Below are 56876 nucleotides of genomic sequence, written 5' to 3' on the forward strand. Positions count from 1 at the left end.
CAGTATCTGAAATGGCTTCAAAGTCTTAAGATAAAACAAATTTCCCAAATAGCAACTTTTTGTTATAACTTGATGAGAAGTCAATGCAATTATGAAGAATTAATTTTAGTGCCCCACTGTGATGGGTAATTTTCCCTCCACCACCTGCAGTCATAAGTCCAATTTTTGTTTTGTGTTGGACCATTGATTCATATTTGGAAACAGCTTTTCTTGCCAGATACAATTACCATGCAGCCCCCACAGCTTCCTCAGCACAAAGTGTAGTGTAGAAGAATGGGTCCAGGTTTTTTGTTTTGCTATTTTAAATTAAAAATTATTCATAGCAGAAGCATGATGATGTTACCTCCCTCACTCCAGAGGAGTGCATGTAAGCTCCTGCTAGGCCATACCCAGTTCCCCACTCAGTTCTGCCCAGCCTGAAAAACAGCTGCTTACAAGAGCTCTAGATAGGACTACGCTTCCCCATCCCAAGATTCTAAAACCACCACCCCACCTCCCAGAAAAAAACAATTAAAAAAACCCAAACCACCCCACAGTTTTTATTTCTATTATCCTCACCTCCACCTCATTTTCCCATGTGTTTCTAAGCATATTGTAAGAAGGCTTTCTGCAAAGTGGGCTCAGAAAGTAACTTCCATAATCATCAATCCAGTGGTTTTGCTGCCATCCTTGGGCAATCTATCCCTGACCTGTTAATACATTCAGTATTACTCTAGCATTCGGTAGCTACAGTCTGAGGTATTTAAGAGATCAAACATGTTCGACATTGAAATTGTCACAATTCCATATTAACAAGTAACTAGAGGCTGTATAGAGGAAGCTGAGAAATTTCAGAAGAATGGGAATTTTGAAGGGCAAGCTGCCAAGAGTTAATGAATTGAAATGTGAGGTAACAAACAGAGAATTTGCAGACACAAGGTAACACGCTACAACGCAGTTGAGAAGCTGTTCCAGTTATGAAGGTCAGATTTGTACTGAGATGATTTCTTAAGTTAGGTGATGAGATAAACTGATGTCACACAATGAATGAATGGAGTTGTTTAAATCTCATGCTTTGCTTGCCAGACTCTACAATGATACCTTTATGAAGTGGGAAGAGAACACTCAGCATTGACACTACACTTCCCACCTTCAAAGGCTGCAGCAATTTTACTTAATTAAATCTTGGAGCCCTGGGAATGCAGTTAACCTTGACTTTACCCAGAAGACCGCTCAACCCTGATGTTCCCCCAGACGGCCCATATAGCTTAAACAGATATCTTGTGGTTGTGTATCATATTAAAGCTCCAGTTCAGAATGATTTATAGTAAATACCTAGTTGCAGATAGAGTACAATTTGAGCTTATATGTGTATATTCTATATATATTTACACTACTTACCATATATATGTAGCTGATATAAGCAGGTTTTAGATGAGTAATTCGTGGTCACAAGCTCTGCTAATGCTCAGTGAAAAGGCCCACTGAAATGGCAATAAACAGCATTTTAAACTCCTATAAACTGTTTAGAATCTATAGAAATAAAATCTTTATACAGGGTATAGCCCATTTCAGTCCTATCATGACTGATTACTCCTTTTATCAGACTTAGCTCTAGCAACAACAGTAGCAATCAGACACGTTTAAGCTGGCACCAACTTTAATGGTACCTGGAATGTTTGCAAAAAATAGCTCTATTTAAATCATGCCACCAAACTCACTGCAAGTTATTCTATCATTAGCACAATGGGGATTTTTCTACTTGTTTGCATTTTTTTTTAACTGGAAGAACCTTTTGCTTTCATTGTTATGGTATAGGTACAGGGGAAAGACTGGAATAAATACTTCCAGGATGAGACAGCGCAGGACCTGAAACAGAACGTGAACCTGCCTCTTCCAGATGGAGACTTCACTTCTTTACTAACCGCCAGAGTATTGCCCTTTCCTGTTCATAGTCAGTGACCAGCCCCAAGTACCCAGTGACAACAAGTCAAGCTTCAGAATTGTGAGAGTAATGCTTCTCCTCCCACTGCCAGAAGGCAGTTTCTTGAATCCATATTTCAGCATGTTTTATGTTTACTCCCAAGACGTCCTCCAGGACTGTGATGGTTAGAAATCTTTTTAAAATGAGGGCCCTGGCTCCTCTTAAGTTGCTTGACTATAGATAGGGAGGCATTAAGACAGATAAAGTTGTTTGGAGATACGAGTTTTATCATCAGTGAGCAGCACTGGTCCTCCATATTCCTTCCAGTATTTCTGCAGCTAGGGAGTACCATCTCATGACTCTTTTGAGATTCCAGGACCTGTCATCCTCCAGTCTTGCCTTAGTCCCCTCTCCCCTTCCATTAACGAAACTTAACATGCCTTAAGGAAACAGGATGGAGCTAACCTACTGGAAAGGAAAGCTGCTGCCTTCCTTGCTCTTCTCACTGCCTTTTTCTAAAAGATCAGTTTTGCTTTGCTGCATTTGTCTGATTCAAAACCCTGGTGCTTCTAGCCCCACAAATAGCATCTTGGCTACCAGAAATCCTAAAAGGAGCTACAGGGCCCTGAGCAGAATTATTCAACTGCCTGAGCAATACCACAAAACAGACCAGGACATGTGATACTCCTGATTGTCTGGAACCTGCTGGCAATCCTGCATTAGCGCTTAGAGATTTATTCAGCATATAAGAAGACAGAAAATCCTCCCTAATCTGCACAGTGATCAAGGGATGCACTGTAAGCAACCGGCTTTCTTGCGGTATTTGATGGACTATTTCCATCTGGCTGCACTATTTCCCAGCATACTGCTCTGAGCTTTGAAGCACTTAATACTTATTCGCAAATGCACTGCAGTATTTAGAGCCATTTCTTGCATGAGTTAGTCATTGCCGGACGGCCATCCATTAAAACGTCCTCTGGGATATAAACAGCAGATGTCTGCGCTGGAACTGAAGGTGTGACTACAGCACATGTAAATGGACCCAAGCTACTGCTAGTTAACTAGCTTGTGTGCCAATAGCAGTGAAGCTACGAACTTCAGCTTAGGTTGTAGAAAAAACACTGAGGAGCTTTAGAATTAATCTGGTAGCCAGCGTGCATGCAGATATGTCACCAATATCAGTGAGAGAAAAGCCAGGATGGGCAGATCTCTACACACTACGTTCTGAGGAATATGCAGCCTTTGTGTACATTAAAGCAGCATTTTGCCTCATATTAGGGGAAGAAACTGGATCACGTGAAAAATACGAGGCTTTCTCACATGAAGGTCTATATGTCAAAGGATTCAGAACTTTGGTTTAGCTAAATGTAGATGGCCAAAAATGTAGCATTTATGTGAACCACACAGACCACATAAGCCTCAAAAAAAAAAAACCAGAACAGGAAATCTTCTGAGGGAAAGTAACCTTTTTTTAGCATACCCCCAGATACATGCTGCCTGGGATTGGGTCAGCAATGTCCCAAGAATAGGAGCTCACTGTATTCTCGTACATCTGGTTCTTGTCTGAGCAAGTTTGGAGAGGTGTGAAAATGAAATCTGGCTGTGCTGAAAGTTAACCGGGCTCCTCTGATCATCAAGGAAGTTCAGCTCAGGTTTCGACGAGCAGCTTGCTGTTTGGCATGAAAGAGACTATTCTAGTTCACAGCAGGATGTAAACACTCTGCACGAGCATTACTCTTCTTTGGGAGACCTCTGACCACCTGCTCGAGCATTAATCCTTGCTCCTAGGTTATTAGAAGTGCCCTGGGATTTGGTGAGGAGGAGTGGCAGTAAATACATGTTTTGTTCTCTGTTTTAGAGAGCCTTGAAATGTTTGCTGTATACACCAGGAGAGAGGGGAAAAGTGAGCGGGTTTTCACACACGTTGCTGAGGCTCTGCCCGAGAGCCTCACCCCATTTTACCTCAGGGTTTCCCAGCATGCTCCACCCTGAGCTACACCATGCAGCTCTCGTGCCCCAACCCTGGGCACACCAGAGCAGTGTGCTGGCAGATCCCCAGGGGTCTCTGAAAAAAACATGCCCCCACAGATGCTGCCTGCACCCCGAGAGCCTTACCTCAGCCCAGCCAGCGCTGTGCCCCTCAGGGGTCCTTCCAGAACAATCTCCCCCTCTGCCTTCCTGAAGGGTCCCCGCACAGCCTTCCAGAAGGGTCTGTGGAGTGAACTGCATTCCCCGCTGATGCCCAAGGAATAACCTAGTCCTCTCCTTCCAACATCACCTCCACCGGGCTGCACTGGCCTGAGGCCTGCCTCTTCACAGCTAGGCAGGAGGCTGGACTGCTCAGCTGCAACTGCTGCAACAGCCGCCATCTCGGGGCTGCATCCGCCACCTTCATGGGGCTGCATCCTCCCTTGAGGGCTGGGCGGCAAAGGCAAATCGGCGCCCTCAGACCCTTTTGCAGTCCACACTAGCCAAGAGGACACAGTCCCCTTCTCACCGGGGCCGCCACACCACAGTGGGGCTTGCCAGCTTCCGTCTTAGAGCAGCCCCGTGGCAGGTAGGGCCGCCACTTAGCCAAGGGTGCTGAGGCAGTGCCGCCATAGCCCCCCCCGTCTCCCTCCCCCAGGGCCATTCCCGCGGGGTGGGGGTGCCGGGGTGGGCGGGCAGCTGGTAGAGCAAATTCCATGTAGCAGCCGGCTTCGCAGCCCTGGCCTTCGGAGACTTTGCAGGGTGTGAGGGGAGAGTGGGCGGCCGTGGCCGCTGAGGAGCTGCCGGTGGGTGGGAGCAGCGTTCCACCGGAGCCTGATGTGAGGGGCAGGCGGTTGCAGGTGCCGTGCAGGTAAATCCCAAGGAGTGGAAAGGACCCAAGTTATTTGGTTCAAGGCTGATCCTGGGAGGCCCTAGGAACTGGTGATTGCCTTAGAGGAACATCCCTGTGGCACAGCTGTCCGCAGCAGGGTAGCAAATTGTCAGGTGTTGGTGGTGTTCTCCACAGCTTCGCAAAGTCCCTCGCGTTGCTGTGCTCAAACCACACAAGTTCAAGGTGTGTTCTTCCTGCTTACTAGTTAATTGGTGCCGTGATAAAAGTTGAAATCGGAGGCACAGGCTGCTCAGCTGGAAATAATTGAGGCTGGCCAGCTGTTTGTAAGAAAGACTGTGTGCCGGGGATTTAAACTGTGTGTAACAGGTGAGTGCATTATGGGCTGAACTTACGCAAGGACCCCCAGGAACCTGCACGTTGGAGAGCAGAGCAGGTGCCTGCAGCAGTCTGGTGAGCACGTCAGCACTCTGCTTCTGCTCAGCCCCCTAGCCTGGTCTGCTGTGCCCTGCTGCCCTTAATACCGGTAGTCATCCAGAAAGTACGTAAGGGCATCGTGGGTTGTTATCTGGCACATCACAATATGCGCGTTTCCTGCTGCTCTGCTTACTTCTGTAATCACAGCAATATGCCTTTCTTTGTTCCATAGGTAGGTATTAAGAAAGGTGCTCCTTCTTAATGTATTGTCAACTGAATTGTGGCCCTCTCATTTTTGTTATCACGCCTGTAATTACCTTCCTCATTTTTCAAGATGATGAGGGTTCTCCGCTCCTTCTAAAGGCCTACTGATAGGAATGTGTGGTTTAGTGCTCTCTTGCATTTGAGTGATTACTATTGCATTTCAGTTGTACCAGCTTTCAGTGTATTGGTGTTCCATCTAGGAAAGATCGGCCTTCTTCCTTCCCTTTCTACAATTTTCTTCTTAAGAGCATTAATGCATGAATACAATTATATAAACATTAAGCAAATTGTTGCCTTAAAAAGTCCTTGTAATGGAGTGGCAGATGCTTATGACTGAATCCATTTAAATACTCAATATAAGACTAAGGGTACTATTCAGGGACCTGCTTAGCATCCTGAGTACTCACTGACTTTCAAGTGGAGATGCTGTGGTGATCAGCACCACACAGAGTCAGTTTGTAGTTCCCAGGTTAGAAAATATACTGTAATGCTATAGCAGTTCAGGTGGCACTTGCACTGTGTGTCTGGATGTGAATGAATCTGAAACTATGGTAGAATATGGATTAACAATAGTTTTATAGTAGTGTAACAATTTTCTTTTAAATAGTCCCTTTGAGGTAACAATTGAAGGAACTTTTCTGCTAGCTCTTACTGCATTGTATAGTATTTATATAGCTGAGACCTGTATATATATACTTAAAATGTGGCTACAGAAAACTAAATTGAGAAGTGTGGGGTTTTTAACTTAAAAAATGGTGCATCTTGATCTTGCTGAAGTTTTGAAGTATTTGTAAATATCCTTTTACTTAAATGGTTTCCCATAGTTAGAAAGACAAGGCAAATATAATGTGCATATGTACTTAGTTAGCGTTAAGCTTCAAACTCTAGTATGTGCTCTCTTCTGCCTGATTTAAGTCTTTATTTATTTTCTTTATTTCTTCAGACAGTTAAGACTTATGAAGATGGGCCATTCTAAGATGTGCCTGGAAATTAGTACTTTCTTCAAGGAGTTGATCAGCTAATTTATAAAGCACGTTGTAAAAGGTAGGGATAAACTTTTGTTAAAAAGTTAGATCAGGACTAATTCCTCAGAGAGGCCAGAACTTCCCTTCTTAAACATGGCACTCCTCAAAGCAGTAAGTGGCTATGTTTAGAAACTAATCCACTTTCCAAATGACATACACTTGATAATCTACTAACTTCCTCAGGATAAGATTATAGTAGGTAGTATTTTGATCTCAGTGTTCTGATTCTCCCATTGTTGATTGACTGATAAGCCAGGTTTTCCTACACAGAGAAGAATTAGAGAAACAGTGAATTTTGCCTCTATAAGCCTCTAATATAGGCTGGGAATTTAAAAAAAAAAAATTCTTCATAAGCAGCAGGGGGTTTTTTGCTGAATAATGAATTTGCAGTGCTGGAAAATAGTGATTCATTAATGTCATGTAAAACAATAAAGTAATGTTGATTAGAGAGCAAACATAACATAGAATCCAAGTGACTTTAATATGTAATGTAGAATATGGTAACTAAAATATAATGCATAAAGCATATGTACATCAGATATGACGTATGAAAAATAGTTAACAAAATATGTTAAACAGCATATAAATGCATGTATCTTAGTTACATAATAAATCACATTTGTACTGAAAATTTTATTAATCTGCTACTTGGATTTTTAAATGGTACCTGCTTCAGATTTCTTTCTTATTCTTGAACTTAACAAGTTTGCACAAACACTCTTTTTAGGTGCATATACATACTCATTATGCATGTATATATATATATATGTACCATGCACATACATTGTCCATCCCAGCGTGCTACTGGTCGTTATCCTTTTCATTAAGTCGAAGCCAGAATACGTAACATTGTTCTCTCTTAAATATCCCTCAGTTTCCTGCAACTTTATTGTGCATCCTGTGCATTTGCTGCAAAGCATAAGCATTTACAGTATCTTGCCACCAAAGTCTCCAACTTACTTAGAACAGTGAAATATTGTAAAAGTGAAGCAAAATGTTATTCTAGGACTTGTTGCTAAGTTCACATCACTTACATTTGACTGGAATGCCTGAATGCCATTTTAATACTTTGCTTTTGGAAGGAACACTTACCTGACAGTTCATGTGGGTCTGATATTTCTTCCTATATTCTTTCCAGACATTTTAACTAGTATGAGATTATTTACACTCCAGTTCTGTAAAGTAGTGAGTGCTCTCTCCATTCAAAGCAGTAAGTGGGGTTTTATTAAGGGTACTCAGGTACCTGGTCTATGTGCTGGGAGTTCCCAAAACACCTCTGAAACTCCAGTGAACTCTGCATTGAAAGAAGGAATGTCAAGGACTGATGTCTTTAGCAGAATATAGCTTTTTAAAAATAATTTTTCTAGAACATTTTTCTACATTTTAGTGAACCATGAGATGGGAAAAAAATCTTTTCTCCTCTTTGGAGGTTGTCTTTAGCACAAAGGTATTGTTCTTCATTTAATAATTATTCTGATCTTATGTGTGGACACACCTGGTCACTGCTTCCATTCTTGTAAAAACAGGACAGGAAATAGATGTGCCGTTTCATAGAAGCTGATCTGAAATTTTGTAGCCACAAAAGTCTGTGCAGTTTTTCATAATTTATCTTAATTTTCTGTATTATCCATTTAAAAGTTAAAAAGCCATCTAACACCAAAGGGGAATGACAGCATGTTAGGCTGAAAGCAAGCTGAACGAACTTGTTCTCACAGCTACACACTGCATAAGAAATTGAATATTCACATGTATGGATTCATTTCACCAGCATGTCTTCAATTCCTAAGGAGACGTTGCTCATGTAATACAATGTTTAATTTAAAGATTTTCCTCCAAACTAGTTTACAGCCAATCTTGGTAAACACCTTATTTAATATGATGTTGAGGAGGTGGATTTTCTGTTAGTTCTTTAAATGGAGGATGATTAAGCCCTGAAGATTTTTGAGCTTCCCCCAACATTGCACAAGCAGTCATGCAACTCCACAGGGAGAACTAGAATAGACTACCCACAGGCATTTTTTCTGTGGTGTGTAATGCAGATCCACAGTTGTTCTTCTGGCAGCATTGATTGAACCCAGGACCTTTGAATCTCAGAGTGCAATACACTTATTGCTAGAACTAGATGTGTCCATAATCTCAACAGCTGCAGGTGGCTCATAAATCTGTATGCCTCCCTGCTGCCTCCAACAGAAGAGTGTGCATGTGAAACTGTGGGCTATGTGTGTCAATGTTCGGGCTGCATAAGAGGCATAAAAGCCTATCTTCCCTGTCTGCGCTCATTCCCTGTGGTTTGTGTCACAAGGGAACCACTGTCTGGGCACTGACAGTACCACAGAGCCCAGCTTTAAAGTCAGTAAGGAGAGCAGAAGAAGAAGCTGGGAAGAAGTTGTTTGCTTCTCTTGTGTGAAGGGCAGAGACCACAAGAGAAGAGATCTGGATACTTTTAATGTAAGCAGCAGCAGGGACTGGGTAGCTCTGAAAGGTGGGTAGGACTTACAGGGAGAAGAGCAGAAGTAGGAAAAAGAAGACACCAGTTGGGGAGATAAATAATGTTAGACAAATCATTTGTCGCTCTGTGCCTGTAAGGCAGGAGAAATAATAGTCTCCTTTGAAATACTGTCTCCTTTGCTATGTGGCAGCAAAGCGACTTTTCTCCTTCTGTTGCCTCTTTTCCTCCATGACGTTGGTTACTCAACTTGAAATCCAGGGAAGAGTTGTGCCGTATGCTACAGGGTTGAGAAATTCTGCCTCTGCTCCCTCAAGGCTCTGTGCACTCTGTTACTAGAGAGTGTTGGTGAGTGAAGGTAGTGAAGGAGGCTAGTGTAGTAATTACAAAAGGAAAGGGGTTACTTGTGTGAGGAACTAGCTTTTGTACAGACTCTGTCTGATGCTGGAATGTTAAGCCCTATGTTTATTACTATTTGATTAGCCCAAATCTAATGTGTCATTTAGTATTTCAGGAAAGAATGCCTCTATGATGAACTGCTTGGCATTTCAGTCTTTTATAGGCTAAATGGCAAATTCTTAGCAGTCTTCAGAGATACAGTTTTGTGCCATGGAAGAGAGTCTTGGGCACCTATAGTCCATACTTTCAGGAGATACTTGTGGTAAATTGACTGAAAGTCGACTTGTATTGGCGGTCTTGGGGTGTGGGAGAGAGAACCTCTCTCTTCTTGGTAATCATACAGCAATACTGAGAAACTGCATACCATATCTAGGGAAGTGATTTCATCTTATAGCATCATAGTCTTGATGCATTATGCTTTTTTAAAATCCAGATTCTGCAAAATGCAGACATCATTTAAATACTGTAGTTATATATTCTTGGCATTATAAATTGTTTAAGGTAGAAATCATCTTAACTTTAGACATCAAAATTCAGGCATCTCATATAAGGTATTTGTCTAGGAGCCTTATATTGTCAATAGAGAGAGTGGAATATTTCCAGAGAGTCTTTCATCAACCTCTGTAGTTATTTGTCATCTTTAGTTTACTATAGACACAGTACAGACAGTTACCTTGATGAATAAAGCTAAATGAGATTAATTCCTCACCACTTCAGTGAATGTTAGGAATAAGGTTACCTTCTTCTGTACCAAGGTGTGAGCTCACTGTTGAGTCAGGAAAGAATTATTTTTCTCTTGCTTCAGTCCCCAGCCTCATAGGTCCTTCTTCCACTTTTCCCCAAGACAGCAAATCTCAGTGCAAAGATACTGTCTCTAAATACTGTCTGAGGCAGGATATTAGATGAGGATGTTGTTAAGATCTCGTCAAACATACTATGGCCAGATGGGACCATTTGATCATCTGGTTCCATCTACAAAGCATAGTTGTTTTTTTCAATTTATTCCTAGACATATAAGACAGCCAAGACCGGATTTGAACTGGGGTATGAAAATAATGACTGTTCTGTTAAACTGACTCCAAGAATGCCATGAAAAAATGAAAACTGGGTTAACAATGTATCCTACCTAGTACTTTGAGACTGGTTTTTAAATTTGGAAAAAGAAGACTTTGTATAAGATTAAGTACAGCCCTTATCATGGATGTAAGCAGCATGTTTTCTCTCCTTTAAAACAGAATCAAAGAAGTTATATTTTTGATGGCGATTTTCAAGTATACCCCTTTATCCTATTCTCCATTTCTGCTACATGATAAATACATGTCTTTGGACAATATAGGGCATACTATATTATGCTTCCTGATATTTTTATTTGTATGTTTACAAAATACCTTTCCACAGGTAGTAAATCTTGCCATACTGATGTAATCTGCAGCCTAGAACCTTGTTGCTTTAAGATGGTTAAACAGTTGCCATAAAATATATAAAGCATTTCTGTAAAATTCAAGAAAAAATAGTACAACAGAAAACAATTTTACCTGTTCATAACAACTGCCCAGGTGAATGCTTATTCTGCACGTACCTGTTTTAAAAATATAGTGGTATTTTCAGTTGTTGTGTGGCACAATGTGACAGATATATGCCATCTTTTTTTCTTAAGCCTTCTTGTCACAGCATGAGTTTTCTCAAAATCCTACTGAAGTTTGTTTTTTGAAAGGAGTATTGGTTACTACCCATCTGCAAACATGGCTTCAGGGGTGTGTGGTTGTCAGGAGCTCCTAACTATATTAGTCAGTTAGACAGACTAGCATGATTTTCTGCTGCAACACCTCTGATGGGATCTCTAGAGAGAAGTCCTTGTTGATTCCAATATCGATATAATGTCATGGAACTATGTCATGCTATATTACACGGGGGGGTCAGCATCCATATCTACAAATGTGTTCTTCAGCGTTGCACCTGAAATATAAGCAAAAACGTCTTAAGTGTTCACATACTTATTTCAGGTTTTTATTTAACAATATATTGTTGAAAGTGTGAACGAAGGAAAATAACTAAAACCACAAATAGAAACTGGCTACCACCAGAGTGCAACTGGGGCCAGGTTAGCAATGACATAAGAATTTTCTGTTTTGTTGATTCAAAGTAAGTAGTGTTTCAGTCACAGAATACTGCAGTGCTTGGCATCAAAATCCATCTCTTCCTGGTATGCCAGTAAATCTGTTACTTAATGGGCATCAAGGTATATACTGTCATAAAACACACTGAGAATACTCTTACAGAGCAGAGGGTACAAATGCTGTGAACAGTGTCATTGCCTTGAGTTGTGGCACAAGAAATGAAAGGAGCTCCCCGCCACCCTTAGCCAGATGCCAGCTCTCGCTCTCGTTTTGTCCCATTTTCAAAGTTCAAGTAACAAGCCCCAATGTAGTTGCACTGCGCCCTTCAAAGCTACATGTGGTGGCTCTTTGTGGAATAGGAAATGCACCTTCCATGCTGGTGAGGACAAAGAAGTCTAGAGTAACTTGTCAATACGCCATCTGCATCTACCTGCAAGTGTCTTTTTAGCAGGAGTTTTGTCACTGGCTTCTAAATTTTCATGAGATAAGTAAAGCACTCCCCAGAGCCCTCACCACTCCTAAAAATGTGGTTACATTTTTTTCATGATTCTTCCCAGTGATGCAGCTCAGAGGCTTCCCAGCCTTTTTTCAGAGGAACCTCACCTTGAGGAACTAAAGGTAGAGATCTGCGATCAGTTCTGTTTGGCCTTAGTATTCTCCCATCAAGTGCAGCTTTCCCATCACTCCCCCTACCCAGCCCAGACCTCTCAGCCTTCCCTTTCTTTGATAGTTTCCTGTTCCCTTCCTGTGACATTTCTGTCTCTGCTGCTGGCTCAGACAGCAGTGACACTAAAACTGAGCAAATAGATTTCAATGGATCAATCTATTTCTCTCTCTCGTGTCATTCATGTGTCCTCTTCCAGGCCTGGCAGAGTCCTTTTCCAGAACTCATCTAAGTGACTTGCTTTGTGGGTTGGAAGGCACTAATTTGAAGAAGTCCAGGATTAGATGTTGAATGAGGCAATAGAGGAAAGAATATGCCTAGTCTTCCCCCAGACAGCTCTTGAGAACGACCTGCTGTAGGTCCTCGTAAAAAATAATATCAGATCAGCTGGGATGAACATCTCTGGTATATTGAGACTTACAAGCTCTTGTAGATGTAATTCAGAGCATGGTTATCGCTGCACTCTTGATCCCTTGTGCCAGCTGCTAACTTCTGCCCATTGTGAGGAGGAGGCAACAGAAATGTGACTGGCCAGGCAGAGGAGGGCAGCCAGCTTGAGGAACAGGGCAGGGCATTTGCGTGAAGGGACGCATTCACCAAATTTACCTCTGTATCACCAGGAGCTCACTCTTAACATGTTCTCAGTGCAAGCTCTTAAGTAAAAAACAGTAACTGCCCTCATACTTTCTTTATTTACATGTCAGTTTATATAAATGACAGACACCTCTGTAACTCCTTCAATACTTGAGCGGTTATTCAGAAACTCATGCTAGGGTCTCCTGTACACAACCAGTCTGTCAGCTTCCCTAGGCAGTAGCATAAATGGCTCCCCAGTTTGTGCCCACGTTCAAAGTGGCTGGGAATAGCTGCGTTCCTGCCTGCTCCCTGACCCAGGCACACTTTCCAAGCAGGGAGGAGGCCTAATCCTTCGAGAATTCCAAACACAAATACTGCAGCGGTATTTGTCAGGCCAGCACAGGAATTTGTGATATTCGTAGGCTTACTACAGTTTATTTTCCTTGATCTAGAGGCTGTTTTTCCACGGCTTAAAAGTGCTGAGGAACCAATGTGCCTCCTCTAGCACTGCGCAGTAGAGCCTGGCAGCTGCCGAAGCGTGCCCAGCTCCCGATGCGGCGATGCAGGATTCCCCTCCATGCGGGAGGCGAAAGCGGCAGGACTGCCAGTGGAGCTCTGACACCTGGTGGCTGATCTTCGGCTTCCAGACCCTGGGTACGTTACCTCTGTGTGGCTCTGCTCTAGCAGCCTCAGGCAGCGGGGTCCTCGCTCCAATATTTTACATAATAGTATGTTTCCGTGGCTGGGCTTTGTATGCCAGGATTGATGAGGCCAGGTCGACTGCAGTTAGGAATTTATCAGGTTGACTCCCAAGTTGTGTCGTTCCTAAGATTTTTTGCTAACAAGTACAGTTTCTTTGCCATGCCCCAAGTCATTCAGGATGCTTGCCAAAAATGAGAGACTTTTGGCACCTGAAAACCCCCACATAACCTGAATGTTGGCAGTCCCTGAAAAAAGCCAAGAGATATAGCACATGCCTGGAAAAATGACATGAAAAGCTGCTAAGTGCAAAGTCCTTCTTGAGCTGTTTGGATTGCGGTGACTTCCTTCTGTTGAATGTACTCTGCTAAGTTCCCTGTGCATGTCCTGTCTTCAGAGAGGTGTTTCTGTCAGCTTGTAAAGTTATGTAGTTAGCAGATCTCTACAGTCCCATCTGCTGTGAAAAAGCACACCAAAGCCCTGTCACCCTGGTAAAATAAATGTCATATCCATTTTACAGTTAGATAAGTAAAAGACTCAGGGTGGTGAATTGCTTATTCAAAATACTACATTTCAGCATCAGAACTGGTAACAGGATAGGGAAGTTCTTAACGTGTGTCCCCTGCTCCAGGCCCTGGGACATGCTTCTTGACAGCCCAGAGGACAAGGACAGGAGACAATGCAATGGCTCTGGTAGCAAATGTGAGAAAGGTCCACATGTCCAGTTGTGAGAAATGAGATCTTACCTAACAATCTGAATTGCTATGAACTCAAAACTCTGCCTGTAATCACTGATAAATCTGAAAACATCTGTGAGCATCTTGGCCTTCACAAGAATTTTGATAGTATAGCATTCCGGTATTCATGTGTCCTGTTTATAGCTGTGTCACCTGGCATAGGCTGCCGTGTACATTATTATGGTCTCAGAAAGTTTAAGCCAGAAGGACTTTAATGATTATATTACTTGTGTCGTTAACTCATTTCAAGAAGCAGTGTGTTGTCAGCTAGCGAGCACAAGGTGGCACAGCAGAGCAGGAGTACCAGTCGGTTGAACAAGAAAGGGTTGGAGCAGGGTGGAAGGTCTGGTAGCTGGCTTTTCGGGTCCTGACAGTGTGCTTGGCAGTGCAGGAGGGCTCTGCAGCCTGTAATTTCCGAGGTCGCCATCCTTACTGCTAGGTCCAGTTCTCTGGTATAATGTCTGACTTTTTAATGTTTCCTAGGCAGCTTTGTCATTTCATCTGCAGATGCCTTTGAATTTATGTGCGAATATCAGCTCTGCCTTTACTGACATTATTTAATTAATCAGTTCCTTCTAGCAGCTCCCCTTTTATGATGCAGTTTTTGTGACATCTCAGCAATGCAAATTGAGACTGTGGTATAGTCTCAGTGATGTCCTGACTCTCAGTTCCTTCCTCCTACAAGCACATTTGAAGATTTTTTCTTGTTTCTGGTGTGACTTTTTCTTGTACCAGTTGAATTTCTAAGCCTTGTTGTACATGATTTGAATTTTTTGGTTATTTTTCTTTTTGCATCATACAGTTTTCTAGAGGTTACCCAAGGAACACATTCTAATCTTTTGTTCACTGCAGCAGAACACTAGCCCTTTAAGGCCAGAAGGGATGTTTTGCAAGATCAGTTGCTCACGTGCCTAAGGAAATCTGTTTAAAAATATTTGATGTAGCCTTTACTAGAGAGAAGAGTGTCTTGGGAGCTATTAATATCAGGGGCAAGTTAGAATGTAGGGCCACTGGTCACTTAAGGGCCTGGGGTGAAGAATCTTGTACTATAGCTTTATAAGGTTTCTCCTCTCATCTGGGACAAAGATATGTCTGTGTTATCAGCCTCAGCACTGAGAGTGAATAGATGAGAGAAGTTAACAGTGTATCTGAAGAAAGATTGGGCTAATATGGACTCCCCAAGCTAGGAGAAAAGCCTGCTGGTTGCAGTTGAAGGGGAACAGGAGGAGGAGATTCTGAATCGAGGAAATCAGGACTGGAAGCCTAATAACAGCATCAGTTAAGAGATCAATAGAGACCCCAGTGCTTCCCTGCCCCTCTCTGCCCGCCCCCCCCCCCCAAAAAAAAAAAAGAAAGCTGATTAACTTAATTTAAGTAGACCCTGGGAAAGGGAAATTGAGGCAGGCTCTTTGCTGGAGCAGTTTCTACCATGAGGGAATGCCCTGAAGCATTCTTTGTCTAGCCTGGCCATTGAATTGCTGTAACCTTGATGCCAATGTTAGTTAATAGCTCTGCTTTAGCATTATCACGCAAAGCTAATTGCTCCAGCTGGTTGTGTAGATTAGAAGTTAGCTGGGAATTTTCTGACGGAATGATTTTCAGATGGGGAATGCACTACTTTTCAAAAGTTTAAATATTCTTTGTGAAAATTCAGTTTTACTGGAACAAAAAAATTCTTCCAGGAAAACAGGAAAAATGCCTCACTGCCTAGAAGATTTGCCAGTTAGTAGAACAAAATTGATCATAAGCAGCACACACAAAACAGACAGATAATCAATCTCAGTGGTCTGCCATGGAGATATTCAGAAACTCCCTTTCCATAAAGAATATGGTTTTAAAATACCATAATCATGAATTAGCCCAATTTTTTAAAAACAAAATATTTTGAAGGACTGGCTTTCATTTCCCAGTCACCTCAGTTTCTCAGGCCATGTATCATTTCTGAATAGCATCTTGAGCACACTATTGCACACTAACAAAACAAAGTACTATGATTTCTATTCAGAAGCACATTTTGTAGGAAACTCCCGATATTACTGGCAATACTAGGTTGGATTTCAGTCCTGCTGAAGACTGACCACCCACACCAAAGTGCAGCCATGCTGGTGCCCTGCAAGTTAAGAGGAACTCTGCACAAAGGCCAAAGGATCTTGATGCTGTAAATTGGTACTTTATGTAATAATATGTCCCTGAATGCTGTGCATTTTTGCTTGCCTGTAGAACTCAAATTCTCAGCCTGAATCAGAGTGAGCTTTACACAGGGAAGAAATCCAGCGCGCGCTCCCTGTCCTTCTCCAGCCTTTATATGCCACTCTAGAAGTCTTAAGAAGACAAAGCAGTGTTTTCTAGGCAGAGCAGAGGTTCCTCCATAACTCAAAGGCCAGAACTGTACTACAGATTTTGCTATGATGCAGTTATGCACAGATCAGGACACTGGGGTGTGACCTGACAGACAGTAATGTTGCCAGAAGCCACCTTTTTTAAAAAAAAAAAGCAACTTGTCACTCCCAGGTAATCAAGAAGTTATACTGTAAAAACTTTTTTTGCTGTTATAAGCTGCATCTGCCTTAGAATGCTGTGCCAGCATAACATACTGCACAATATTATAATACATAATACCTGTGCTGACAAAGCACTCTAAGTGTGGACCTAGCCTAACCTGCTAGTCCCTTCTTTCCCCAAGCTACACAACAGAAAAGGCACAGAAAGAAAACAAAAACAGAGCCTCTTGGACTGTTTCTTGCTGGAGAAACGTAGTAATGTGGTCCCTGGTTGTTCTGCAGTTCTGAACAAACTGTTCAGATGAGTTTGTATCTGTCCCCATAATTCAGTGATAAACTGCAAATGTTAGGTTGCCACTCTTCCCTGCCTTTCCTAACTGCATCACATGTAGTTTACCAGAGACCAGCATTTTTCTCTACCTTCATGACTACATTCTTTCTTTGAATCTTTTCATGTCTGCAGACCCATCCTAAAAAATTTCAGACCAGAAGATGAATTAGTGGAAGTATTTTGTGAGCATGTGAACAAATGGGAGTATCGCAATGTAATAAAATAACTGATATGTTGTATAGAAATTTATCTTCCTTTTTTTTCATCACAAACGACTTGAATAACATCCTCCTTGAATAACATGTTATCTCTGAGAGGAATAGTGTTTGAGCTCTGTTGTGCTTTCATAAATACCCAACTGTCCCTGCAAGTTAAAATATCAACACATGCTTAGTCCACTTGATTATGGGGGTAGGGTCGGGCTGTCAAAATTTGTCTGTGATCTCTGATTGCAAACAAAGTTTGCAGTTTTGCTGTCTGTAGCTTGTCCTCATTCTCATTGTCTGCTTCACAGCTCATGTTCAACCTCTGAGTCAAGGTCACAGACAGTCTGAAAAATCAATTTTCCATGCCTCCATTACACCTTCCCCAACCTTATTTCTTTTCTTATCTCTCTTTATGGAAGAGCTGCCTGCACAGCTGCCAGCATCTGTCTGATGCATGGGACAAGTTCACGTGTGCAAAATCTTTGCCAAATAGGAAGCCTATAATAAAATAGTCTGTAAATAATCTCTTCCCCTAGCTATCATGAGCCTTTCAGATTATTTATATTGGATAGTCATTTGAATCTTGTCAGTGCTGCATTGTGCTGCTCTTGATTGAAATGGTAATGAATGCAATACAGTCTCTCACATTCTGCATTTTTAAAAAAAGACATCATTTACAGGCAGTTAGTCTTACAACTGCATCTGGCTCATTGATTGCCAAGTACAAACTGGCTGTGTCTGCAGGGCACAGTCAGTCTGGATTGCAGTGAATCCTGTGTCATCTTTGTGTTGCACATCTGTGGTGTATTTGCTGACTTGCTAAAGTTAGGGTCAGCAAACAAGACCCTAGCAATCATTAGTAAGTACCAAACTGGTCTAAGTATGTTTGCAATTAATTTTCCTGAGCCACCTCCTTTTCTTTTGCTGGGTACAGCCTACTATCCTGCAAGTCACCACAGTGCTCTTTCACTCAGAATTCTCTCTCTGTTCTCTCATCCAGACTGTGTCTGCATCTGGTCTACTCTGTGCATAAAATCCTTTTATCCATATGACTAAGGCTGTAATTCACGTTCTGTTCGTATTACTTCCAAGGTATCAGAATTTCCCTTTCCTCTGGCCTTGATAAGTACGTTTATATCCACTCAGAATGTTGTCACAAATATGGTATTCTTCTGTCTGGTTATGCTAACCAAATACCTGTCACTTTGGGTATTTTCCCTCATTTCTCGTACCCTATAACATCCATCATTTGGTGGTTGACGTCCCTTCCAGGGCTTCTGAAGGCCAATCTCTATCATTGCAGTTGTATCCTAATCTACCTAAATACTGATTCTTGTTTATGATTAGTCAACAATACCAGTCTGCATTGTCTCCTTGTTAGGTTTCCAAAGAAGAAATGTAATGTTTTGTCCTACAGGGCTTCTTGTGTTTGAAAGTCCATCCCTAAAAGATGATAACACTAGATGACACTTCCATTTCTGATGGGGTGACTGGTACTGTCTCATTTTCCTTGTACTCTTCCATCTGTCTGTATCCATCTGTGGGCGTTTGCGTTGCATTGTCATTTTTAGACATCATTTCTAGCTCTTTGGAGTACAGACCCCAAAACTGATCTATGTTTATACAGCACTTAACATGAGGGGAGAAGGAGGGTAAAGGGGAAGGAAGTTGGACATCTGGGTCTGGAATATGTGGGCATGGCAGCAACAGAAATGATTACATGATCTTTATTCTTTGATTTTGCAAAACTGAAATTGAAATTTACTCTTGCCTGAATATTCTCTATGGTCAACTAACCTTGATGATGTAGCTTACAAAGTCCTGGCATCATTTTGAGCCGTGATGAAATAAGGCAAATCCTTCACTTTTTCTGTCATAAGAAGTGTTGGGTCATGTAGAGTTTTCAAAGAGGTAAAAATAAAATGGAAACACTTCCAGTTCAGAACTTCAGCTAACTTGCTGACCCTTCAGCAGAGGAATGAGACTGATTGGGGCAGCCTGTCATACTGGGGGAGGAATGTTTTATTCCAGGAACATGTGGGAAGGGTCCCATCTTGGTGCCAGAACCCATCCATCCAACAGAATGGGAGGGCATGCAAAGATCATAGCAGCTCCTTGATGCCAGGCTCACATGCACTGCTTCCTGGGAGAGGTCTAAAAGTTCATAGGACTCTCTAGTGTCAACTCAGAGGAGTTTTCTGTGCCACCCTTGAGAGGAGATGGTGCCTGTCTGAGCTCAGAGGTTGTGGAGCCCCCATGAAGAGACTTTTTGACATACTAATCTTTTCCAAAGAAGATAACTGTACTATTAGAGAAAATTACACTCTCAAAGGGGGTTATTAGCAGATGAAAAAGCCTTGCTAACAAAGTTCTTGTTTTTCTTGCAAGTGCCTGATTCACACATTGCAGGAAAGGTGGACTGAGGAAGCCGTCTATACCTCTGGGGCTTTAAAAACTGTTGTGGTGTTTAAAGAGCAATTCTCTAAAAATGCCTCTCTGGAAGTAAAGCTAAAGAGACCAGGTAGACTCATTAGATGCCGAGATCTGGTCCAGGCAGGCCAGGTTTGAAGTTTAGTGGCAGGTATCCAAATTACAGTATCATCCAAACCAGTAAAAATTTGGCTGTGAGGGAAACACTGCTGTCATCAGATCCTTGACCTTTTGTCTACAGTGCTCTGGAAAGAGCACCTGCCCCAGCATCTGGGTTTGGATCCTGATAGACTAGCTAACAGTAACTGCAGGAGAGGCTGAATTAGGACACATACTGTATTGCAACATCAAAGGGGGCTGAAGTTTGTTTGGCACTTCACTAGGACTGCCAAGAGCTCCATGTTCTTTACCAGTCAGGGCTGTCAGGGCAGCTTTGGCAGCTGGATTTTACCTTTCTGGTCTTCAGCGAAGTCAGCGATTGAGGACCCTACCGTGCAGTTTTCCTTTACAGTCCTGCCAGTCTAATTTGTTTTGTTGGCAATAGGAGTATTTTCTTTAGTTGACCTTCACACACCTGGTAACTGTGTTTCTAACCACAATTCACACATTTGACCTCCTAACAAAAAGCCTAAGCATTAAAAATGTATGAGGACCTGGTGAGGGGGGCAGCTGAATGGCTGCATTAGCACTGAAGCTGAATTATTGATAGAAAGGGTGATTTTTACTTTCCTTTTAGCTATTGAATAATAGATTAAAAGCTGCACAATACGATTATTTTCATTGCTCACATAAATTACTTGTTCGATTAAGAAGAGTGGGGAGAACAAATGAAAAGCGCCCTGGGATGGCAAATATATTAGACTTAAAAATTTTATATTCTAGAGTATTTATTCATTTTGGATGTGTTCTGCAATAAATGTTTTAACAGAAATAATAAGGAATGTTTTGTATAATTTAGGAGATAGGAATATACTTTGTTTTCTCTGAATGTAATATGATACTATCAGTGAAATTAATAGCGAACAACTGATGTGTTCTGTATTAGTTGTTGTCCATGCTAACCCAAACAAAAAATGTTATTTAACGGTTGAAGTTACCAGACTGACTAATATCTGGTCTCTATACTTATCAAGTTATTGAATCCCTCTGTCTTCCTGTGTGTGGTGTGCCATACTGAGATGTCACCATCTGGGTAGCCCTAGAGAAATGATAAGTTTGTTAGATTTTGCTTTTCCTATTTAGTTTGATTGCAGTAAAAATAATGCCTATTAAATCTTGTCAGGGGAAATCTGTTCGGCTTTCTACACTGTCTTTAGCTATCAGAACTCCTGGCTGGTTATTAATGTACTCAGCAAGAACCCTGTTGCAGATTTCTGTTAATCAATCAACATCATTCTTACTGAAGGTATTAGATGTCATGGTTGCCCTGAATTTTGAATAGACAATTGCTTCTGCATTTCCACTTGTGCTACTCTCCTGCAGGGCTGGATGATGTTGACTTTGAACTGGACAGCTCCTTTTCTATCAGCTTTGACATTTTTTTTAGCACAGACTCAGCAAGTATCTGGCAGGCTGACTGGGCAGCTTTCTACTTACATCCCTTTGGCAACAATTTGAAAAAGAGGAAGAAAGAGCAAGTTTCCTTTAACTGAAATTATTCAAATTAATTCCCTACAGCACTACTGAAAAGTGGGACTTCCAAAATAGTGCATTTCTATTCTTCTGTTGGTATTTTCTTAGTCAAAGAACCTAAAGTAACACAGCTTCACATAAGTATCTCAAAATGTTATGTTTCAGTCATGTTAGGTATTGATTTAGAACCCACTCAAATCCCTGGAAAAATCTCTATGGATTTGCAACAGTCTCTGTAATGCCTGTTGATAGGAAGCATTCTACTCAATACAGAAGATCAGGATTAGATTTATGCAGAATTGTACCTTTTAGCAGCCACACAAGCTTGTTTCCTTACACACCCCCAGCCGATACAGAATAAGCAATATTAATGCATTTCTCATCACAGCTGTCCTGAATGACAGCCTTCAACTATCTAGCTTCAATCCTCATGCATTTTCAGATCACGAGTTCTCAACAGGGTGGCAGGGTTTGGTAAATTTTGTGATGCTGAAGGCTGTCTGGTAAGAAGAGAAAGGAGCTGGTCTGAGTTTACTGTGAGCAGGCTGCTGAATGACTATCCAAGGGTAAAACAGAAATATGTACCACTGACCTACTTAGTTTTGAAAGTCTACATATTCCATTATTGATGAGCTGATCTACTTAATGCCTTCCTTGTTGCCTGCAGTTAGTTCAATGGCGGGATGATTTCAACTGTTCCTTCATTTCTGGACTAATGTAATTAGAATTTCCCTGGTTTATAGTCTGATATTCTGACCCAATGGAATATGTACAGCTGAAATATATAGGCTGAGTCAGAATTTTGGATCTGCTTTTAACATCTAAATTTAGGCACACAAGACTGTCTGCATGGTCTGACAAGGTCTATAAGAAAAGCACTGATGATGCTAAAGGCTGGTACTTTGAGCTTGCAGTTTAGAACTGATCCATTCTGGTAGGGTGGTTTTTTAAAAGACAGTTTCTGCAGGATTCTAAAGTATTTGCATTGTATTTTTGGTTTTTATATTGTCAGACAAACTCCAGCAACAGGCCATTCTTTTCTCTGTTAAAGAAACTCAATTGCCTCTGACAAGCTAAAAAAGCAAATGGTGATACCAATAAAACTAAGATTTTATTCTAAGAATTTCATTTTTTGAGTGTGTTTTAGAAAGATCTATTTTCAAAACTTGCTTTTAGGTTCAGTATGTGTCATGCGGGTAACTAGAGAGATGAATATAGAGTTACATCTTAACTAGTATAAGTGACTATTCTTATTGCTGAAGGTGATCTTAATTTTGGAAACTAACTTATTTTTTTAACTGTCAGGGCTGGGAGTCTGATAAATGTAGCTGTCAGCCATGCGTGGGGTGGGGAGGAGGAGAGAAGGAAGTCTTCCTGTGCTATGTTTAGCAGTATTCATGACGTAAAACCAGCAATTGGTCTGGGCTATAGTAGCTTCTTTCAGTTTTATGACCCTGTTATTTAGAACTGACTGTACTGCTATATAGGTTTAACTTAATAGCAGCCTCTTAGAAAAACAGGAAGGAAAACAAATGAGTCCGTCTAGGACATGCCTTGGTAAACACCTCAGGGTAGGCAAAGGGCAAATGCCCAAATTATTTCCTTTGGGCTTTGTAACTTCTAGGTTCCTGCCAGGTTGAATAGCTTGCATTGCCAGTGATGGGGTACAACAGATCACAAGGGCTCTGAACTGTGGAGCAGATTTCATGTTAAGAGATGAGCTCATTTCCCTTCCTGTTGAAGGGAAATGAGCATCTCCTACAGACTCCTGCAGAGTGCTACAGAAGTTAAGACATCCTTGTCTTCTCTGCTAGGCGAAAACCTCATGTTAAGTTAGATATTCTGCAAACCCTTCTGTGGTTTAACATACTTCTTTTCAGACACTATGCTTTTTTTTCTAACACTAAATGTTAAACCCATCGTCTCTGTGTGAAGACTGGCAGATCTTTCTGTTAACAGTTATTACCAGGAGCCTGGTAGAGTGAGCCACATATGTTGAATCCAAGCAGATCTGCTTGGATAATTATGAAAAACATGCAAGATACTACTGGTGTTACTGGACCTCCTCTAAAAGCAGACTCAACCCAGAGGTAAATGGAAAGATGGAAGCACAAGTGCAACAGTTTTCTGCAGTAACACTTGAGCTGTGCCCAGCACTGCACTGAATGGAGAAGACAGTATTTCTGTGTCATCTTTCCATTCCTCTGTTTCAGTCATTTATGCAGGCTGCTCTGATGCTCTCTTGCTTCAGATCCTATAGAGTTGCCAGCTGGAGATCGGCCAATATGAATTTGTGACCCAGAAATGTTGCTGATTTTTTATAATACTGTTGAATGCTTTTTCTCAGCCATCCAGGTATTCCCTTTCAACACAGGCAGTCTTTGGAGAGAGGATTTACAGTCCTTAATCAAACCTAAGAATCTGTCCTGTGATTTACCATCATCTTGACTGCCCATTAAGGTTGGTCACCCAGCACTTTGTCAGAGAATGTTGAACCACAGACCTTTTTTCATCTCATAACCACAGCACAGACTGTTTTATTGCCCTTCCCCGCCATGTCCAAAAATTAGGACACAGTCTATTGTAAACTTGCATGTCCATTAAATGATGTGGATGTAGAATGGGTTGGAGTATCTGGGAAATTAAGTCCAAGAGTTCCCAACTGCAACATGATCAGCTGAACATGGCATTCTTGCTCCTTACCATCTGGGGAAGGGAAACTCTACTTGATAAAGGCAGATGACTAACACAGTTATAATTTCTGTTTAGTAAGCATTTGTATGCTTGCAGATGAATCAGTTAAAAGTCCACTACATTGTAACAGCAGTTCTACACAGTATGTTGACATCCTGTTTTATTTAAAAGATGAAAATTGGCTACTTAGACATCACAAATGAATAAGTTGTCACATTTTCAAGTTTCCATTTGCATCCCCTTTGGAAAGTCACTTAGAAGGTTAGAAGGACACAGTGAGCGGGATTAAGTTTTCTATATTTTATGGCTAAAATTTCTAATAAAAAGTTGGAGAAGAAAGAAGAGAAATGATATCATATGACACCTTAATTCCACTAATACATAGCATACTGCTATGCTTTCATGACCTAATGAAAAACATTAAGATACTTGTATAAGTAAGTTGTGTAAGTTTCAAGGAGAATAGTTAATATTCCTGTTGTATGTATGTTTGTGTATTATATTGGAAAGATGACTGTTATGAATGTGAACATAATCCGTGAATGGTACACAACTGGTGAAAACGGGATGATTCATTATCACAGAATACAGGGAGTAATAGGCTCCCGAATGTTGATGAGGCAGTAGATGTAAAGTACAAAATTTTTTTCCCCATACAATGCAAAATTAAGAATTCATTAACACAGAATGTCATAGAGGCCAAAACTATGTATAGGTTCAAAATGAGATTAAATAGCTAATGGAAGATAGGTCTGTTTATTAAATATAATGGCATGAATGTTGTTTGCCCTTAGCTTAGATAGCTTAATACCACTGATTGCAAGATGCTGAGAAATACTAGAGCATTTGTATTATTTTTTATTTGCCATTATTTTTTATTTGCCACATTTTTTATTTCTTCTTCCATAAGCATTCACTCCTGTTCACTACTGGGGAGACAGTAAATGGGGCTTTCATCTGCTCCAATATGAATGTTTTGGATATTCACATAAATGCAACTGTTTAGTGTCCAATCTATTAATAAAAGTATCCATCCTAAAAATCTGTCTGTTTCTGTCTGTGTATCGTAACTGTCTCTGTCTCTCTTCCTCTCTCATTTATGAGAACAGAATTCCTCAGGAAGACTTGAATTATGGAAACTATACGTTCAGCTTTGTGACATACTGTGAAGAAATTCCAGAATCTTGTCATTTCTTGTCATTGAAACATTTTGTTACAAATGGAGTCTAAGCCTTCATGCCTTGCTAATCTGTAAAACCCATTGAAGTGAACCTCACTGATACCATGGATGAAATGAACAGAGGTTTTCCAAATTTTCAATTTTGATAAAAACACAAAGATTTTGTGAACATTTTCAATTAGATCCCACAGTGTAAAAGGCACAAGGCTTCCAGAAATCAGTGAAGGACATCATTCAGTGAGCTTTATACTCTTAGGTATTTATGTTCGTGGAAGTGTGGTTAAGAAATAATAACAAGTTATAAATTAATGGAGAGTTCAGAGTTGCCACTTTGGAAAGTATTTGACAGTGGAGTACGAAACAGAAGGAAATCAGTCCCACCGGTGATCCCTTCCCATCTTAAGAGACTATGTTTGAAGAAAGACCTGAGCCCTTTAAGCAGATTCATTGCTAGCCAGCATTGGTTGGTTTATGCTTTTCCCTAACATTTGATTGATTTTTAGAATTGTTCAGTAGAAGGGCATTTTGCCCATTACCAGTAACAACTTTAAATGTGAAAACCTGCCTGAAGAGAGATCAAACAGTAGTCACAGGAAAGTGGAACTGAGTTTTCTTGAATAAGCAGATGTAACACCACTGCCTGTTAAAAAAACCACTAGAAAAGTCTCTAATTTTCAGTTGCAGTTGGGGAAGTTACTAGTTTTGCCAGTTAATGGAAGGGAAATTTGAAAGCATACTTGAAAAATTGGCGAAGTATTCTAATAATGAGACTTTATCTATTAACTTCCCAATACTGTAATATGGGAACTGCACAGGTGGAAAAGTGAAGAAAAAAATTAAAGTTACAGCAATGAACTTTCCTGATTTTTTTTTTGAACACACATATTTTTATTCTCACTGAGACAAATTTTTCAGGTATGCCCAAAAACCACAAAGAAATATACTGTGTGCCAATTTATAACTTGAAGTAGAAATATTTTCAATTGATTATGCTGCTTTGGATATTTATGTTGCTGTAGACTTATGTCTAAGGAACTAAGTAACTATTTCCTGTAAAAAGTCAGGAATCTCCTGTCTGAAAGCATAGTAAAGCAAGGTTTTCAATGCTCACGTCGCTTAACTTGATAATAGTTAGGCCCTTAATTGACTTAAGGATTTTCTTCCTGGGTGCTAGAGAAAGCAGTCTTGATGGTAGGATTTTTTTCCACTATGAAATGTTTTTTATTGGGCCATTATTCATCATTGTATTGTGCTCACTTTAAACTTCTATGCCTTTAATTATAACACAAAGAGGATTGCTGTGTGATACAATGAGTGATAAATTGCTGTTAGGGGAACTTTATTGATTTATATTCTGTGGATGATTGCTATATGACGTTCTTATTAGATAACAGAATACTTTCTATAGATTTCCTGAGCTGATAAATAAAATGAGGATTGAGACAACATCACAGTGCCTGCAGGTCAGGTTAAGGGTGAGGTGGTCTCTCTGCTTTGGAGAAAAGAGGTATATATAGTTAAGAGGAGCACAAATGCACCAGTAGCAGCAGCAGAGGGTCTGGAAGTCCCTTCCTGAAAGACCTTCCTGGAAGTCTTGCGGCTTTGTGTCCAAACAACATACAAGAGAAGACAGAAGGAGGTGGATAAGGAACTGTTCTCTCTGTAACCTCTTTTCTGGGGGCAGCACATAACGTTAGTGCGGCTTCTAGCAATGTTATGTTCAGGCCTGTATCTCTTCTCCTCCTGCAGAAAGGAATCAGTGCTAAGAAAGGTGAAAGAGGCAGCAGAAGCAGGGCAGTAGCACAAAATTGTGAAGAGGTTGAGTCTGATGATTAGAAGAAAGAAAATTTGGCACCATGTCTTAATGGAGAGTGCTCAGGGTCTACAATTGCCAAAAGGCAGTTTTCTTTTAAAAAGACTGGTTTTGCTGAACTGATTTGTTACAGGCCAATGGGGAAGCCAGTCTAAAACATATTTAGGAATCCTGTCTTTTTGTTTCTGAACAATAGTTTGGTGCCATAGAGTTGCAAATAAACTCATCTATTCTAAATACATACTGTCCTAATTTCTGCTAATTTAAAATATCTTTTATATAGCATTTTTCAGAAGCTTCATGAGTAATTAAAAATAATAAAAGGAGGTCAATGGTAGTTTACTAACCCACTAATTCTTGTAACTCAACATTAGGAGGCGGCAGTTCATTGCTAACAATGCTACCGTTGTCTAAGTCCTTCTAGGCAAAGAACCAGAAAACGTTTCCAAGCTAATTGGAAGCTACATGAAGCATTCATTCTTTTAACACATGTAGCATCCCATCAGAAATCACAGTGACTAACAGTGCATTTATTAATAGAAGTGGCCTCAAAGACTAAACAATTCAGCTGATATGAGCACTGTGATTCTTGGGCCAAAGTCTGTGCCCACTCTATCCCACAGACATGCTAGCATGAAGAAACTATGAGATGGCTGGGCAGTGAAGCAGATTGTGAAAAGCGGATGTGAAAGGATGGTGCATGGCCTGTGCACCGTAGTGAGCAGCGCTTTTCAGCAAATCACTGCATGGAGTCAGAAGTGACCAGTGGATTTGCAATTACAGTTAATGCTCCATGATCCATGGGCAGTTACTCAGATTGTGGATTAAGCAGACTGTGCACACGGGGCTAGCTAAGGTGCCTCACAAAGTAAATACGTGGGAACGTGCTGTGTCTGATATGCTTTCCCAGAATGTAGGTTTGTCTGGGTTTCTTAGCTGCTATAGCAGGCCAGGCCAGATGGAAGCTCTTCCATGCAAAAAACATTTGGTCCTATTGCAGTGCCCTCCTGAGAGCCCATTATTATCTATGTTTTTTCCACTATCCAGGTCTTCCCAGCCCAAATAATGGAGAGCTGTCAGCACTTGAAGAAATCTATGCTTCATAGGAACACAGAAACAGATGTTGTGTTGGCTGGGGAGGATCAACTGTCTTGCACACTGCCTGCATATCCTGGGCATATGCAGTAAAGAGGTATGTGATCTTGAGAAGTATAACAAAAGAAGTGCCTAGAAGATAGCTAGGTTGTTGCCAATGTTTCACTTGTAGGTTTCCCAGATACCAGTACCTCATAAAAATCTTCATTGCTCTTTTTAAGATTATACAGGCTGCAACATTCCTTTAACTTCCTTCCTCAGTGTCAGCTCAGCTACAGTAACTGTAGCTCAGTGCGGGAGATCTGGCCACCACCTCCATTTTGGAATCATAACAGTGGCTTCCTGAATTGCCAAAAGGGCCATCTGGTATACAACATTCATCCTGCTCAAGCCACGTGGTGCTGGCTTGCAGGGGACTGTGTTCCTCCCTTTGCTGATTGCTCATTGCTGGCTTGCTTGGTTCTCAGTACAGGTGAAAAGTAATCAAGCTGTTCTTTTATGGTTGTCTCCTGCCCTTATCCCCTAGGCCTTTTCTGTGTGGCAGTAATAAAGTATGTAGTTTTAGAGTGCATTCCTACAGAAGACTGGTTGTACCTTGCCAGAATTTACCTCTATAGCTTGAAGTATATAACCAGGGTAAATGTAATGATTTATTATTCACTGTTGAATTTCAGCATAAATATTTTTATGTTTGCTAGATGAAAAATCATAATTATGGTCCATATCCAGTCAGGTGATTTATGTACATTCGTTTGAATTGCCTCATTTTCCATTCCTTTTGGTAGACTGTAAGGTATAACATTAGATAAAGAAATGGAGAAACTGGTTGTTACTCTTTTTTTCTTTTTTTTTTTTTTTTTTTTTTTGCCAGCACTGTCTGACACTGGGGGCAACTTGGAAGTTCAATCATAGAATCATAGAATCATTTCGGTTGGAAAAGACCTTCAAGATCATCAAGTCCAACCATTAACCATGCCCCCTAAACCATGCCCTGGAGTACCCTGTCCACTCGCTTTTTGAATACCTCCAGGGATGGTGACTCAACCACTTCCCTGGGCAGCCCATTCCAATGTTTGACAACCCTCTCAGTAAAAAAATTTTTCCTAATATCTAACCTAAATCTCCCTTGCCTCAACTTGAGGCCATTTCCTCTTGTCCTGTCTCCAGCCACCTGACAGAAGAGACCAGCACCCACCTCACTACAACCCCCCTTCAGGTAGTTGTAGAGAGTGATAAGGTCTCCCCTCAGCCTCCTCTTTTCTAGGCTGAACAATCCCAGATCCCTCAGCCGCTCCTCATAAGACTTGTGCTCAAGGCCGCTCACCAACTTGGTTGCTCTCCTCTGGACACGCTCTAGCAGCTCAATGTCTTTCCTGTAGTGAGGGGCCCAAAACTGAACACAGTACTCGAGGTGCGGCCTCACCTGTCTGTAGAGAAGCCAAAATACATCTGAGGTCACTCTGCTACTCAGGATTAGGCCAACAATAGTTAGTATCCAATAATAGTTACTGCAATTATAGACTTTTTCATTTTTACTTTAGCAAATACAGGAAGATAGCATACCTTCTGACATGGGTCACATTTCAGCTCAGGAAAGAATCCTACCCTGCTGATCTGGGGAGATAGAACACAGCTCAGTGCAGCATGGTTCACATGATGGGGATTAGTGAAACTGATTTCTGAGGAAATCCCACAGTTATTAAAAGCAGTATCCTATCAATTTAATTTGATCAAAAATCAAAATTCTTAATGGTGTTTACTGGTTGGTAGGCTGAAAATTAACTACAGGATTTGGCCTTGCAAAAATACAGGTTTCCTAAAACATAATTAAGGCATAGAGAGAAACAACAGAATGGGAATAGTGTTACAGTAGACAATGGTGACTGATAAGTGGTAGAACCAAGCTAGAAAGAAGCTTTTATTGGAAGGTGACTAGAAGGGTGGAACCTTCCTTTTCTGATCATGAAATCTAGAATTTTTGGAGGGCTCAGAAGTACACTGCAGAGCAGCAGTTTGCAGTTTGGGGTTCTGAGGTGGTTACGGGTCTATAAACGTTAGTAGCAAAACAATGGAGAAAATAAAGAGAAAAACATACATCTTTCCAAGAAAACAAACAAAAAGGAGGAAAATGGAGGTAAAGTATGAACAATATTTAGGTTAAATGAAAGTTGCCTGGTCTCTGGACTTCTCTTAAAAGCCTGCTTCATCTTTGGATTTTTTTTAATATTTCAAAGACTAAATGGCCCTTTAATTAATTAAGTTTGAAACATGCTGCAATAGACTATTCTTATTTGGGAAACAATAAGCTGCCCCAGTGTTTTATATTTGTATAGTTTGATGGCTATTTGACTGAACCACTGTGGGCCAAGGGCATTACAATTTATATAAATTGATGGGTACACTATCTTTACCTTTGATAATATAAAATGTGTAAGGTTCAGAGGTCAAGGGAGCAATAGAGAGAATTCTTCCTTTTAGTGTCTCTACATATGTTTATCTCTATACAATCTCATAACATAAAGCCTTCATGTTTCTATCATTTGCATCATACAGCCCTCAATCGGCAATAAATGTCATTTTTAAATGAACCTCATCAATTAATTTGTGTTTCAAGGACTGCACTCAAACATACAGTCTAGCTGTCATGTCCTTTAATAAACACTGAAGGGAAAACTAACATACCTTTCTCTAACAGTAAAATCATTTATTAGTTTTATTACATGATTTTTTAAGTAAAACAGCTTTTGAATTGTGAAAAAAAGCTAAGGGCATTTTTAAATTTGTGAGTATGATTCATTAGGTGTTCCAAAATTGTACAGATTATAGTTCAAGAGTACTTTTGAGAGATGAGATGATTCAAGCACTATCTTGTTATTGATTGAAACTTTAAGAAATGTAGCGAAGAAAGCCTTAAATTGCAACCCTGCTGTTTCCTGGCATCTTTTTGCTATCTCAGCAGCAAACTACTTCCAAATACCTAATCACTCTAGCAAACTAACCTAACCAACCTTGCGCTGACCAGATAGACTCACTGTAAAAACATTCAGTTGTTACTCAGGAAGCTGTGAACTTGGGGTTTTTGCAAGATGTATTTTGTAGGTGGTTAGACCACCATCTTAATTATAAATGGGTTGCAGGGAGTTGGTTGCTATAGCAACAGTCTACTTAGTGCTTTTTTCAGAGCAAAACCCAACTTGCCTGTATGTTCAAGGGAAGACAGAATGGATGAGGAAGGGAGATTGAGCTTCTGTTTCTCCAAGAACCACAAATTGCAGCATCCTCTGTTTACATGGATGGGAGAGCTGCTCCTTTTCCTCAATGTTTTTCCTGTCGCTTACAACCCCCATCTGATGTTTGTGTAAAATACAACCATCCCTTATTTCAGAAATGCAACTGCACCAGGGTTAATTAAGGCTAACACCCAATCAAATATTTCCTAAAAGTGCAGCTGAAAACAGAGGGCACAATCTCTCTTGAAAAGCTGGAGCTGTGAAAATTTCTGAGGCAGTGTTTTGTCTAGCATCTCCTGCTGTAAATAACGCTCTCTCTCCATCCTTCCTGAAGTCAGATAGAATTTGTTTTGCCTTTGATTTCTCTGCAAACATCTCCCTGGTTGTGTATCACAGCCCGGAAGACACCCTGGCTTGATTTTTTTTCCCGTCTGTTGGCTGTGAGATGGAAAAACATAACAAAGTGTTTGGGGCGGGGGGACACACACACACAAAAGTCCTTACTCCTGCCTAATCTTAGGTTGTGATTCTCCCATCTCTGTGTCCTTCAGTCATGGTCCGCACCTCTATTAATGTGACTAAAGCACAGAGCCCAAGGCTTAGTTCTGTGGCTGCTGTTGGAGTTAAACAGAGCTTGACTGTCTTTTGCAGCCATGACACTGTAGGTGCTGTGCAAGCCTGTCTGCTCTCATAGTGTGCTGAGCACTCGATTTTCATTTTGTGCATAATCATTTACAACATGCTGCAAGTTGGGATCCTGTAGAGTCAGCACATTTCCTTTGCAGAATGAAACAGGGAGGAGGAGAGGAGCCCATGATAGCAAAGGCCCAGTGCTAAATTATGGCATTGCTTCCTTTGTGAAAAATTCCTTTCCCAGCTGTTCACCACTGCTTCAGACTCAGCCAGTGAGGCGAGGATGCAGGGATCTTATGAGTCTGGGGAGGAGGCTGCCTGCCTGAAGAGGGGTTTTCAGGCTCTTGAGAGTGGGCAGGATTGTCTGGGAGGGGTAAAGAGCTGCAAGGACGTGTCAGCTTGGCAGGCATGTGGGAAAGGGAAAAGGCTTTTGAAGTAGGTTTGGTCACCAAGAGGGAGCAGAAGGAATGTACAGCATGTGAGAGGAAAGAGTTGAGCCCATTTGGGGCAAGTTAGAGGGAAAGTTGTCATGAAAGGAAAAAGAGGTAGGTTTGGAAAGTATCACAGTTAGAGAAGACTAATAAAGAGGAGATGGGGCAATACAATCTGCATTTTCCTACCTTGATCTCTGTTGTGAAATGAGAATTGTTCAATCAGAAATAAAGACAAAGAGGACCTTCCTTTTTCTTGGATCTCCGGTGATCTTCCCTGTATCTTGACCTTCAGACTGACAGTTTCCTCTTGGAAGATATAATCACCTCAAAGGAGAGGATAACTGATTGTGGGAAGAGAGAAACTTGCTGGCTGCAATATCATGGTATCATTTGTGCAGTTGTCATCACTGGGTGCCACTATCATTAAATGCCACAAAATCTTTTAAGCTTTACCTGAATAGGCCTGCCACAGTGCATGTAGAGAGAGGCTTAGATTTAATGCCTTACTCCATAGGAAAAGTCTAACATACAGTATTTTTTTGCTTCTCTCTATCCTGAGCTGTATTGCTGTCCAAGAACTACGAATGTCTTTCTCACCTTCAAATGTAAATAAGATCCAGTCCCCGTGATTTGAATGGCATAAGAAACCCACCACACCAGATGTATACAGTCTAGACTTTCCTGAAGATTTGACAAGGAGAGTTTGCTTAAAACAGAACAGCCTTCCATAAGACCTGATGGGAAACTGTGTTCATTTTGGACATTTCCTTAAAAGAGTGCAGGCTCCCTCTGCTAGTACTGTTCATGAGTACTAGCTCATGACAACAGTGCTTCATGCCTTTCACTGTGATGGTCAAATTTTTTGCTCTTACATTAGCAAGATTTAAAATGGTTTGGTTTGGGAGTTGGGGTTTTGTTTGTTTGTTTGTTTGGGTTTTTTTGAGAAAAAATGCATAAAATCTATTGGTGCTGAGGATTTCTGTTCTTTTTATCTCCCTGGACTATTGGTCTTTGTTTACACAGAGACCCCAGACTTACATACTGAAGCGTGGCCTCTGCCGTGAATATACAATCACAACAGTGTCCGTAATCTCCCAAGTGTTGCCAGGCCACAAAAGGGACAGTGCCTGTTTTGGAGACAAATAGATATCAGAAAAGGAGGAAATTCAAAACGGGTATTTTGGAAGTTTTGCAAGGCAAAATTGATACATACAGCACAATAGACATCAGATTTTAAGAGGTGTGCAAAAGACACACCAAACAAACTAAACGTTCATAACATAAATTAGAAGGCTTTGGAGTTCATATGCTTAAGTGAGTTTGGAAAAGGGAGCGCTGAACACAGACATCCAGGAGGAGCCACTGTCTAGCTCAAAGAGTGCTGGTTGCCAGAAGATAGGAGGTTGGTTATTTCGGGTTTTAAAATTCTCCATTTGCCCTGTTTCTGACACTCCTTTTCCAAGCACCTACTGCAGCCTATTGGCAGAGGCAGGATGCAGTGTTGTTTGGAGGACGCTAGTTCTGCCCCTCTCTGCATGTTCTGGTGGCAGGAACAAAACTAGAGATTTTACACTTCAGGTTGAAAAAGCTGAGATTACCAGGCTCTCCTCTTACTCTTTTTTATTTGCTGGCTGGTGAGTATGAATGCCATCAGATTTGTACAGCACATTGTCAAGCTGAGGATCTGCTTTGCATTCAGTGTCTCCATGACTGTACTCCAGATAGGGCAAGTTTCTCCTGTTTGAATGAAGAAGCCTGCTCTGTAACTGGACACTAGTCTCTTGCTTCCCCCTTCTTCCCACCCTTATGCCTTCCTGGCCATCACAGCAAAACAGAAGGTTTTCTTCAGAATGGTAACAACCGATTCATCCCTTCATTTAAACAAATGGGGTCATATTTGGCCCAATCCCATGCAAATAATTAAAAGGTCTTCTATAGCCAAAACCTGACTTGTATTTTTGCAGTTAAATGTCAGGCAAGACACCAAGCCTCTGAATAACCAGGTAATTTGTTTGCTTTGTGCCTTGACTTCTCCCCATTTCTCATACAGAGGCACTGTGTTTGTTTCCTATGTCCTGTCCACCAGCCCATGCTGCTGTCCACAGAAACTGTTTTCCTTTTTTTTTCCACTCCATCACCATCCCCTTGAAAATCTCAAATTCAAGGCTGAAGGAGACTGGGAGCCAACTTCTGCTCTCAGGGTTAAATCTGGGAATCGTTCCCCTGGCTTCAAATTTATGCTGGTGCAATGAAGATGAGAATTTAGCTTTCTGTACTGTTGTCAACAGAGGAAAAATAGAGTCCCTATAAGACTGTATCCATGGAAACCATCCTACTGCAATAGCGAGTAAAGCAGCAAATCAGATTCCTCAGTTTTAAAATGAAACATATCTAACAACATTATAGTCCATCTGCCATGTAAGACATCATCTGTGCTGATAACTGTGTTGAAAAACCCTTCTCTAGCAAATAAACTGCAAAGAACATTTCTTCTTCCTTGTAGAATTTTGATTTTGGGTAGAGTAAGCATTGATGAGAAAGTCCCACGAAGACAGTACAGTGAGACAGAGCCAAGTCCAGAAGCAACAGTGTTTAATGAAGGAGAAAATTGTTTAATTTAGCATTTAGCCCAAGTATCTGGGCACACGGTGACTAACACTCAAATGTATTTGCAGAGGCAGTGGCCTGTCACCTCTGTCTCCCTGCTCTTTGCTTCTGTGGTACCGTATGTGACAAACAGTACATTTGTAATTTGTGATGCATTTTTCTGAACAGGAGCATGTGTGTATGTGCTTGTGTGTGTGTACGCGTGTGGCTGGTGGCCTGTCAGATGAGATTTCACTATCTGGTTCAGTGCAAGATGATCTGGGCAACTCACATTATAAAGGTGTATGTTTCAGAACCAGAGGCATTTCCACTGCATAAAATGTGCTGGCTGTCTCTGTACTTTATTGTTTTTACATTTCATCATGTGAGACTTTAGAGAGGACCTCTTTGCTATGCCAGGGAGGAAGCATGGAAAAACATGGATTTCTTACCCCAGGCTTTGAATGTGTTACCATATTCTTTCCCTGCTGTGTGAAGAGGGATTCTGCCTTTATTTTTTCACTTATTAAGGCATCTCTCTGGCCATTTCGAGAAATAATACCATAGTTTATCAGACAATTGCCTATATGCAGATGAGGCTGCATTCTGCTTTTCTTTTTTTATCAAATCCAAATACTGCAGTCTGCCTTCCCTATGCCTGGCAAATAGAGAAATATCTGTCTGGGAGAAATGCAACCTTATTTAAGACAGAAGGAATAAAGTTGAACCAGGAGAGAATAAAAAACATTACAGAAATTGCCTAGACTGCAAGTAGCCCTTCAGTTGGTGAGGATCAGATACAGATTCCTCTATCACTTTGCAGTGTCTAGGCTGTATTTTATCTGCTTCTGCATCTCAGTTCCTTGATAACAGCAGTCATGTATGCCGTACTGTCTTCTTTTATCTACAGCTGCCCTATCTGTTATGGCAATCCCTCTCTGATGACAGTTATCTATTTTTTTCTGACCTGAGGGCAAGCTTATTGCAATGCGCTCCTTTTAGTGCTATGACTGAAACACATTCAAAAGCTTCAACTGGTGCATAATGTGGTGGTTCAACATTTAAATGAAGTGAGCACATATTGTTAGGAGCACATGTGGGTTTTGTTGCTCTGCCATGTCTACCAGTTAACAGAAGATGCACTTCAAACCACGTTAAGTGGTAGAAATGGCTCAGTGGTCTGAAACGCTGTTCTTTGCAGAGTGTGCTTTGCTCTACCTGTGTCCAGTTGCTATGACATGCAGTGTTGTCTGTCTGTTCAGTCATTTCCAGAGATTTTAAAGGTCAGGAAAAGATATCCCAATACACTGGTCTAGGACAGTGTTCCCTTATTGAGGTTGAAGAGTTTCGTGCTGGAAAACATCTGGTCGAAAAGCCCAAACTTCTGCAGCTTAGTTTCTGTGGTCCATGAATATTCAAATCTAGGAATCTCCCCATATGCAGGGATGGACTGCATTCACTTCCTAAGTCCTAGCCTTTCGATACTGAAAAATGAAAGTTATGCCTTTCATTGTACTTCCTACTGGTAATTTCCACCTTCTACATAACCCTTCTATATCCCCATGTAAGGGTACCATTTGCCACTGAGGTTCCTTTACCATCAGAGTTCAAATTCCTGGTTGTCCTGGTTTCAGCTGGGATAGAGTTAATTTTCTTTCTAGTAACTGGTATAGTGTTATGTCTTGGATTCGGTATGAGAAGAATGTTGATAACACACTGATGTTTTCAGTTGTTGCTGAGTACTGTTTATACTAAGTCAAGGACTTTTCAGCTTCTCATGCCCAGCCAGAAAGAAGGCTGGAGGGGTGCAAGGAGTTGGGAGGGGACACAGCCAGGACAGCTGACCCAAACTGGCCAAAGGGGTATTCCATATCATGTGATGTCATGCCCAGTATATAAAATGGGGGGGAGTTGGCCTGGGGAGATTGCTGCGTGGAAACTAACTGGGCATCGGTCGGCAAGTGGTGAGCAATTGCATTGTGCATCACTTGTTCTGTATATTCCAATCCTTTTATTATTGTTATTATTATCATTATTAGCGTCTTCCTTTCTGTTCTATTAAACTGTTCTTATCTCAACCCACAAGTTTTACCTTTTTCCTTCTGATTCTCTCCCCCATCCCACTTGGGGGGGGGGGGGGGGTGAGCAGCTGCGTGGTGCTTAGTTGCTGGCTGGGGTTAAACCACGACACTAGTGAGCACAGATATGAGGCATTTGCAAATTTCTCTCTAAAGAGCCAGGGAAGGGAGAAATGGAGAAGGAGCTGGAACTGGCACTTCTTGTACTATTCTTCATCACAGTTGTGTGTCTGTGTTCAGCAGGGTAGAGAAGCCCTGGAGACCAGGCATGGCTCAGGGGAACCCTGCACACTAGTTGGAGCAGAAAGGATGAGCTCATTTGTTACTGTGGATACTAGGACATGTGGAGATGGGGTGACAAAACCTGGAGATTTTAATGGCTTTTGATATCGGCTTTTCCTCTGCCCTGTGATAAATAGCAAGAAAGTTGGCCTTCTCCTTTCCAGCTCCTCCAGCTCAGGCCTGGGAGTCCATGGGAGGAGCAGGGGCTCCATTGGAGCTGCTTATGCAGCATTTGTTCTGAGGGACAAAGCAGGAGCTGCCTCTGATCTGCCACTTCTCACAGCTCCCGAGTGTGGCATTTTAAAACAGTGAACCTTGGAGCATTCTTCAAGTATAAGCTCTTGGGGTTTGCACAGTCATGTCCAGCATAGGAGTGTTTCTCGATGATGTCTGTCTCCCTGGATTCAGAGGTGAAACCATGTTTGTGTGTTGCCTTTCTTACACTACCAGCCCCGTGATTAGGCAAAGATCCTGAGTCACCTTCAAAAAAAATTAAAATTTCCAGCAAACCTGTAGGCCATCTGTTAATGTGGGCAAGCAAGAAGATACTGGGTAGGAAAACTCAGTCACATGGCAGTGTTTATATCCGTCATCACAGCCATTTCTTTTAACCATGTTAAATGCCATTTTAATTATTGTCTAAATTCTTTTTCTGTAAGAAATTGTAACAAACAGCAAGCCTGTAGTGAAATGATTCCTTGAAATGAGACCATTCCTCAAAGTCACTTTATGAATATGAAAATCCCATCTATATTTTAAAATGCCATTCACTTTACTGTTAGAGAAACCTCTATCAAAAATCAGCAGATCCCTTCTGGAAAAAACTTGAATTGTCTTCTCTCTGGAACTCAGGTGATAGCATGTGAACTGCGCCACATTCCTGACATTGCAGGTATTATCAGTGCTGACATATGGTGGCATACAGCAGCTGCCATTTGATACAATGCACTAGAAAGTGCCCTGAGTCCAGTAATGTCTACTTGCGATATGTCTTGTACAGTATAAAGATACAGTCTGTTACCACTTCTGACAGTCACGGCAGCTATGACTCCCTTCTCTGTTTCTACCAGAAAGCAACTCCTCAAAATTAGAATCCCTTTGCGTTCCTAGCCTGTGAAGGCAGAGATATTCTTAGCAGTACCCTGTGGATTAATATTCACAACAAACTAAAAATACCAGGACAATGCATACATTGATCTGCTGTTCTAACCCTAAAAAGCTTTGCTTAGCACTGTTTTCTTACATATACTAGCTGTGACCACAAACCTTTCCTTGCCTGTACTGAATTTTTATTTTCAGAAATAATCTAAAAGGGGCAAGTTGTTCTAAGGACTATGGTGTGTCTTCAAATAGCAAGTTCTGCCCAAAAATCTGGTGACACAAGAAGGTGGCTTGCTAGTCAGCATTGTTTGCAGCATTGTTTGCAACAAAAATGGAAAAAACCAAAATCACTTCTTTCATGAGAGGAAGACCTAGTTCACCGATGAACAGCTTATAACTAAATGATCTGTTAGTAAAAGGTATTGAAAACTGACAGTCTCTGGCTCTTAACTTAATGCAGACCCCTGAAAAATATCCCGCCCTGCAACAGGAGACTTGTTAGGGGGGAAGGGCACTTTCACAAAGATGCAAATAGCAAAGCGGGTGGCTGAATCTCCCAAGACTTGAAAATGTAAGGGTGATTTTGCCTCATGCAGAGAGAAACACTGTCCTTTTTAGTTTGTGCTGCTTGGTAAGCCTTTAGATATGACCAGAAAGCAGTCACACTGCTGTGAGCAACAAGAGCCAGCGAAGTTTTGTGTTCCCTGGGTCCCTCCATTCAATAATGAGCTGTTCTTTAATTCTCTATCCTGGCCCTTGCTGCAGCCTCCTCTCCATCTTCCACCACCTCTAAAGGCTCCTTCTCAGAGTGCCAGGGCTGGCAGAGTCCAGCCAATCTGTCAGATTTGGCAGGGCACATGATAGAGAATTCACACAAGTTTTTTACTTCTACAACAGATTCCTCTCAGCAACTGGAGGTCAGAGGATTTCTCAGCTGGCATGGAGTTAGAGCAGTCTGTACAGAGAGTATCTGCTCTGGCCTAAAGCCTTGTGTGACAGGCAAATCTGAACCAGCACAACCAACGGCTGTGTACTTGATCAGCTCTTTCTGTTTTACAGCAGAGGTGTTTCTTACCCTATGTCAGAGACCAAATTCTGGATCTTCCTATACTATGTAAGTGTGGCTCAAGGATTTTCAAAAGTTCAAGGTACAACACAGACCCTATAATCCCTCTTCCCTCTACAAGGCATGTCGGGCATGCCTTGGCTTCAGCTCTTGCTCTGCCACAGCACAGTTTGGCCAGAGACCAACCGCACCTGCTGGAGAGAGACTTCAGGCTTGCAAGAAGGAAGAACATCCTTTTGGTACGCTTAGCAGCAGCAGTAGAGTATTGTGGGCTTTCCCTTGCGCTTGAGGGTGCACCATATGTATGGAACTGCGGGACAGGGTATGTCTGTCTGCCCTGTGACTTAACATTGCAGATCTCTGGCTTTCTTGCGTGACCCCCTGCATGGCAGCTCACCCATCAGGACTCCAGTAGAGAGCTCTGTGTAATACCCAGTTAACACTCCAGAGGGGAAGCAGGGCATAATTTTTATGCTGGCATTATGTAGCAAGAGGATTTAATGACCTGGTAGTGAGGAATCTGAGCTGAATGCTGCCAGCAGTCTGTGGCCAGGCAGCCATATCCATTGTGCTGTTCCAAATGTGGCAGATCCTGGAGTGGAAGAAGAAAAAATTTTCCCTGCTTCTGCTGGTGTGAAAACTGCTGCACCTGGGTGGAAGATGGGGCTTCATCCTTTGCATGGGACTTGTAAGACTCCGTGAATGTGATACCTCCTATATATGGCCCCTGGTCTGGGCAACTGTGTAATTTAAATTCTGATTACTCTTAACTACGACGCTGAAGCGTAGGTTAAGAACAATGAAACTGGAAAACTGAGAAACTCTGAGTATATATCAGACTCCACTGCCATAAGTGTCCCTCTGTGAAAAGGGGACAGAAGTTACTGATTTCACATTTAATTTCAGACTTCCCATAAGCACTGACCTTCTCAATGCAGGTGTGTTACTGGTGGCTCCTCCCTGTCACTGCTGTGTCCGGGGTCACTGCCTCTGGATGAGGGGACAGAGCGGTCCCTCCAGCCAGGCCCTTGCAGGGTGTCTCTGCATAACTCCACCGCCCTGGGCTGCACTGCTTGACTGACTTAGGCTGCAGCGAGTCAGCCAGAGAGATGGTGCTGTATGAAGCTTGTGAAAACGTAGCAGGTATGTCTGAGCAGGCAGAGTTCAAGAGAGGTAAAAATGTTGGTCTGCTAAGAGTTGTAGCACGGGCAGAGTCACTTGGACTGAGATCAAATGTAAAGTCTTTCAAATAGGAGAGCGCTTGATTATTTAGCTGGGCATATTCAAAATTTATCTTGCTTCTAGTGACCTCATCTAGGATTTTTGCTGTACATTTCTGATCTTCAGAGCAAATTTGCTCTCCATTTTTCTTCAAATGATAAAGACTGCTGGATTGGAAGCTTGTCTCATAGTTGTATTGGTTTGTGCTAGGAATACTGGAGTATTCTGGATTTTGGGCAATGCAGTTGCATTCATTTTGCAACAATAACTTGTTTTTGCACTGAGACATTTTACGAATGATACTGTTCATTTCATTCCCAATGCATTTGTCTTCCAGGTGCTTGTTTTCATAGCTGATTTTTAATGATGCCACTTGTGTTACACAGCGCTCTAAGAGCTGCACTATGTTAGTGCTGCTCTCCGTTGGTGTGGGGCTAACGTAGCTCTGTAAGCGTCTGAGAGTAAGAGGCTGTAGCGGTTTGTCACAGGAAATAGAGAGAGAGTGATACATTGGTTTATTTCTGTCCTCCCTCTCAAGGGGATCCAAGAGTGAGGTTGCAGCAGTCTTGTAGGAGTAACATGATTCTACTTCGTGATTATCATCTAACGAAAGGTTTTCAGAGCTCTGGGAGCCACTCTGTCTGTTCAGCTTTTCTGGCAGTGGGTTTTTATCTCCAGATGTCTCACATCCTTCTGAAATTGTCACCTTCTCATTCTCAGTTGAAGATGTCTGCAGATTGCTTCCGTTAGCCTGTGATTGTGGTGCATAACTTGATGCTCTGGTGGTTTCCACAGTCCCAGGCACTATAGATGAATCCTTGTGGTGACTCTCTTCCCTTCCTTGGAAATCCAAATTAGATGTGTTAGGGCAAGAGTCCAGGCTGTGGTCTCTTTCAGCAATGTTTACTGAAGAGGCCTGGGTTGCATGTTTGGTTTCATCCAAAGACACAAGTAGGTTAAATGTATTAGATTCTTCCTTGCTTGGTTTCTCCTGCTGAGCTTCTGCACTTACTTTCTGCTCTGGACTGGAGTTTGGCAGGATTAAAGAATCATTAGACTTTTCTGGCTGTGACTGAGGACTCTGAAGAGAGTCAGGGGAGGAAACAAGTCCCGAGTGTTTTCGCAGCCAGTTTATTATCCCCATGGTCAGTGAAAGCTCAGTATCGCAGAGCTTTAGCAAACATTCTTTGCCTTTCCATGTGCTGTGGCAAAAACCCTGGCTGATAATGTCTAGAGCTGGTTGGGAAGCCATGTTCTCCTCAGCTCCAACACGAAAGCTGTAAATGGACAAAGGGATTTCAATGGCTTGTTCTGAAATGCTTTCAGATGTGCACAAGTCATCGTCTAGGACTGGGTTTATTTTTACTTCATTTGGGTCATAGAAGAGCTCATAAAGAGCATCTCCGCTGTAGCTGTCTCTTGGAAATCTACCTGGGACCCCAGGGGTCTGAGCTTCCTTCATTTCATCATCTTGTCCAGGAGAGAATGAATCATAGTAGCCTTCATCACTTGTGGATGTGGATTCCTGGTTGTCACTTTTTGGCGTTCCTGCTTCTGTGGAGCTTTCTTTGGAATTGTCACCATGTTTATCAGGTGAGACTTGGGGGTCTGTCACAGATGCAGCAGCCTGGCTTCTAGCCTTTTCCATGTCAGGACCAGGTATCTTCAGTAACTTCTTATCAAACAGAGCACTCTGGTGTAGCCTCACCGATTTGTTGATGTTATCCCAAAACTTTGCAAATTCAACAGTCTCATTCTGGCCAGGAGAGGCCAGCTGCTCCACACCCCCTTGGAAAGAGCCCATGACAGGGCTGTCTTTGTGCTTGCTTCGTCTCAGCAGAACTTCTTTGCTGTTCTCCAACTCCAGGTGAGCAGAGCTCTCATCAGCAAAGATTTCCCCACAGCCAGTGAGGGAGTCAAAGCTTTTCAGTGAGGCGACATCTTCACACAGGGTGTTGCAGCAGTCATAGGAAGAGTCAGACTGCAGTTCACTGTCTGAGCAGTCTTGTGACAAGCAATCAGCTGCAAATGTTTCTCCGGTTTTGAAAAGATACTTTGCAAGACTCCGAGAGGACTCACTCTTGCAGCCTGGAGAGGACAAATTCTTGTCCTTCTCAACCAGGAACGTGAGGTTGTCTGGTTTATTTTTTTTTATATTAAATATATCTCTGAGCCCTTTCTTAGATCTCTTGAGGGAAATCCTCTTCCTGGGAATGGTTTTTGCAACAGCTGGTACAAAAGGCATCTGTGGCACAAAGTTCCTGTAATCAATCATCTGACTGCTGCATGCAGACTGGCTGGGGCTGACCACACACTCTTTCTTACTGCTGGAGCTGGACATCCCCGAAAAGCTGGTGCTATTGACAAGTCGCCCCTTACCCTTTCCAGAAAAACCTTCCTCATAAGCCCTGCTGCTGGGGCCGCACTGCTCTGTTTTGTCTGCCTCAGTAACACAGTCATGGGTTTTACTCTTCCTTACAAGTTTGTAGGAGGACCCAGATGATTTTTCCAGGCTGTTGTCACCAGCTCCATTCCTTACTGCTCTGGTAGAAAATCTGTAGTTCTTGTGCGTGGCCAAACATGCCAGCTGGACTTCAGCTACACTTTGGTTTCCCTCCAGAGCTGCCTTTTTATCTTTCCCCGTGTCGTCTTTGTTAATAGGAACTGTGTGCACTGGTGGCACTTTCTCATGTTGCACACTGGATTTTATGAAGGTCTTTCCTCTCTTGAGCTCCATACTGCTTCCTCACATCTGTTTCTGTAAAGAAAACAGCAGAATAAAGATATTGTGAGTTTGGTGGCTAGCACTTGTAAACTTTGCAAACAACTGGAGAACAAAGGGATGGATATTAAGTATTATACAATTGGTTTTGTTTGTTACCAGAAATTTCCATCACTGAGTCATGGTATTGCACGAGAAACAGATCAAGTGAACCTGAAGGTATGTTGGCAATGGCTGGAAGATCTAGCAAGGAGAAGACGGTACACATTATGGGTTGGTAGCTGAGGCTCAGAGAACATTTTGTCTGTTAGAAATGAGAGGGTTTGGGTTTAGGATTATGACTGCAGGATGGCTTTTAACAAGATAGAGGTCCTATTCTGAAAGTAGAAGAGGCATCAATGAAAAGCAATGCCTGAGGAACTTTTAACATGCAAGTGTGTGCATCAGGGGAGGCAGCAGTTCATAAATCTGTACCTTTGAGGAGGACAAAGAGCTCAAGGTGGGAAATCTCCTGAGAAAATGGATCAAACATTTGGCACATGATGCTCACTTTATATTAAAATAATCCTTACCTGTGAATAGAAAATCCATAAACCTTGGTACTATCCTGGGAAGCATGCTGAAACTGAATTACTGTTTTTGCTTCCTCCTGAGCATAATGTATAATTTTCTGCACTATTATTTTTATTGTAAAAAGTAAAAAATGCCACTTTGAAAATCACTGTTAATTATGACAGAAGTGTCATTGCCGATTTACAAACACCAGTGTAGTACACTGAGCCATAGACACATTGAATCTGCATTGTGCATTCATTAGCTATTTCTAAAAATACTCTATTACCTGTATCAATGCCGATTTGGTCTCTGCCTATGTGGTTTAGTATTGAATCTGTTTTATGTTTTCATATATCTCATTAGTCATTAATTATTTTAGCCATGACACTTTCAGTTTTCCAGCAGTTATTTCATGGACACATCTGATCCTTTCCTGCCTTATCTCAACTTGAATATTGAGTAAGTCAATAGGCTTTACATAAAGGTAGGTCAGGGAAGAAGCAAGCACTTCCTAAAAGCTGTTAGAGAAACCAGATTTTTACTGGATGGGGAGCAGGACAAAACCTCCAAGTCCCGTTCTTGAAAGAATGTGCTTGGATTCTTTCCTTAATGAGACCTCAGTTAATGATTTCTCTTGTTTTGAATTGTTTAGACGTAACTAAAACCCCTTAGAGCCATTGAACTCTGCAACACACACAAACAACACAGTGCTATCTCTAGCACTCCTTGACAAACCATATGTAACAGCTCTGATGAAATGAAGAATTACCAATACTCCCTTGAGAACAATCATCTCAGATCAGATCCATGGATCCAGACCTGCACTCAGTACAAAGACAGCCTCGGAGATTTTAAATTCAGTACCAAGCCTAGCCTTTGTACACTCTTAAAGTACAACATAAAGCAGTCTTTAGTCTACTTTGCACTATAAGAGCTGTCCATAGCCTCCAGTGGCTTTCCAGTTGCCAGGGCTTGCTGGGAACTGCAACACTCTGACCAACACCTCACAAGATACGGGTCTGTGTATCTGGGAGTTGTCTCACCTGCAGCACTTCTCCAGTACATGGATCAGTGATGACAGCCTGTTTCTCGTGCAAGCTGAAACTAGCAGGTGATTAACAATATTTAGAACTAAATGTAGGTCAGTGACAAAAGGTAGAAAACATAAGGGTAAAGTGCGGATATTCAACATCAGGAGTATGGATGCTATGGAAAACATGGTGGATGGTGATAGATGGGCGTCTATCAGTATGTTTGAGATGTTGGCACATTTATTTGCATTTGGGGCTGCATGTGAGTATTGCAGAGCATTCTGAATTAAAAGCAGTAGACATTTTACTACGCTGTCAGGTATCTGGAGTTCACTGATGCCACAGGAAACTTGTTTTACATATTTAGAAATAGGTCACTGGGACATGATTACACTCCTTTTCTGAAAAGCAAGGTGTGATTGAGAAGAAATGCAGTGCACAGAACTCCAGCAGAGTTGTGAAAAGAGTCAGGAACAGCTGATGCAAGACCAATGATTAATATCCCAAAAATAAAGTGTCTGATATCTCAGTCCTTAGCAATTGTAGAAGTAGGTACTTTGTCCCTATGGGAAGTCCTGCTGCTGAGGAGTTCCTTAGAGGTGTGTGACATCGCAAATGCTAGTGTTATAACAATGTTATGTAGGACTCTTTGAAGTCCTACAGCTGTTTCTGCCCATTCTGAGTATTAAGCAAGGGTCATTTTTGTAGGAAATTGCATACTTAGGAAGTTTTTCTGTAGATGCATTAAAAAGGCTTTAGAGGTGGATTTGTTTTACTGTCAAGTATGAAACTTATTAAAGCTTAGAATTCAGGATGTCATTAGATAATCTTCTGAATAAAGAAATCTTTAATCTGAATTGTATCTCCTTGATAAGAAACACAGTGGACTACCAGTTTGATAACTGGGTCTAGAAACTTCAAGGCTTGTTCTTTTTTTTATAGATTAGATGAACAGTTTTAACATGAGAGCCCAAATGGCCTGAATAATATCTGTACTGAGAATATATGTAGTATAATAATGTAAGATGCACTGATGGTAGCCCATGCTACCTTTCCAGTTTCCTCTGATGAGGAAAAATGTAAGTTAGGTGTTGTTTTCTTGGGGGTTTTTTAGATCTACTATACATATAATCACTAACTTTGTATTCTAATTGTTTAATGCTTCTGTTTAATCCCATATATTATTTTTCTCGTTTTCCCCCAGGATTCATGCCAGACTACTTAGTATCTAGTTCGTTGTGTCATCCTGCTTATTCTGTTTTAACACTGGCACAGCTTCAGGAATCTTCCCCATTAAAAATGTTATTAAAAATGAACACCAAGAAAGGGAAGATCTCCTCAGTCAACTCTTTGAGGGCTCTTAAGGGCAAACTACTAGAGCCTGCAGGTTTTTTTAAATATTTGTCTCAGATGCTGTTTTGTAACTTCCCATACTATGAGTTCCTCTTCATCCTCATATGATATAAATTATCAATGAGCTTCTTTCCAAATATAGAACAGAAATATTTATGGGATGCCACTCTCTTTCTGTATCTATTAATATTTTTAGCACTTTTGGTTGTAATGGTCTATACCATGATACCTTTTTTTCTTTCTGCAGGGACACAAGTTATATTTCTAACCCCAGAAGCTGTACCAGTGAAGTTAAAAACAGATTAAAGTGCTGTAAGGGAAAGTTACTCTCCAGTGGTTAAGTAAAGCTAATCAAAATTCTATGAAACATTATTCTAGGCATTTAAAAAATGGTACATCTTCTCTGGGATTTCTCGACCCATGCACTCAGCTACACTATTGCCTGCCTCTGCTCCTTTTTAATTATTATCTTGGACTTAACTTGCAGCGTATCTCTTCTTCCACAGGAATAAAGGGTATATGAGGGACTGATTTTGACCTTTGCAAAGGAAATATATTTTGCAATTAAAAATCACTGTAAAGAGCAGAAACTTGTGGAAACTAGCAGTCTACTAAGGCTGGGTTGTTCTGTTTTCAACAAGCTCTGGATGTTTTCTTCGTTAATGTTACTTGATCTCTTTTTTTAATATCTGTAAAATTATTTATGGAACACACATTTAAATGGAGGTCATCCTTGAATCTTATACTGTCATTTACAATGATCTTAGGTGCAGCAGCATTGAGACTTCCCATCTACAGTAAACAGTACTTTTATCTGTCTTGATGATACCAGCTGCTCACTTTTAGGATTTCACAAGTGTCTAAGAAGGCAATTAGATCCAGATTTGGGGCTTATAGTATAATGGAAATAAGGTTTTGGGTTAAATTCGGATAATATTGCTCATAAAGTACAGGGATACTTCATGCTCAAACATATACCATCTGTGCAGGGTGTCTGACAGCCTTTTCATAAAAACAGAAGGTTTTACTGTGTCTGTAATTCATCTAAAAGTAAATAAAAGTTTTAGAATGGGAAGGTGAACACATTTCTGTGGACTGAGGAGACTTGGTTTTAGGACAGTCAAAGAAATTGCTTATAGTTTTGGGTTATGAGGACCTCAACAAGACTGAGTTAGGTAACTGTTCTGGTTAATAAGAGCCATATTCAGATGGCCTAAATTCTACCTAAGTCCATGTCAACAGACAAGGAGGCCAAAGAGGGGTGCAGTGGAGCTGGACTGGATATTCATTAGGAAGCAGGAGGAAAACGGGTGTAGGCAGGATTCAAACAGTCCAAATATTGCCTTTGTCATGTGGGTCAGAGAAGAGAGGGGTCACACTTGCCTCTGCCCATGGCCCCCAAAGCTTTCTGCCAGGCTTAGCCGTCTACAATTTTCCCTCTCTGGAGGAATGGGGGAAGACTTGCTTTGGGTTTGGGGCTGGTGTCAAAGTTATTAGCTTATATCTTACTAGCTTCTCTCACAGTTGAAAGATTTGTTTAGGTTATCTTCAAAGAAAAGGTAAAAGAGGTTGTGCTTTAATGTGTCAGTAGCTAAAATAGCAGTCCTCTTGGATGTAACTCTAGGAAGATCATCCTACTGGGAAAGTAGAAGTATCTGCTTCAGTGAGGTTGCATGGTTAGAAATAATACTATTATGAAGAGGGAATTTAGATGAACTCTCTGGCTTCAGCAAGTTTGGCTCAAAATTTCTTTTGCTTAAGTACAAAAAAATATATTTAAGATTCATTTATTCCAAAATCTTATCAGCTGTCTGGCTTGGACACTCTTACTTGCTTGTTTGCTCTGTAATTTATCTGTAATTGTCTCTCTTGGATATAGAAATAAGCAAAATCCAAAATACAGTTGTTTTGCAGGGGAGATAGGAGCGCTCTTTCTGCTTCTTTACATTTAGATCATTCTTAAAATTGGCAGGTTGTGGAGACGGTACCTTGCTGTCTCTTGCTAAGCAGAATTCTGCGTGCCACTTGGAGTCTTAATTTCACCTCCTTGCAAGCATTTTCCTTTTATTAAATTAAAGAGTTGATAAACATTGCATACTCTTTTAGGTTTTTTTATTTAAAAAAGAAGGAAAAAGCTCTATTTGGACTGCTTTTATGTTTTGGGGTATAAGTCTGGAGTGAGTCCAAAATCCCTTTTCCACAAGTGGCTTCATATCAACCAGACTTAAGATCCTGAGTATCAGAGCTACCTTTGAAAAGGTTACCCCTGCTTTCCAAACAAAAATGGTAGCATAATTAAATTTCCTGAAAATATATATCTGGTTTGGGCATTTGAACATGCATTATGCTTAAAATGGATGTACTTTAAGATGACATGTTTTTTAAAATATTTCTTGAGACATTGTATAATGGGAAAGAGAAAAAGAACAGAGCACTTCGGCAGGCTCTCCCTTCCTATGCCTAGTTAACCTCAGGAGGATTTTTGCTGGGTACCAGTTGGAAGTCCTAAAATGCAAAAACAAGCAAGCATGAGTTGGTGAGAGCCACAGCTACTTTTAAAGTCAGTGGACAATACTAATTTTTAATGCTTAGGATCTAATCAATTAGCAATGCATAAAGAACAGCTGGTGCTCCCAGTAAAGGGGGGGGGGGGGGTATTTTTGGAATAAGACTGTTTGTTTACAGTCAAAAACCTTAACTCTCTATCTCAGAAGATAAAAGTTAATAATGGAAATAGTTACTAATAATCATGACCATATATTCCATTCTGTTAATTTGATTTTTCATTACAAAGCAATAAAATGCTTCCTCGTTAGAGGGTAGGGATATCCTGTCTGCAGTTATTGTAACACTGTTTCTAGTAAGCAAATAAACATAACATTTCTTAGGGTGGAAACCAAAGAGGGTTTTAAAGCAGGGCTCATCTTTTTACTTAATCTGATTACCCTGCTAGTATCTCACCTCCATTAGAAAACAGAAAAGAACAGGGTGGAAAGGGTGGAGGATGTAATCAGGGACAGTCATGATTCAGGAAACAGACGAATGTTTATTTTTAAAGATGCCTGTGTGACACACAAACCTGCACTGAGATCATGCCTCTTTTTAGGAGTACTCCTCTCATCATCGTTAGTGACTGTATCTTATCATTCCCCTTAATCATTTGTCTCTCTTGGGTAACCCAGGATGCCTAATTATTTGCATATACATTTAGGTCAGGCAATGGCTTTCTCACGAAGAACCAGCAAAAAGGACATTGGTGTGTTTTTCTTCAACCTTAATTCCTCTGAGCACACAAAGTAGGATCTTACACTCCCCAGCAGCATACTAGAAGGATGTGTAGTTAAATGCTTAATCTTATTAGCAATGTGCTATAGAGAAGCCTGAACCTTCCTTTAAGCCCTGCCAACTGTTCCCTGGAGGGGAATTTTTCAGGATTTTTCATAGTAAAATTAACCACTTTTCTACTCCCAGCATACTGTCCTGCTGTGTGTGACAGGAGGGATCCCTGGGGGAACAGCAGCACCCACTGCTTCCCCCAGCCCCGCATGGGGCACCCACTGCTTCCCCCAGCCCTGCGTGGGGTGTGCAGCAGGGCGGAAGGAGGCTGAGACCATGACAATAGGAGGTTCCTTCTCTAACAAAAAAAACCTCTGCACCCCTCACTCAGTTTTCTTCTATGCCTGAAGCTGAAATAAATGTAACTGCTTGAAATGTTCCAATTACACTGTGTAAGAGGGCAGCATAAACTCCTGCACAGGGAGCTATCGAATCATAACTCTATTGCCAGGAGAAGGCTGCTGAGCAGAAATTTCCGCTGTGTACCTGAGAAGGAACAGGGCATTTTTTACTTACCCTGACCAGCAGCCTGTTGGTACCAGACAGCAAAGTGTTAATGCTGTCAGCTTTGGCTGTTTTCAGTAATTTATTGCTTTAAAAGGAGACAGGATGTGCATTTATATAAATACAGGCACACACTTGTCAGATGTATGGAAAAATAAGTAAAAAACAATACTTCAAAAACGATCAGTCATCCCGAAATAATAGTCCCTCGGAGTTGCTCTGAGTGTCAGAGCAAAGGAAATGCCATTGCACCAGACCAAACAAGAAGGCAGATCACAAAAATTCTACTCACCATGTTTTATCACTGAGCAGAAATCCTCTGTCTCCTAGCCTTGCTACTGAGGCTGGTCTTTATCCAGAGGCTCCTGTGATGTTTTTCAGATTCTGAGGGGCTGGACCACTGCTGCTCTCCAGTGTTACTCTCCACCCCCTGTCTTTTCCTCCTCCTTCTTCCTTCATCCCCACCCCCTCATTCCTCCTGCTTGTAGCTTTTTCATACCTTACATAGATTCTAGGCTTCAACATGTAGCTTGATTTAGGAAAGATGCTTATTTCAGCCATCTGCTTGATACCATGGAAATGTCTCCATTGCTAAGGAATAAAAGCTCAGAAGGGAAGCTCGGGAGTCCTGAGCCAGCATTTTGGTTCCTCTCTATATGACTGCTTATTAAACAGGGAGGAACACATCCAAATTAATTTCATTTCTCACATGTTTTTTTATTTCTGACTAGGATTCAAGAAAAGCAGTCCTAACATGTTCGTAGGTTAGTGAGATGCTTCACTGTGCAATGTATGCAGATTATTGGACTGTGCCACCCTTTGCAGAGCTTTTGTTAATGTTGAAGTGAGAGGAGATTTCATGTGGGAGCAAAGTGGCATAAGGGGAGAGAGTGAATATTTCTGCTGCCCAAAGCTAGAGTGCCAGGTGTTAGCCTCATATTGCCTTTGACAAACATGACCTGTCGAATTCTCCTTACAGTAAGTCTAACTTCTGCTTCATGTGTAGTGAAGTCAACATCTGATGTTACAGTATCATTCTTTGTTGTATAGATGAGTTTATTACCATCACAAACACTAAAGCTTTGATTTCACAAAAGCATAAAGCTGGCATCCTTGCCCGAGCCCTGTCCCCATGAAGGGCTCCCAACCTGATCATATCTTGATTGTCCCTCCCCATTAACTCTCCTCTGAGTCCTTTACATCAGTCTCTCAAATCCCCTGCTTTCTCCTTCCTGCTTGTTAAAACACCTCTGTTGGGGGTGTGATAGGAGCCTCTTAAAAGCAAAAGTGTATGCCGTGAAGCAGTGGCTTAATCCACTTCAGTAGCTCTCCTGTGAGCTGCAGTTTAGAGCTGTACTCTAGGATAATGCAGTAGTTTGTACAGACTGGCATTATCTGCGGGCGGTTTACCCTTCTGATGTAGGGGCTAATATCACAGTTGCTCTAACGTAGTGAACAGGCAGCTCTCAGATGATTGAGTGAGACAGAGCAAGTTCAGGCAGGTCCAATCTGTGCAGGTATTTAGAAAATCCTCCAGCTCTGTATGAACTGAAGATGAGTGTTCCCTCACAAATGGAGCAGGTGCATCAGTCAGAGAGCTGATCTCTTCTGTCCCCACATGACAGCAGAAAGGGAACAAAAGCCTTAACCTGCTACCTGTTCTCATCTGCCTTTTCACAGTGTGCTTTAGCTGAACCTTGGAGATGGGGGAGGGAAAGAGCTTAAACTTTTATGCTGTCTAAGCTTCTAAAGCTGAAAAATCAGCCAGTTAACCTTAAAGGATGCAGAACAGGGTGCTCCTGCTCTAAGTGCCAGCCAGTAAGCCACTCAGGTGTCCCCAATGTGGAAAACACCCTGGGTTCAGTCCACCTGCAACAAGTAGAAAGCCCTTGTATGACTTCACCAAAAGACTGGTGGGAAGAAAGAACAAGCTGTGGGTGAATCCTAGTAGCTCTGGCAAGTAGATTAAGACCAATCATGAGAGAAAATACATTCATTGGAAATAAGATTTGATGGGTTTTATTCTACGTGAAATATTTGTATTAATACAGGAGAAAGCCTTTTTCATGATGGATATATGAAGCCACCAAGTTTTCAGGTAGTACATCTTTGCTCTGCAATGATGTCACTTTTGAGAGCCTCCACTTCGTGTTTTGGAAAGAGGGAGCCTTTAAAACTTTGAAGTCCTTTGTTCAAAGTAACACCAAGGCTTGTTAGAAATACTGATAGACATGAGAGTCAATCAGAGGTCACTTCTGGTGCTGATTCAAGGCTGATGGCTGGTGTTGGTAATGTCTGAGCAAATCTAGCAAAACTAGGGGTTTAGAGTTTTTATTTGAAAATTACTCACGCACTCAATTTCTGAGCTGAGTTTCTGAACTCTGAAGCGTAGGCATTAAAGGTAAAGGTACATCAGAAAAGATGTACCCAAATATGCCATGTGGAGAAGGAAATAAACAACAGAGAGCACTTAAAATTGCATTTGAAGCCTACTTCATGTTCAACTCAAGCTCAATAAGACAAGCCATCCTCAAAGATTTAGAGAAGAGAATCTGGCCAGGGAGGGACTCTTAGCACTGGTAGTGTTTCAGGTAGATCCTATACCTGCTGTCTCTAGGACAATGTATTGCTGCTCCTCAGGAATTGGGAAAGCTCTCGTATAGATGTCCCTGTTTCTAACAAATGGCACCTGTTGTCCCTTTGCTGGAGGAGCTAGAGAAGATCACTCTAGACCTGGATGAGATACCCAAATCTGTTCATGGTGACTCAGGTAAAGCAGCTCCTGTGATGAGACAACTCCAGGTTTTAGGATGTCTATATGGACAAACATTTCCATCTTTAGAGCCTTTTATTTCCCTTCTTCAAGGGAAGTGGCCAAATCCATTGGCCATCCATAGCCATAGCTATCTGTAGCTATCCATGGCCATAGCCTGCATTGGCCTAAATCACAATCTTATTGCATTCACTTTTAAATGCACAGTATGTTGAATAGCAGCTGAACCATGGTAGCCTTTATGCATTGCAATAGAGCTTTTTTTCCTTCCTAAATAGTTCTCAACTTGCAGTTCCCTGAACTATCCCTTTCTGCTATCATTTCATTTCAAGCTATTTCACTGTGGCTGTTATGAGCTTGGTTCAAAAGGTTGGTTCTTGGAGAATCTAATCACCCTCTCTGATTAATTCTGATTAATGCAGTCTGTCCAGAATTGTTTTGAGCATCAGTGGGCATAAAAGGGAATGGAAATCAGAAAACTGTAAATGAGGGGTACGTGGAACAGCTGCCATCTGTTTAGCAGAAGCCCACAGCCTTTGGCATGGGGAGTAAGAAGAGGGTCCTTGAGAGAAGAGGGACTAGGGAACATACAGTCCTTGGTGTGGCAAAAGTAGGGCAGCAGGGGTCCTTGGTACCCAATGAGGAGGACTGGGGAAAGGAGGAGAAAAATCCACATAAGGGGGCAGTATGGAAACACAGAGAGGGAGTTTTTAGATGAAAGCAGGCCCAGCCTGGCGGAACTTGGAAGCCTGCATCTCCCCAGTGTGGGTAGCAAATGTTTGCGTCAAGTGATTGAAGACAAATATTAGCATGAGCAACTCACAAAAAGCAAACTATACTATTTTTTAAGTTTCTGTCATGGAAGAAGGTAACAGATTCAGAACAAAAGCGACTCGGAACAAAACCATTTGCTGAGGTAGGTCTATTTGTTTCCAAGGAATTACTTACAGAATTAATTTGACCCAGGCTATTTCCTGCCAGTGAACTAATGAAGAGTATAACATACCCCAATCCAGTTGAGCTTTCTGCTAACATCCGCTTAAACTTAATTATTCATGGATTCTTATCAGTATTTCTTGGTAAAATGCAAAGCATGTTGTAGAGAATTGGTAATGGGATATGGAGCTTTTTCTCTCCAGATTGCTAGCAGAAGACTGCCCTAGGTTGAAGGGAACAACCTTTGCTACTTATCTCACTGCTTCCCAGGGCTTACATTAAGTTAATTGCTACTCTCTTCTTGGTTACTTGGTGAGCTAGCGTCTGCTGCAAAATTTAGGATTGTGAATTGCTGTTAATAACATCAGTACTTAGCAAAGGAAATAGAAGGATTTTTATCCACAGATTTCTGTAAGTGTATTCCACCTCAACATCTCCTGCCTGTCTTTGAGGCACTGTCGTTGCCCTATTTGCTGCCAAGGGGATGAGGTGGAGAAGGTAGGGTTGCAAGAGCCCCTTTCAGTACTGGTATCAAAAAGCTTGCTGCCCTGCCTGCCAGCCAAGCCTCGGAGTACCAGTAATGATGCCCTTGATGGCAGGAAGGAGTGCCGAGTGCCTCCAGGATGGGACTGATCACATTCTCAGTATGGCTATTCTGGGGACTATGGATGACTCATTGTGAACTGCTTGTTGCCTCAAAGAAGAATGAAAAGGGATTTTGAGAAAAAAAGAATATGGTGAGGACATTTCTCCAGCTGTTCATGTTAGAATAGTGGCTGCCCTTAAACTTTCTGCTTTAAACAAAAAGCTCTCAGCTAAGAAATGCTTACCTATAAAATCAACGTGGGAAAAATGAGCTGCATTAAATACTGTGAACAACTACTCCAGAAGAATTGTTTCACCAAATCATTAAGAACTCCAAGGCTCTAGAGACCAGAGACAACACCTAGGAGGGACATGATACCTCAGGGACCTGACCTCAGAAATGTTTAAATACAAGGCACATTTTCAGAAGTTTTTCCATTCCAGATATGCCTTTGTGTCATAGACATCTGTCTAGATGAGGCAAGAATACCTCCAGTTTATTGAACTGCTACTGTCATTAACAGACACTCTCTGTCTCAAAGGCAAAATAATCATTCAGCATAAAGCATGGGGGATGGCAAAATGCACTATTCCACAGACATCCCAGTGCAACCTATAAAAAAATTTTCTCAGCTTCTGCTGAGGAAGATGCTATTGTGATGACTGGAAGGAAGGTTATAGGAAATTTTTAATGACTCTTTTGTATGACTTGGTTTCCCTGCTTAATTTTATATTGCCCTGTGCCTGAATACATACAATTAAGTGCTCTGAAGGCTTTGTTAAAGGCTCGGTCAGGAAAGGAAAAAACATATAGGTGTAAGTAGCCATAGATATACAGCTTCAAATAACAGAGACCATCAGTGAGGGAGAAACTATTTCAGTGGCTCTAATGGGATAGTCTTTCAAATGCTAAAGCTGGGATCAAAGGAGAGCTAAAACCAAAAAGACCTAGGTAAGAGAGAAGGGAGTAATTAGATAAAGTTAGTGAGGGTGAGCACAATAGCACAGCAGGCTCAGGTCTACATGCACAGATGGGGATGCTGAGCTGTGAGCAGGACAGGCTGCTGCTCCCACTTCTGTCTTTCACCATATGCTTTTATTTTGTATCTCAGTGAAAAAATAAAATGTATGTTGCACAGAGATGCTGGCTTGGTCGCACTGCAGAAGATATACTTGTCACAGGATCTTGCAAAGGAGTCCTCATGGGTGGTATGGGGTGTGCTGGTTTTGGTTGAGATAGAGTTAATTTTCTTCACAGTAGCTAGTATGGGGCTATGTTTCGGATTTGTGCTGGAAACGGCGTTGATAGTGCCCGGAAGTTTTCCTTACTGCTGAGCAGTGCTTACACAGAGCCAAGGCCTTTTCTGCTTCTCACCCCACCCCACCAGCGAGCAGGCTGGGGGTGCACAAGCAGTTGGGAGGGGACACAGCCAGGACAGCTGACCCCAACTGACCCAAGGGATATTCCAGACCATATGACATCATGCTCAGCGTATAAAGCTGGGGGAAGAAGAAGAAAGGGGGGGACGTTCAGAGTGGTGGCATTTGTCTTCCCAAGTAACTGTTACGCATGATGGAGCCCTGCTTTCCTGGAGATGGCTGAACATCTGCCTGCTGATGGGAAGTAGTGAACAAATTCCTTGTTTTGCTTTGCTTGTGCATGTGGCTTTTGCTTTACTTACTAAACTATCTTTACCGCAACCTATGAGTTTTCTCACTTTTACTCTTCCGATTCTCATCCCCATCCCAACTGGGAGGAGTAAGGGAATGGCTGTGTGGTGCTTAGTTGCTGGCTGGGGTTAAACCACGACAAGGGGCCATGAACCAAATCACAAATCCTGTTTTGAGGGAAGAAACCCCTTGGCTGAGTGTGTAGTTGATAGGACCTTGAGGAAAAAGAGCACTACAGCCAGTTTGCTAACTGCGACAAGTAGCCCCTTGCTGTACATAAAATCTCACCTGTCCACCAGTCAGCATTTAAATACAGGCAAACAAAAGAACATTTGGAAAATGGATGGTAAATGAAGCCTTTGAAATCGCCAGCAATGCAGTTGGTAACAACATGGTTAGAAATGCTTATGGTCAATTTACTCAGTGGAACATACATTTTGGAAACAAATCTGTGTGTTGGATTTATGTTGTTAGTGGCAATGTCACAGCCAGATTTCATTTTAAAGTGGCAAGTTGTACATCTTAGAAGAGAATAAAATACACACTTTTAAATGTAGTTTGCTAGCAGACCTAGAGATAATGTTTGGCGGTGTTTGTTTCTCTTGTTCTCCTGCCTCCTGTGTGCTAGGTGGTAGTGGCTAACTCCAGAAGCTTACTGCCTGCTGCTGCCTTAACTGCTATCACAGCTGGAAGGTGAAATTTCTGACCGTGTTCCATGAAGTCATTAAATGATGTTTGTGGTAGGAGTATGGCATTACAAGCAAGGCTTTTATGGTAGTGAAATATGACCATTAATATATTTTTGCAGTTACAGTAAATAAGCAGTAAAACT

At 41.5% G+C, this 56876-nt stretch overlaps 1 protein-coding gene across 2 annotated transcripts; it reads right to left on the reverse strand.

The window, feature by feature from the left end:
* Nucleotides 1-7028: 7028 nt before the first annotated feature.
* AMER3 (APC membrane recruitment protein 3) lies at nt 7029-50566 on the reverse strand. Of its 2 annotated transcripts, none has more exons than XM_052804013.1 (3): nt 50372-50566; nt 40283-43336; nt 7029-11228 (listed from the first exon to the last, which is right to left on the reverse strand). In XM_052804013.1, exon 2 carries the CDS (start codon nt 43313-43315, stop codon nt 40301-40303), a length of 3015 nt encoding a protein of 1004 aa, XP_052659973.1. In that variant the 5' UTR covers nt 43316-43336; nt 50372-50566; the 3' UTR covers nt 7029-11228; nt 40283-40300. The 2 variants fall into 2 exon arrangements, with proteins under 2 accessions (XP_052659973.1, XP_052659974.1); XM_052804014.1 differs by lacking the exon at nt 7029-11228 and adding an exon at nt 29455-29561.
* Nucleotides 50567-56876: the final 6310 nt, after the last annotated feature.

This window comes from Harpia harpyja, chromosome 12 (genome assembly GCF_026419915.1).
Source record: "Harpia harpyja isolate bHarHar1 chromosome 12, bHarHar1 primary haplotype, whole genome shotgun sequence".
NCBI lineage: Eukaryota > Metazoa > Chordata > Aves > Accipitriformes > Accipitridae > Harpia > Harpia harpyja.

Bases quoted from the DNA above. Each gene is read 5' to 3' on its own strand.
- AMER3 (XM_052804013.1), bottom strand. From the start codon at position 43,315: ATGGAGCTCAAGAGAGGAAAGACCTTCATAAAATCCAGTGTGCAACAT.